Raw genomic sequence first — 72,089 nt, forward strand, 5'->3', positions numbered from 1 at the left:
ATGCGATCGCATGGATTGACAGTTCAAACCCCATGCGATCGCATGGGGTTATTTCTTTCTTTTTTTTTATAAAAACCTTTAACTAATAAAACATAAATTAATAAATTTTAAAAATTTGTTTCTTTTAAGAATGGGGGCTTTTCGGATCGTTGTCCTAGTTCGTCCCTCGACAAAATTTTAAAATTTGTCATTTTAAAGCGTTTGTTTTAAAAGCAAAGATTTTTGAGTTTTTTAAATGTTTTTATCATACTTTAATTCAATAAGATTAAAAATAATGAAAATAAAATTTCTCGTCCCTCCCTTGGGTAAAGCAATTTCGGTTCAATGACCTAGTCTTCAACTCACGACGAATTTTAGAAATCATATTTTTAACTTAATGAAATAAAGTAAATTTTGTTTTTAAATTCACACCAAACTTAAATTTAAAATGTATAAAATTAAAAATTCATATAAATATCATTAATATTTTTATACATTAATTTTACAAACTCATATTGAAAATATTAATTTTTTAAAATATTTAAAAACTTAAATATATTGATTTTAAAAATTCATAATATTAATTTAATATTAATATAAAAACAAGGTAAAAATTAAAATTAAAAATCTTTTTGGTCTTTTATCCCACTTTAATCAATCAAATATTAACAAAAATATACGCCCCTCTTTTGGGTAAAGTAATTTCGGCTAAATTACCTAGTTTTACTTCTGACGAATTTCTGAAATATTTTGGTTTGATTGATTAAAGATATTTATACCTTAAGAATAAACGGTAAATTTCGCAGTGATGTAATAAATTTTTGTATAATATCAATAATTTCGGTTTCGCATACCTAATTTTATTGAATACCGATTTAATACTTTATAGCGAACGATTCAGCGTTTATTATCAAAAGGTTAAAAATAAAAACTGTACAAACTTACCTATGAGAAAGAATTCTCAGAGACCTGCTTTAACCGACTCATAGGAGAGTCGTGTGATTTGGTTTTCCATAGCTACATAAGCGTAACCTCGATTTTTCAATAACTTTTCTTCTAAACATATGAACGGTCCTTCTCTGCATAGAGTAACAAATTCGGTATTTGAATATGTTTGATTGTTCGAACATTTATCTTCGTGTGACCATTTTCCGCATTTATGACATCTTTCAAGGTGTCGTGCTCTTCTTTTTGTTGCGGATTTTTATTTTCCTTTACCAAAATGTGTCTTATGATGATCTTTCCTGAGTTCTTTCCTCACTTCGTCCATTTTGCCTCTTATGAATGATACCAGTTCACTCAGAAAGATGTTATTATTACGTTTAGTAATCATAGCGTGTAGTAGTAGACCATGGTTCAGATCAAAGGAATTCTTCATCTCGTAAAACCTAAAAGAAATAAAAATTCAGAATGGAGGGAGAAGACTAGTTCTTTAGGGTCTGCTAGGGAAAGACCATTCGGATTCTATTCTCGAGAACTACACGAAAACAAAATATCAAACTCTAACAAAAATATATATTACTCTTAAAAGATTCGAATCTTCCCACACATACTTAGCTGTGGTGTCGAAATTATGATTAACTTCATCTTCAACTTCCATTGGATTATCTATGTAATGTTTAACTCTGTGACCATTAACCTTAAATTCAATCCCATTTGAATTTATTAATTCTACTGTTCCGTACGGGAAAACTCTTTTGACTATAAATGGTCCAGATCATTTTGATTTCAATTTTCCAGAAAATAGCTTGAATCGTGAATTGAAAAGAAGGACTCTGTCTCCTTCCTTAAATTCTTTTGAACTTCTGATTCTTTTATCATGCCATTTCTTCATTCTTTCTTCATAGATTAACGAATTTTCATATGCTTCATGTCTCAATTCTTCTAATTCGTTTAGTTGACTTAACCGTAGACGTCCAACTTCATGCAAATCAAGATTACATGTCTTCAAAGCCCAAAATGCTTTATGTTCAATTTCTACTGTAGGGTGACATGCTTTTCCGTAAACGAGTCTAAAAGGTGTGGTTCCAGTTAGAGTTTTGTAGGCTGTTCGAAAAGCCCAGAGTGCATCCTCCAATTTCATGGACCATTCCTTCGGATTTGATCCTACGGTTTTCTCTAGAATACGTTTTAATGCTCGGTTAGTATTTTCAAATTGTCCACTTGTTTGTGGATGATAAGCAGTGGAGATTTTATGAGTTACTCCATATCTTTTGAGAACTTTCTCAAGTTGATTATTACAAAAATGAGTTCCCCGATCACTTATTAAAGCTTTCGGTGTTCCAAACCTAGCAAAAAGACGTTTTAAGAAGTTGACTACAACTCGTGCATCGTTAGTTGGGAGAGCTTGTGCTTCAGCCCATTTAGATACATAATCAATGGCAACGAGAATGTAGAGATTATTATGAGATTTTGGAAATGGACCCATAAAGTCAATACCCCAAACGTCAAAAACTTCACATACTTAAATGACATTTTGTGGCATTTCATCACGTTGACTTATTTTTCCGGCCCTTTGACAACATCACAGGATTTACAAAGAAGGTGTGCATCTTTGAAAATTGTAGGCCAATAAAATCCAGCATCGTAAACTTTTCTTGCTGTGAGTTGAGGCCTATAATGCCCTCATGTTGGTCCTGTGTGACAATGGTTTAAGATTTGACTGGCTTCATTCCCGAATACATATCGGCGTATTATTCCATTGGGATAACTTTTAAACAAATGTGGATCTTCCCAAAAATAGTGTTTTATATCACTAAAGAATTTTTTTCGTTTTTGGTACGACAACCCTTTTTCAAGGAATCTACATACTAAGTAGTTTGCATAGTCTGCAAACCATGGAATTTCATTATAATCGATCTTCAAAAGATATTCATCAGGAAAGTTATCTTGTATGGCCGATTCATTTAGAACTTCTAATTCAGGATTTTCAAGACGAGAAAGATGATCAGTGGCGAGATTTTATGCTCCCTTTTTGTCTCGGATTTCAATATCGAATTCTTGTAAGAGTAAGATCCAACGGATTAATCGTGGTTTGGCATCTTGTTTCGAAAATAGGTATCTAAGAGCAGAATGGTCGGTATAGACCACCGTTTTAGCTAGAACGAGATATGAACAAAATTTGTCAAAAGCAAAGACAATAGAAAGGATTTCTTTTTCAGTAGTTGTGTAATTCGTTTGTGCTCCTTGTAAGTCTTACTAGCGTAATAAATAGGTTGAAATCTTTTTTCAATCCTTTGTCCTAAAACGGCTCCCATTGCAAAATCACTTGCATCGCACATGAGTTCAAACGGTAGATTCCAATTTGGAGTTATCATGATCGGCGCATTAGTGAGTTTTTCTTTAAGAATATTAAAAGATTTGATGCATTCATCTGAAAAGATGAATGGAGCATCCTTTTCTAGGAGTTTATTCATAGGAGTGGCAATTTTAGAAAAATCTTTTATGAAACGTCGGTAAAAACCGGCATGCCCTAGAAAACTCCTAACTCCTCTAAAATTTGTGGGATGTGGAAGTTTAGCAATTACATCTACTTTAGCTCTATCCACTTCAATTCCTTCCTTTGAAATTTTATGACCAAGAACGATGCCTTCTCTGACCATGAAATGGCATTTCTCCCAATTAAGTACTAGATTTGATTGTTCGCATCTAATAAGCATTCGTTCAAGATTAACTAGACATGTTTCAAAAGTGTCACCGAAGACTGAGAAGTCATCCATGAAAACTTCCATGCATTCCTCTATCATGTCGTGAAAAATTGCCATCATGCACCTTTGAAAGGTTGCAGGGGCGTTGCAAAGTCCAAATGGCATGCGTTTGTAAGCAAAAGTACCATAATGGCACGTGAATATGGTTTTCTCTTGGTCCTCAGGTGCTATTGGAATTTGAAATTATCCGGAGAAACCGTCAAGAAAATAATAGTAACTATTCCCAGCTAATCTTTCCGACATTTGATCAATGAAAGGTAAGGAAAAGTGATCTTTTCTAGTGGCGTCATTTAATTTTCTATAATCAATACAAACACGCCATCCTGTTACAGTCCTTGTAGGAATAAGCTTATTTTTTTCATTTGTGATGACAGTCATGCCACCCTTCTTAGGTACGCATTGAACTGGGCTTACCCATGGACTATCAGAGATTGGATAAGTTAAACCTGCATCTAGCAGTTTAATAATTTCTTTCTTAACAACATCTTGCATATTAGGATTTAGTCTTCGTTGGTGTTGCACATAGGTTTTATGTGTGATGACCCGGAAATTTTCGATCAAATTTAAACTTTAATCTTTATATGTTTCCGACACGATAAGCAAAATCTGTAATATTGAGTCTCGAAAACTTTGGAACTATGTTCATATGTTTAATTACCCTTTGACCATTTCCGACGATTCACGAACAACTAATTGTAAATAATTAGGTATATATGTATATAGGTGTGTGTGTGTATATATTAATTCGTATTAATATAATATCAATTAATCTTGTGATTTAAACATGAAAAGTAATTTATAAGATAATAAGATATTATTAAAATAAATATATAAATATATATCTATATGAATTCTGTACACAATTAATAATATATGTATGTGTAATATATCTAATGTATATAAATATTAAATATTCAAATGTGTTATTATAAGTATTACATAACTAATAAAATGTAATATTTTTATATTAAATTAAATTATGAGGTAGAATATAATTGTTATATTACTTTCATTATTAATATTGATACCAGTATTATTAATAGCATTAACTTAATATATAGTATATATATATATATATATATATGAGATTTGATATGAATAAATTGTTATATCAATATTAATATTATTACTTTCATTACTATTATCAATATTAATATTAATATTAGAATCAGTATTATTATTAATATTATAGATATGATATTTGATATATACATAAACTGTTATATTATTATATATATACTAATTATTAATAAATTTTATAAAATCACAAGATTCAGTTCCAGATATAAATCAAATTTTAGGAGATTCATTTCCTATTTCTAATTGATATTAGTACAAATCACGACTCTAAGATTTCAATAACAGCCAAAAATCTGTTAGCAGTTGCATTCAGACTTTGTATTTTTATCTTATTCCCTGTCCTTCATGTCTGCTCTTGGTTACATGTCGATTTCAATGGACAAACACAAACAATTGTGATTAACTATGTACTACATCACTTCCACATTCACCATCGTATATGCTAGCTGCTACCTCATCCGTTTCTGTCTAACCAAACATGACACCATCAAAACCCATTTAGTGTTTCTTCATATCATTCAAATAAATTGCAGCCACCATGAAATTTTTCTGTAACCGCCACAAAACACCCACTCCCTATTACTTTTCTCTATTGCAAACCTTCTCTTTACTTCTGTTATCAATTCGGACGACTATCAAACAAACCAACCATAACTGATGCGTTTTTTTTTCTTTTTCTATTTTTCTTTTAAACCGTTTCCTGACTTGCCAACTACTGTTCTGTTTATAATTGAAGACAACTGAACACAGCCATATCTTTCTTTCTTTCTCCTCCTTTTGTTTCTTGTTCCATAAACAAACACCCAATAGAACCCACCTTAAATAAACCTACCTGCTACTGCTCGCAATACGTTCTTTTCCTCCTATCTTCTTTCGTATTCACCACCACAACATGCTTGTTGTCACGACTGTTGCAAATTATACTTTTATTTTCTAATTAATAACAAAACCAAACCTGTGATTATTCGAATTGTATTCTTGATTTCTCTTAAATAATAACGATGATGTGGTTATGGTAATGAGCGAGATTGGAGGGTGATGATTAATAAAAGCAGCAATACTTTAATAAGGATAGTGCGTTACAGATGAACCGCATAAAAACCTAACATCCCGCTGTTTGTTTTTTTTTTTTTTTCTTACTCCCGAATTATATACTAAACCCTATTACAATCGGGCCACGTTTCGGTTAGGGCCGGAGCTTTTATTTCCTGTTGGGCTGCATGAACTTTTGGGTTTCTAAATGGGTGAGATGGGGCTATGAATTTAAGGAAAATGATGAAAGAAACTGACACCCTAGTTATATAGTTACTTACAGGATCTAAATCGGAAAGGGTAATGCAGCGTGATGGTTAGGGGTGTTGGTGTTATGCTAGAGGTCAGGGGTTCGAGTCCTCAATGGAGCATTTCTTTTAACAACCTTTTTCATTTAAGGTAGTTCATTTTGTTTACTTATCATTTCATTTATTATTACTATTATTATTGTTATGACTAATTGTTGTAATTACTAATATAATATTTAAAGTATTATTATTATTAGAGTTAAAATTATTATATAATTATTAATATCATTGTTATTAGTATTATTATGAATATTATTATAATTAGTATTAATGTGATTAATAAGATTATTATTATTATTATTTTAGTATTATCATGTAATATTATATGTATCATTATTATTACTATAAGTATCATCATTAATATTTATTATTATTATTATTATTATTATTATTATTAATGTCATTATCTGTACCATTATTATTAAAAATGTACTATCATTACGATCAATTTTACAAAAGTTATCAATAAAACTATCAGTATTATTATTATAATTATTATCAATAGTATCATTATTATTATTAGTATTATCATCATTATTAATTAACATTAAAATTATTATTTTTTAAACATTATTATTATTATTATTATTATTATTATTATTATTATTATTATTATTATCATTATTACTTTCATATTAACAATATTATTATAACAAATAAATATTTTCTACATAAGAGTATATTATGTACAACTACCTCAATACATCTAATTATATATATTAAGATTATTCATATAAATATTTACATATAACAAATTGTTAATTTTTGATGTAATATTAATCATATGTATATATACAACTATATAAACATTAACTATATTAAATATATACAAATTAAATATATAAGATATATAAGTTAGGATAAAATATATAAATCTAATTCGATTTTGATTATATGTATTAATATACATATGAATGATATAGGTTCGTGAATCCTAGGCCAACCCTATACTTGTTCAATGTCATTCTATGTATTTTTACTACAAAATACATTAGGTGAGTTTCCTTTGCTCCCTTTTTAAATACTTTTGCAATATATATTTTTGGGACTGAGAATACATGCGCTTTTATAAATGTTTGACGCAATAGACACAAGTACCTTAACTGCATTCTATGATAGAATTATCTAGGATTGTGGTTGATTATTATGACACGCATTAGCCCCCGGTTTCCGTTAGAGCGTATGAGCTCCCGAGCCGGGTGGATGGTTTATTATTTATGACATTTTGGCACCGGTTGTCCTATATTTTATAAACATGTGTTCAGCCGTGGGGTGTAAAGACCGGCACAGAGGTTCTATATTTTGAAGGCACATGTATTCAGCCGTGAGGTGAAAGACCGGCACAGATGGTTACTATTATATTTTGAATCCTCACCAGGTGTTCTTCATATAAAAGATATTTTTTTGTGCAGTTGGAATGGGACTTCTGCACGTTTTATAATATTTAAAATCTTGTGGTCTATTAAAAATGATGAAAATGAAATGTTTACTATAAACTAATGAACTCACCAACCTTTTGGTTGACACTTGAAAGCATGTTTATTCTCAGGTTTGAAAGAAATCTTCCGCTGTGCATTAGCTCATTTTAAGGATATTACTTGGAGTCATTCATGACATATTTCAAAAGACGTTGCATTCGAGTCATTGAAGTTCATTAGAGATTATTAAGTAAATGACGGATTAGGTCATTTATAGTTGGATATTATGAAATGGTATGCATACCTGTCAACTTTCGATGTAAATAAAAGTTTGTCTTTTAAAACGAATGCAATGTTTGTAAAATGTATCATTTAGAGGTCATGTACCTCGCGATGTAATCATATGTAATGTTCTCTTCCATATGGATTTGGTCGGGGCATTTCAGTTGGTATCAGAGCGGTGGTCTTAGTGAACCAGGTCTGCATTAGTGTGTCTAACAGGTAGTTGTTAGGATGCATTAGTGAAGTCTGGACTTCGACCTAGTAGTTGTTAGGTTATATTAATGAGTCTGGACTTGAACCTGGTCTGCATGTCAAAAGTTTTGCTTATCATTTCTTGTCGAAAATTACCCGCTTATCATTCTTAGTCTAGATACATCTTACTGCATTGATTGCATGAATAGTGTATAGACAAAATTCATATCTCAGCGTATCTGCTAATCCATATCTTAGCGTATCTGTTACCATAAACTATGCCTGATATATTTCGTAAATTCCTCCGTAATCTACGAAATCTTTTGTTCTATATACATAGATATTCTATGTAATTAGAATATCATCCGATATCAGAAAATCATTTCATATCGAAAACTCCTTTATTTAATCGTACGCAATGGAACTCGCCACTAGTTCAAGTCCCTCAGATTTCGATATGGAGTCCCACTCCAGCTCATAAGGCAGCGTCACCAAAATGAATCAATCAATCAGCTATCCCCAATTCATCTGATGAGTTCATAATCTACTTAACCATTAGAGACAAGAAGAAGGCGATCCCTTCCATCCACCACATTCCCCTCTTGGCAAAGAACCTGAAGCACTTACCGGCGAACCTGTTCGAGACACCATTTTTTCTCTCATTTCCTGAATACCTCGCCACGATTATATTTTATCTAAAATTCTAAACCTTATTCATCCGCTCGTTTTGACCGACAATTATCCCGAAATAATAGAAGAAGTCAACGAACTTCGCACCCGAGTTGTAGCCTTGAAAAGTATGGTGAAAAATGTACCAGCTTCAGCAACATTACCGGCATCAACAGTACCACCAACAACAACATTCACATCCCAAGCCTCAATTTCACAATCTGTCCCACGAACATCAACATCATACGCACCATAAATACCAAGGAGTACCAACAACAATGAACGATGAAGTATTGATCCATAACTTCATTAATATTCTGCGAAGAATATGTGGATCCTAATAATTAACGATGAAGTATTGAACCATAACTTCATTAATATTCTGCGAAGAATATGTGGATCCTAATAATTAACGATGAAGTATTGAACCATAACTTCATTAATATTCTGCGAAGAATTTGTGGTTCCTAATAGTTTTAGAGATTACTTATTCCAGCTCAAATCGAAAATCAAATGAGTCTAATATTATATTGACTCATTAAATTCATGATTACATCTGAAGAAAATATATATGTAAGTATATTTTCATAAAGATTGTAATTAAAAATTCTTTCGTACAAACTGTTAATGGTGAAAATATTTAAACGGGTAGGTAATACCAGAGGAATATTTAGATTTCATATTAAAAAGTTACACTGTACATTCTTCAATTCAGATTCAGCAGTCATTAACAACACTGCTCAAATTCACACATATACGTATCCGTTCACCAAAGAACAACTATTTTCATCCTAGTTCAATTTCATATTCGGATTTTGACCGATCAGAATCCAAGTCAAGATTTGACAAGTGGCATAATGAAGAAAATAATGAACAAAATAAAATTGATTAGTAACCAATTAATTAACTACGTAAAACTTTAAAACTATATTAACCAAATCCTAGCTAACTGTTCCTAGTTAACTGTTCCTATATGACTATTTCCTTACAATATACTAGTTTTGGTGGAACTATTGAACTATAAGACTATTGGACAACTATCATGGATAATTAAAAAGTATTAAAAGAGTAGGAAATATTAAATACAACACATTTTGACTTAAAAGATTGTAAATAAATTACATCTACTACAGTTAAATATTTCCTCAGGTTTGCCACTTGATTTCATCCTAAACCTCATTTGTATCTTGATAATTACAATCTGCATTCAAACCTTTCATGATTCTTGAAAACACCTCAGTCGAGAGGATGAACCAACCACACTTCATCTACGAAAGAAAAGATTGATACATATAGTTATGCACCTGAAAACACTCGGAACCTGAAAAAACGTTTAACACATATCTGTGCTAGCTCCTTTGGCGTTATTATTACCGAAAATAACTTTTCAATCTCTTTCCAAATTAGCCAATTTTGTCACAGCTCCAGCAAGTCAACTTCAACATTCATTTGGATTAGTCTTATTATAACCTTGATTTATAAGTTTGCCTTTCGTCATCGTTACCGGGGAACCGTTTACACCCCATCACATTATTAGAAAACTTAGCAGCAACTTCATTACTCATTGACTTAAGTCTCTCCGAAGAACCATTATGGTTGTTCATTAAAACCTTACCATATACTCATCCATATCTTATAACGAGAATTGCCATACCAATTACAGGAAATCAGCAATCAGTATTTTGAATCTCGTAGCATTTCTACATCAACAGTTATATGTATACATATAACATTTCTCATAGAATTATGAACTTTCATTCTGAAATTCCGAAAAGCACTCTAGCTTACGAATCAGATCTCTGAGTTCTGAAAAATGAATCGAGCAAACATGAAGGAGACCAAGGACAAATATAAGGACCAAACCCTGTATTTAAAGAATCCTGATGATTCTGTTTCTGATGAAATCTTTAGCGAATACCTTACTCCTTAACCGCTCTAAATCATCGTGAATGAATTTCTTCATCACACTTTGAATCTAAAATTCTACGATGTTATCATATCTTTCCTTATAAATATCCTCAATATTTCTAGAAATATCCTCAATATTTCTAAAGATATCTTCATAAATATTCTTGTCCGATATATATAATCTCTCCGTGCAATCTGTGTTATATTATAAAAGGAAACTGTTTTAGTTTCTATATTCTGTAAATCTTCGAATTTAAAATATGAATGTTTTTGAAGTAGCATTGGGAACTGAAGCATGAGTTAGTATAATATAATGACACTTAATCAACGTGATTATATTACAGTAATTCATGTTGAGTTTCTAATGGAATGTGATGATTCTCAGTACCATCATCATGTGCCATGTTACACGACTCTTGCATTCTACTCAATCTCTAAATATATTAAGAACATATCTTCTTGATAGTTCTATCTTTCCGAATATTCTGGTAATTTACCAAATCAAGATCGTGCCATTACGATTTCCTTCTTAGAACGTTAACTATGTTCATTTCAAAATCCATACCTACGAATTCTGGACCATTATTCGCTTGATTTAAAGTCGGAAAGAGGAGACAAAAGTATAGAACTCTTGAATATATAAAAAAAAAATCCCAAGGAAATAATAGAAGTGAATAGATTCTTCTGACGGCAGATGAAAAAGAAGAATGACAGATATGAAAGTTAGAAGTATATCAAGAATCAGAACGGGATGGAGCATTTTGAAGAATACTTTAAGGTATGAATTGAGGGAGAAAGAATAGAAGATGTGAGATATGGAAATAAGGAAGTGAAGGGGGTGAATTTATAGTAAAATATCTGACAGATCAATCGAAACAGATTATTGCATTTAATCAAAGAAGATCCTGATTTCCTAAATCACCGAAAAACCAAATCTTATTACAAAGATTTTCTTTAAATCTCATGAATCCCGGAAATCAATCATAAGCTACGTCATCAGTTAAAACGATCCTACATTTACTCATTTCACTCTCTTGCGATAGCTTCGCTTATACTCTTCGCGTAATCAAATTGTTTTATCTATATTACTCAATGATGATAAAACTCTATTTATCAGCTCATATTTATCATAAAAACATTCTTATGGTTATCCATGACGACCTCTATCAAATTTCGGGACGAAATTTCTTTAACGGGTAGGTACTGTGATGACCCGGAAATTTTCGATCAAATTTAAACTTTAATCTTTATATGTTTCCGACACGATAAGCAAATCTGTAATATTGAGTCTCGGAAACTTTGGAACTATGTTCATATGTTTAATTACCCTTTGACCATTTCCGACGATTCACGAACAACTAATTGTAAACAATTAGGTATATATGTATATAGGTGTGTGTGTATATATTAATTCGTATTAATATAATATCAATTAATCTTGTGATTTAAACATGAAAAGTAATTTATAAGATAATAAGATATTATTAAAATAAATATATAAATATATATATATGAATTCTGTACACAATTAATAATATATGTATGTGTAATATATCTAATGTATATAAATGTTAAATATTCAAATGTGTTATTATAAGTATTACATAACTAATAAAATGTAATATTTTTATATTAAATTAAATTATGAGGTAGAATATAATTGTTATATTACTTTCATTATTAATATTGATACCAGTATTATTAATAGCATTAACTTAATATATAGTATATATATATATATATATATATATATATATATATATATATATATATATATATATATATATATATATATATATATATATGAGATTTGATATGAATAAATTGTTATATCAATATTAATATTATTACTTTCATTACTATTATCAATATTAATATTAATATTAGAATCAGTATTATTATTAATATTATAGATATGATATTTGATATATACATAAACTGTTATATTATTATATATATACTAATTATTAATAAATTTTATAAAATCACAAGATTCAGTTCCAGATATAAATCAAATTTTAGGAGATTCATTTCCTGTTTCTAATTGATATTAGTACAAATCACGACTCTAAGATTTCAATAACAGCCAAAAATCTGTTAGCAGTTGCATTCAGACTTTGTATTTTTATCTTATTCCCTGTCCTTCATGTCTGCTCTTGGTTACATGTCGATTTCAATGGACAAACACAAACAATTGTGATTAACTATGTACTACATCACTTCCACATTCACCATCGTATATGCTAGCTGCTACCTCATCCGTTTCTGTCTAACCAAACACGACACCATCAAAACCCATTTAGTGTTTCTTCATATCATTCAAATAAATTGCAGCCACCATGAAATTTTTCTGTAACCGCCACAAAACACCCACTCCCTATTACTTTTCTCTATTGCAAACCTTCTCTTTACTTCTGTTATCAATTCGGACGACTATCAAACAACCCAACCATAACTGATGCGTTTTTTTTTCTTTTTCTATTTTTCTTTTAAACCGTTTCCTGACTTGCCAACTACTGTTCTGTTTATAATTGAAGACAACCGAACACAGCCATATCTTTCTTTCTTTCTCCTCCTTTTGTTTCTTGTTCCATAAACAAACACCCAATAGAACCCACCTTAAATAAACCTACCTGCTACTGCTCGCAATACGTTCTTTTCCTCCTATCTTCTTTCGTATTCACCACCACAACATGCTTGTTGTCACGACTGCTGCAAATTATACTTTTATTTTCTGATTAATAACAAAACCAAACATGTGATTATTCGAATTGTATTCCTGATTTCTCTTAAATAATAACGATGATGTGGTTATGGTAATGAGCGAGATTGGAGGGTGATGATTGATAAAAGCAGCAATACTTTAATAAGGATAGTGCGTTACAGATGAACCGCATAAAAACCTAACATCCAGCTGTTTGTTTTTATTTGTTTTTTTTTCTTACTCCCAAATTATATACTAAACCCTATTACAATCGGGCCACATTTCGATTAGGGCCGGAGCTTTTATTTCCTGTTGGGCTGCATGAACTTTTGGGTTTCTAAATGGGTGAGATGGGGCTATGAATTTAAGGAAAATGATGAAAGAAACTGACACCCTAGTTATATAGTTACTTACAGGATCTAAATCAGAAAGGGTAATGCAGCGTGATGGTTAGGGGTGTTGGTGTTATGCTAGAGGTCAGGGGTTCGAGTCCTCAATGGAGCATTTCTTTTAACAACCTTTTTCATTTAAGGTAGTTCATTTTGTTTACTTATCATTTCATTTATTATTACTATTATTATTGTTATGACTAATTGTTGTAATTACTAATATAAAATTTAAAGTATTATTATTATTAGAGTTAAAATTATTATATAATTATTAATATCATTGTTATTAGTATTATTATGAATATTATTATAATTAGTATTAATGTGATTAATAAGATTATTATTATTATTATTTTAGTATTATCATGTAATATTATATGTATCATTATTATTACTATAAGTATCATCATTAATATTTATTATTATTATTATTATTATTATTATTATTATTATTATTATTATTATTATTATTATTATTATTATTATTATTATTAATATCATTATCCGTACCATTATTATTAAAAATTTACTATCATTACGATCAATTTTACAAAAGTTATCAATAAAACTATCAGTATTATTATTATAATTATTATCAATTGTATTATTATTATTATTAGTATTATCATCATTATTACTTTTAACATTAAAATTATTTTTTTTAAACATTATTATTATTATTATTATTATTATTATTATTATTATTATTATTATTATTATTATTATTATTATTATTATTATTATTATCATTATTACTTTCATATTAACAATTTTATTATAACAAATAAATATTTTTTTACATAAGAGTATATTATGTACAACTACCTCAATACATCTAATTATATATATTAAGATTATTCATATAAATATTTACATATAACAAATTGTAAATTTTTGATGTAATATTAATCATATGTATATATACAACTATATAAACATTAACTATATTAAATATATACAAATTAAATATATAAGATATATAAGTTAGGATAAAATATATAAATCTAATTCGATTTCGATTATATGTATTAATATACATATGAATGATATAGGTTCTTGAATCCGAGGCCAACCCTATATTTGTTCAATGTCGTTCTATGTATTTTTACTACAAAATACATTAGGTGAGTTTCCTTTGCTCCCTTTTTAAATGCTTTTGTAATATATATTTTTGGGACTGAGAATACATGCGCTTTTATAAATGTTTGACGCAATAGACACAAGTACCTTAACTACATTCTATGATAGAATTATCTGGGATTGGGGTTGATTATTATGACACGCATTAGCCCCCGGTTTCCGTTAGAGCGTATGAGCTCCCGAGCCGGGTGGATGGTTTATTATTTATGACATTTTGGCACCGGTTGTCCTATATTTTATAAACATGTGTTCAGCTGTGGGGTGTAAAGACTGGCACAGAGGTTCTATATTTTGAAGGCACATGTATTCAGCCGTGAGGTGAAAGACCGGCACAGATGGTTACTATTATATTTTGAATCCTCACCAGGTGTTCTTCATATGAAAGATATTTTTTTGTGCAGTTGGAATGGGACTTCTGCACGTTTTATAATATTTAAAATCTTGTGGTCTATTAAAAATGATGAAAATGAAATGTTTACTATAAACTAATGAACTCACCAACCTTTTGGTTGACACTTGAAAGCATGTTTATTCTCAGGTTTGAAAGAAATCTTCCGCTATGCATTAGCTCATTTTAAGGATATTACTTGGAGTCATTCATGACATATTTCAAAAGACGTTGCATTCGAGTCATTGAAGCTCATTAGAGATTATTAAGTAAATGACGGATTAGGTCATTTATAGTTGGATATTATGAAATGGTATGCATACCTATCAACTTTTGATGTAAATGAAAGTTTGTCTTTTAAAACGAATGCAATGTTTGTAAAATGTATCATTTAGAGGTCATGTACCTCGCGATGTAATCATATGTAATGTTCTCGTCTATATGGATTTGGTCGGGGCGTTTCATTATGACCTTATTCCATAAGGATTTTATGTGTGCAATACGAAGGACTTATGCCTTTAATGTCATGAATATTCCATGCAATAGCTGGTTTATGAGCTTTTAGCACAGAAATGAGTTGAGATTTTTCATTTTCTGTAAGAGAAGACGATATTATTACAGGTAATTCAGATTCACCATGTAAATAAGCGTATTCCAAATGGTTTGGAAGTGGTTTTAACTCAAATGTCGGTGGTTCTTCTATCGATGATTTATATCGATATCTGTCTTCCTCTTTTAACATTTGAAGTTCTTCTATTGTTGGTTCGTATTCATTAGCCATGAGTGCGGCTAACATTTCAGCTTCATCAATTGGTTCAGTTCCTTCTCATAAAGAACATTCTCCTGTTCCTTGTAATTCTGGAAATTCTTCTAACATTCTGCATGTGAATCTATAGTTTGAATATAATAACATGTATCATCTGCAGATTGCGGTTGTTGCATGGCTCTATCAATAGAAAAGGTAACACTCTCGTCCTCTATACTTAGGGTCCTTTTCTTACCAAACACGTCTATTATTGCTTTAGCCGTGTTTAAAAATGGTCTTCCTAATTTGAGAAGAACTCAAGAATCTTCTTCCATGTCCAGAATAACAAAATCTACTGGAAATACTAAAGTACAAACTTTAACTAGCATGTTCTTCGTTATCCCTCTAGGATATTTTACTGATCGATCAGTTAGTTGTATGCTTATTCGTGTTGGTTTCAATTCTCCTAGGTCTAGTTTAGCGTATAGTGAATACGGCATTAAATTTATACTAGAACCTAAATCTACCAATGCTTCTATTGAACTAAGACTACCCAAAAAACATGGAATTGTGAAACTTCCTGGATCAGATAATTTTTCTGGTATCTTATTCAACAGCACTGCAGAACAATTAGTATTCATAGTAACAGCCGAGAGTTCTTCCATTTTCTTTCTATTTGTGATTAGATCTTTCATAAATTTAGCATATCTTGGCATTCTTGAAATTACATCAATGAAAGGAAGATTTACATTTATTTGTTTAAACATATCCAAGAATTTTGATTGCTCGGCTTCAAGTCTTTCTTTTCTCATTTTACTTGGGTAAGGAAGTGGTGGTTGGTATGGTTTAACATAAGGTTTAGCTTTAACTGTGTTATCTTCATTAACCTTTTCAACTACCGGTTCTGTTTCCTTCTCTTGTTCAGGCTGTAGTGCAAGGAATAGCGTTATCAGAAATTACAGTTATTTCAGGTGGTTTAAGTGTAATACCACTTCTTGTGGTAATGGCTTTAGCTGTTTCATTCCGGGGGTTAGCATTTGTATCGCTAGGTAGAATTCCCGGTTTTCTTTCACCTATCAACCTTGCTAGGTTGCTTACTTTTTGTTCCAGATTTTGGATTGAAGCTTGTTGATTTCTAAATGCTTGAGCATTTTGTTCATTAGTTTGTTTCTGAGATGTGAAAAATTGCGTTTGAGATTCAACTAGCTTCGACATCATGTCTTCTAAATTTGTCTTTTTATCATCGGTTTGTGGTGGTTTATTTTGAAAAATAGGTCTTTGCTGATTGTAAGTATTGTTAGATACTTTTTAATTACTAGGACCTTGTTGGTTGTTGTATGGAACATTTCGATTATAATTCTGATTTTGATTGTAGTTTGGTCTTGGCGGTTGATAATTATTCTGATAATTATTTCCAGGCCTTTGGTTCATGTATGAAACATTCTCTCTTTGTTCCATTGTTTGTTCAATACTGAGACAATCTTTTGTCAAATGTGGTCCTCCACACTGCTCACAACTAATCCGTATTGCGTGAATATCTTTAGTCATCTTTTCCATTCGTCTCTCGAAAGCATATATCTTTGCGGACATGGAATCAAAGTCATGGCTAGAATCGGCTCTAGCTGCTTTAGATGATCTAACGATATCTTTTTCTTGGTGCCACTCATGTGAGTGGGAAGCAGTGTTATCAATAATTTTGTAAGCTTCAGTTGCGGTTTTCTTCATAATGGAACCACCAGCTGATATATCGATGTCTTTTCTTGTAGTGATGTCGCATCCTTGGTAGAATATTTGTACTATTTGATAAGTGTCTAAACCATATTGCGGACATCCTCTTAACAACTTTCCAAATCTTGTCCATGCCTCATATAGAGTTTCATTTGGCTTCTGTGTGAATGTAACAATTTCTCATTGAAGTCTCACGGCTTTAGATGCCGGAAAGAATTGTTTAAGAAATTTTTCAACTAAGACATCCCATGTATCAATCGCCCCTTCAGGTAACGATTCTAACCAATCTTTGGCTTCTCCCTTTAAAGTCCAGGGAAATAACATGAGATATATCTGCTCATCCTCCACTTCTCGGATTTTAAATAGAGTACAGATCCTATTAAAGGTTCGAAGATGTTCATTTGGATTTTCCGTCAGCGCACCACTAAATTGGCATTGATTAGTTACCATGTGTAGGATTTGTTATTTGATTTCATAATCTGGCGCATTAATGTCTGGTTGAGTAATTGCGTGACCTTGGCCAGTGCGTTTAGCTCTCATTCGGTCTTCCATACTTAGAGATTCTAGATTTTCCATGATTGAATTTGTTGAATCTGAATCACTAGAGGATTCTGATTTAATGGTTTCTTCCTCGACAATCTCTGGATGAGTGATTTGTGGTTCAGGAGGAATGATTAGTGGTTCAGGATCTCTGAATTGTCCCTGAATATCCTCTGGATTCTCAATTGTGAGGTTGGGTTCAAAAAATGAATTATCGGAATTTTGAATTGGAGTACTTGGTCGACTAGATGACGATTCTAAAGAAAAATCAACGGCGACAATATTGGCTAGATGTCTTGATCGAGTTACAGGTGGTGAACGTATGAAAGGTGGTGAACGTTTTGCTCGGTGCATTCACTGAATATCCTATTAGTTATAAAAATAAAAATTATATAAGTTATCAAATTAATAGACTTTTCTGATTTTGCCCACGTTTCGAATAGCCAATAGATGCAGCAGGTAGCCAGGACCCTTTAAATCGGAAGACTATTACTACGAACCATAAAATTTTGGATGTCTATCAATTTAACCGCTTAAAATAATTTTTCGTCGAAATTTTGAAATAAAAATCTATGTCCTAAAAACTAGAGCGTCGAGAAATAAGAAAGAAAAAGAGCACGTCGAAAAATGTCAAAAAATAAAAGGTCGAAAAATAATAAAAAGAAAGTAAAGCGTTGACACTTAAAAGTCTAAAAACTAAATATTAAAAGTTGCGTCTAAAGGTATTAAAACTTAAAGGAATTCTATATCCAAAACGGCAATAACTTAAAAAGGCACTAAAACTTAAAACGGCGTCGCAAAATTCTAAAGCACCTAAATCTTAATCTACAGAAGAAAAAAAAACACTTAAGGGATTTTACGGCAAAGTCGAAAAATCTAGAAATAAAAATAACTACGGCAAATACTAAATTTAAAACTAAGTACGAACGAAAAACATATAAATATTACGAATAAACGATTAAAATATACAATTTATAAAAAGAAATAAAAAGTAATAAAATTACAATTTTATAAAAATATTTTTTTATATTATCATTTTATAAAAGTATTAATTTTAAAACTAATTAAAACTTAAAAATACAAATAAAACTAAATCTAATTATAATTAATAATAATAATAATAATAATAATAATAATTAACTTAACCCTAATTCGTACGGTACTAGGATCAGACCAGTCTTTTCACCTCATGCGACCGCATGAGGTTTCGTTGTTCTGGCCATGCGATCGCATGGTTCTTGGATCCAGGCCAGAAGTTTGGACTGCTACAGTGGCAGGCCCGATTTTATTTATTTATTTTTTTCTGAATTTAATTTATATAAAATATTTATATAAATAAAAACTTATATTCTAAAAAAACTACCTATTAGTTTTTGTAACTAAAAGAAAATACAAACTTTTTAATTTTAAAAAAAACGTAAAAATATATAGTGATATATATATATTTATTTTTCTTTTTCTTGTTTTTATATTTTTGATATTTAAAACGTATTTTTACAAAAGTAAATTAAGACTTAATAAAAATCTTTATATATATATATATATATATATATATATATATATAGCGTTTCGCTTTCGAATTCCCGATAGCGGTGCCAAAAATACTTGATGTTAAAGCAGAGGGGTACGAAATAGTTATATTTTTGCTACGAAATACTATTAAATACGATACAATTTTACACAAGTTATTTATTTATTTATAGAGTGGATATACCTAAACCTTGCTACAACACTTATAGGCAGTGTACCTAATCGTACAGTAGTGTAGTTTTTAGTAAGTCCGGTTCGTCCACAGAGAACTAGCCAATTTTAACGCTATTTTTTAAAACTATATTTGTATATAAATATATATATATATGTATACAAGTAGTATTATTATTATAAAAGGGGGTTTTTTACCGTTTAATGACCGTTTTGTCGATTTTATGTCTTAAGTCGCAATTAAAACCTAATGTAAAATATTAAATATACAAATGACTTAATTTAAAGCGTAAATTAAATGACGATAATTAAAAAGTACGATAATTAAAAGTGCGATAAATAAAATGACAGTAAATAAAAGTGCGATGAAATATGAAATAAAAGAATTATGCTTATTTAAACTTCCGTAATCATGATGTTTGACGTGTTGATTTTAATTTATTACCATGGGTTAATTGTCCTTTGTCCTGGATTATTCAATATGTCCATCTGGTTTTTGTCCATAACAGTCCATCAGTCATAAATATAAAGTGCGAGTGTCCTCGTCAATTTATCCTTATATCCGAAGTCAAATATTCCAACTAATTGGGGACTTAAACTTTAACAAGGTCTTAATACTTTGTTTAATAATTACACCAGGATATCGACTGCGTGTAACCCAAGGTTTTAATACTTTGTTAATAATTACGCCAAGTGTCCTTGTACATAATTCACCCCTGTTTTAATGAGTCCATTGACTATTAATCCATTCCCGTGCATATAAAAATTCAGCAACTTCAGCTCCTGGAAATTGAAGCTTCACGATCGCAGAGCCCCACACACACAGACCCTCGCGATCGCGGAGCAGTGCTCTGGAAATGCTGAAATGGCTGTCCAAAATCACTTTGTGATTTCACGTTTTCACCCCCGCTTACTCGCAACTCCGATTAACATGAAACTTGGCCAACATGTTTATATATGACTACTAATTGAAGAAAAATTGTTGGATACCCAACCCGACCCCGTTGACTTTGACTTTGACTAAGTTTGACTTTTAGTCAAACTTAACCAAAAACTTATGCAATCGTTCTAATCTTCTTTTATACTTGATTCTTGCATGAAACTTGACAACGTGACTCACATGCTATATATTCGAGTCGTAACGAGCCATAGGACTAATTGAACACATTTCGACCGACCTTGTGTCTTACCCGGTATTGATACAACTTACTTGTTAAGGTCAAGACTAAGTAACTTTCATTTGCACAACATTTAATTACAAGTACTTTGGCATGCAACTACGGTGAGATCATAGTCCCATCTTTTCAACAACTTTTATACTTTTAAATCATGGGATGAGAAACATATACAGTTTATACTTTTATACTTTGAACACAAGTACGAGACAAACATTCCACACACGAGTTAGAACAAAAATCCTCAAGTCCAATTATCATCAGTTACACTTGCAGGGTGTAAGTGTAAGCATGAACTTATGTTGTGTGGCCATACAGGTTTGACGAACCCTCATTCAGACGGTTATCTACCGTCGGTGGATGAAATATATTTTCGGGTATAGTGTAGGTTCTAACACTATGATTCAGAGGTACCATTCAGTTAAGCCTTGATAATTGGGTGCTCGACAAACGTACAACAACTTTGGAATGCAAACGATTTGGATAATCAACTTATACTAAATCTTGTGGTTCAAAAACAACGTTTACAAATACACCTATGATTTCACCAACGTTTTTCGTTGACAGTTTTCTATATGTTTCGCAGGTTCATACTTGGCTACTTGATACATGCTTCTGCACACTTTGATTACTTGCTTGGGGTCAAGCATACATGTATACGCTAGTGATAGCACATTTGGATTCAAACTTAATGTTTATATGCATATGCTATTGATAGTATTCGTGATTTTCAACTTAAATTATGTCGCAAGTTACTTCATTTATACACATTAACTTTTGTAAACTTATACATATTGTCGAACCGTTTGGTTTACTTAAAACTTTGCAAGTCTTACACATTTCAAATCAATGCGACATAATTTTGGTCAAACGCGTCTCATTTAGGGACTATGACCACGTAACGGGACCTAAGTTGACGGCGCCGTCAATGGCGATTTTGCCGGGTCATCACAGTTGGTATCATAGCGTTGGTTGTAGGGATCTAGGATGTGCATTAGCGTATCTGACAGAGCTGTTAGGACGCATTAGTGAATCTAGACTACAACTGGATAGTTAATCATTGCATTCTGACTTGCATTTGCTATCGATAGCACTTACTTGACTACTTGTGCATTTATACTTGAATCTTTCTTAGGCGAACTTTCTAATTGGTACCAAATTTTCATCCTACGAACTCGTACTCTGCCACTTTCTAGTAACACACGTAAATTCAAGATTCATACGCGTAAGGATGATGACGACTTCATTAGTTATACTAGTTCGGGAACTCTGTCTCCCAGGTTGTTATTCACCACCGTTCCAGCTTACTATCCGCAAGTGCTGTAAAGTTTCCACCACTATGGCAATCTCTAACCACTACCGATGTTACACTAGTGTTTTTCACTATCTATCACTTCTTGTTAATACCATCACTACTCTAGGTGAGTATCGTCATCACTATTTATCACTACGGTTGCGTACTACTCGTTATCATAATTCGTTACTCTTTTCGTACCTATAGACATTATTGTTTGACTTGAACCACATTGGCGAGAACAACCAGTTATACACTTCCCTCGGGAAACGCATCTTCAGAGTTACACTAATTCTTTCGATTAAATATGAGTCACGTTAGAGATGCCGTTACACTTTGTTCATTTTAAATATTCACAATTACACGAACTTGATTTTATGGAGTGATGTGAGAATGGAGGTATGAGTTAGTGTAATATAACGACACTCGATCAACATGGTTATATTATGGTAAGTCATACCAAAGTTCTAATGACTAGTGATGGTGATTGGACTCGATCAACCTAATCACCACCATGTGCCATGTACATGACTTTATTTTTCTTTGTTGCCATCCGAAAACTCCTAGAATATTGATAACAACCATACCAAGGACACACCTTTGGCAGTTTCCAAACCATATTGATGCTTCTGAATAAACGCCCAATTCTTTCAACCTCAAAATATATGTTACACGTGTACACTATCTCGTCTTCGCACAGTTTTATCGACAAAAACTACAAAATACTTGATATGCTCACATCGAGGCGGAAACTTCTCTCGCATTACACTCGTACTTCCGTGTAAGGAAATCCTTTATCTAAATTCTCAATGGAGAGAGAGACTCTTCACGTTATACTAGTATTCGCCACGAGGGTGAATAGTCCTAACGAACGTTTTCAGAAATCGATAAGAAACTTGTTCTAACAAACGTTTTCAAGTCCTAACAAACTTGTTCAAATATATCTTAAAGAAATATACCTCGTTTCGGATCGAGATGCTCGTTTCACTTCTAGACTTACAAGAAGCCTTGGGGACACGTTTAAACATGAGTACCGCGTATCATCCACAAACCGACGGACCAAGCAAATATACGATTCAAACCTTGGAAAACATATCACGAACTTGTATTGTTGCCTTTAATTGATTCCTCTTACAACGATAGTTATCATTCGAGTATTAACGTCGCACCTTTCGAAATTTTATATGACCGGAAACGTCGTTCTCCTTTGGTCGAACCAAGTAAATGATAATCAATTCACCGGGCCTGAGATTTCTCATGAACAACCGAGAAAATTTATTCATATTCAAGAAAGACCCAAAACTACCCGTAGTCGTCGAATGAACTATGCCGATGTTAGACGTAAACCTCTCAAATTCCACATAGGTGATCGTGTGATGTTAAATGTTGCACCTTGAAAAGGTGTAATCCGTTTCGGGAAACGTGGGAAGCTAAATTTGCGATATATTGGTCCTTTTGAAATCTTGAAGCGTATTGGACTCGTTGCTTACCGTTTAGATCTTCCGACTCAATTAAGTTATGTTCATCCTACATTCCATGTATCAAACTTGAAAGAAATGCCTAGCCGAACAAGAACTTGTTATTACTTTCGAGGAGCCTACTATCGACGGCAAACTTTACTTCGTAGGAGCACCCGTTAAAATTGTGGACCGTGAGTTCAAAACCTTGTAACAAAGCCGGATCCCGTTTGCTCGAGTTCGTTGGAACACCAAAAGAGAACCCGAGTTTGCTTGGGAACGAGAAGATCTAAACGCAACAAAAGTATCCTCATTTACTCGGAGATCCGACGATGCAAAACCTCGAGGAGGAAGCAACGTTTACTACTTCTACCGAAATTTCGGGACGAAATTTCTTTTAAGGTGTGGGTAATGTAATAACCCGCCTTTTCCGTTAAATTATTTTAACGCCCGTCTTTTTTTTAATATCTTTCGTTATCTAAATATGCATCCTCTGTTGATTAGCGTTTTAATATTTCCGTTATTTAATTATAACATCTCTCGTTTACTCTAGTGTATTTAAAATATTTCGGTTAATTCACACACCCGCTTTTAAACTCGAGGGACTAAATTCGTCATTTGACCAAAGTGATAACTAGTTGAACTAGTCACCACCTCCCTTCCCCACCATTCATTATCCACCTCCCTCTTTCTTTTTCTTAATACTTCCACTATTTCTCTCAAACTCACAATACAAAGAATCATCATCTAAATCATTTCAAGGAAGCAAACATCAAAATAAATCGTACTTTTGGAATCCTCTCTTCATCTTTTACGTTTTGGTACCAATTTCATAGCTTGGGGTAAGCTTTTCAAAATCTCTAATTTTCATAAATTAAACCGTTAAACTTAAAAGTGTGTTAATTAGTGTCTATGGCTCGAGTCTAACATGAATATGTGATTTATTTGCTCGATCTTGCTATTTTGCATAAACTAGCATGAACTTGAAAAAGGGTTTGTTTAATCTTGTGTTTTGGGTGATTTAATGTTGTTAAATGTTAAAGATCATGTATTAAATGTGTTACTAGCATCATTAGCTTCGTTTTGGTATATAGGTTGAATTAGAAAAACTTCATTAACAAAATTGTTGAATTCATGATTTTTGGTTAGGGTTTAGTAACCTTGAATATGAATTTTGATGCATTGAATGCTATTAAATGTTGTTAGTAAGTATTTAGTTGCAATGTATGTTTAATTACCTTCGAAACGGCATATCGTATGTGTAAATTGGATTCCCGAATCACCATTTGCATTTTTGAGCTTGAAACGTTAAATAATGATCATTCGACGAGGTTTTCGTTATTGTAAATGAAGAATTTGATTGAATAAATGTGTTTAGTTGTATTCCTCGTTAAATTAGCTTTCCAACGATATAAGATACGTGTTTTAAATGTTTACGGTTCATTAGTTGTGATTGTTTGAAGTTGGATTCGTGCATATAAAAATTCAGCAACTTCAGCTCCTGGAAACTGAAGCCTCGCGATCACGGAGCCCCACACACACAGACCCTCGCGATCGTGGAGCAGTGCTCTGGAAATGCTGAAATGGCTGTCCAAAATCACTTTGTGATTTCACGTTTTCACCCCCGCTTACTCGCAACTCCGATTAACATGAAACTTGGCCAACATGTTTATATATGACTACTAATTGAAGAAAAATTGTCGGATACCCGACCCGACCCCGTTGACTTTGACTTTGACCAAGTTCGACTTTTAGTCAAACTTAACCAAAAACTTATGCAATCGTTCTAATCTTCTTTTATACTTGATTCTTGCATGAAACTTGACAACGTGACTCACATGCTATATATTCGAGTCATAACGAGCCATCGGACTAATTGAACACATTTCGACCGACCTTGTGTCTTACCCGGTATTGATACAACTTACTTTTTTAGGTCAAGACTAAGCAACTTTAATTTGCACAACGTTTAATTACAAGTACTTTGGCATGCAACTACGGTGAGATCATAGTCCCATCTTTTCAACAACTTTTATACTTTTAAATCATGGGATGAGAAACATATACGGTTTATACTTTTATACTTTGAACACAAGTACGAGACAAACATTTCATGCACGAGTTAGAACAAAAATTCTCAAGTCCATACGGGTTGTGTAAGCGTGAACTTATGTTGTGTGGCCATATGGGTTTGACGAACCCTCATTCGGACGGTTAGCTACCGTCGGTGGATGAAATATATTTTCGGGTATAGTGTAGGTTCTAGAACTATGATTCAGAGGTACCATTCAGTTAAGCCTTGATAATTGGGTGCTCGGCAAACGTACAACAACTTTGGAATGCAAACGATTTGGATAATCAACTTATACTAAATCTTGTGGTTCAAAAACAACGTTTACAAATACACCTATGATTTCACCAACGTTTTTCGTTGACAGTTTTCTATATGTTTCTCAGGTTCATACTTGGCTACTTGATACATGCTTCTGCACACTTTGATTAATTGCTTGGGGTCAAGCATACATGCATACGCTAGTGATAGTACCTTTGGATTCAAACTTAATGTTTACATGCATATGCTATTGATAGTATTCGTGATTTTCAACTTAAATTATGTCGCAAGTTACTTCATTTATATACATTTACTTTTGTAAACTTATACATATTGTCGAACCATTTGGTTTACTTAAAACTTTGCAAATCTTACACATTTCAAATTAATGCGACATAATTTTGGTCAAACGCGTCTCATTTAGGGACTATGACCACGTAACGGGACCTAAGTTGACGGCACCGTCAATGGCGATTTTGTCGGGTCGTCACATGCCTATCCAACAACTCCCACTCGCCTTGAGTTATCTCTTCCGGTTTAACACCCTTCAACGGTTGGTAAAGCTTCTTTTGATAGAGCACATCTTCAATTTGCATCTTCCAAAAGCTAAAATCATTCCCATCAAACTTATCAATCTTCACATCACTCTTTTTCGCCATTGTTCCCGTGAAACCGAACCGAAGCTCTTGATACCACTTGTTAGGAATGAATCACGTGAGCCCTAACAAGACTAGATAACCCTAGGTTATCAAACCCACTTACAATAAACGAAAATAATTGATGTTAATGAAGAAACTAGCAAAAACGATAAAGATAATAGAATTTAACGAGGTTATATGTAATCACGAATGATTACTTTAATCCTCGGCAACCAAAGAGAGTTCTTTTATTGATAAATTTCGTGGATCCATGTATGGGTTACAATAAGATGCTTAAATAGGCAAAAACTCAACAAGAAAATAGCTTTGGGAACAAGAAAACTCGATTTTGGAAACTTCTTCGCAGACGAAGTTGCGCCGCGCCCATAGAGAGCCGCGTCGCGCCTTTAAGGCAAAATCCGAAACAGAAGTTTTCTTCAGCTCGACCCCTGTCCACACTCTAGGCCGCGTCGCGCCTAGGAGAGGCCACGACGCGCCTCCACCGATAAACCGAATTCTTCCTTTTTCGAATCCTTGTTTAACTCGCTTCGCACTCCAACACAAAAACCGTCGTACTTCAAGATCTGAGTAACCTACACTGCCAAAACCCTCACAACAACCACATAGCACGATGGGTGACCACCATATTCGTCACATGCGGAGATGCGACAGAGTCAGGAAGGCGACCGAGAAAAAAGACCGACGACCTAAAAATCTATAATAAACCACCCAACTCATTCGAACCAGCCAGGAAGGCATCCACCATCACCAATAAACCCACCAAGGCAGCCCACAGAGTGTATAAGTAATCTCTGCCTATGATGGATGTTAGAAAAAAAAAGCCCGTTATATCCCGACCAAAGCGACGGAAATAGACAATAAGAAAACTAAATGAAAAGAAAAATATAAAAAAACGAGAGAAAACGAAAAAAAAAAAAGTACCATGGACGAGATGTCGATGGCCAGAAGCTTTAAATCCAGGCACGAGACTTGAATTTGAAAACTTGAAAATGGTAGAAGTGTAGAAAAAAAATATATATGTTGTGTGAAATAGATTTATTTTATCTTTTAATTTTTTTTTTAATTTTTTTTTTATTTTTTGCAAAATGTCTGTATATAATTGTCTCACCAATGCAGTAGTACCCGGTACTTTTGAAACTGGAACCCTTCACGTAGAACGGTAGAAGTTTGATCCTAATTGTCTCGCATTGGTATTGACCCTTATTAATTCAACACGCTAACTTTGGGCCTCTGGTATATAATGGGTTGAGTGTCTCCAAAACAATTTGGGTTATCCGTTAACCGGTTTGTCATGATGCACAATGGGTCAAATTTCTCCAACACGTTTTGGAGAGTGTCCAGCACAAATTATGGAATTATTACTTAGATATAGGAAACCTTAAACCGAAGTTGTCAATCCTTAATATTTCAATATCATTATTCCCTATGATATTAGACTACTCTTATTTAGTAAAGGATACTGAAAATGGTGGTGGCGGCTCCATACCGAGACTAGTTCTCTATGGGCCAAAGTCATCATTAGCATATATGGGCCTCTTGGTGGGCTTTTCAATAGCAGCCCGAAATCGTTTTCTAATAAAACTGGTACTTAACATAATAAATGCAGGTAAAAGTGTAACTGATATTGGTGTTGCTTTCTCAAGTTCGATTCAGAGAGTCATCGGGGATGGTTCAGCAACAGCTTTCTGGCGAGACGTTTGGATAGGCGAAGAAAAATTGGAGTATAAATTTGATAGACTTTATCGACTGGAAGCAAACAAAGACATGAAGGTAATTGATCGTGTTCGATGGGTTGATGGTAATTGTGTTTTTTCGTGGAACTGGAGCAGAGGGATGATTGGTCGGGCAAATGGCGATTTTCAGGATCTCATAAACGCGCTGAAGGCATATGTACGTACAGGCAGTGAGGTTGATTCATGGTATTGGAGGTTATCACCTAATGGTACTTCACAACAAAGAAGCTCCAAAATCTTATTGAGGAAAAGTTTCTTACAACGGGTAGAGGCCAATATGTTACCATGTGCAATTCCTTGGTTTCAAAGAAAGTTGAGGTGTTTATTTGGAGAGTTACTCACAAAAGGATTCCGGTTATAATCGAATTAGATAAACGGGGAATCGACCTACAATCGGTCCGGTGCCCTATTTGTGATGAAGACGTCGAGACAATAGATCACTCCTTGATTTTATATATTAAGGCTATAGATGTATGGTCTCGAGTATACTAGTGGTGGGGTTTCGGTAACTATTCCAAAACTCATGCTTTCGAGTCATTTGTAGGTAAACCACCCAATGCCGTATCAACTTTAATTGGTTCAAAAATATGGCAGACAGTTGAATGGTCGTGTGGCTATATGATATGGAAGAGTAGAAACAACAAGGTTTTCAAAAACAAGCATTGGTGTGGGTCTTCAGCTTTAAATGAGATTCAAATCGTGAGTTACAAATGGATATCCCGAAGAATAAAGGGGCTGGCCCTAGACTGGCATGTTTGGCTAGTGAATCCGCAGTTTTATTTGTCATCAGCGTAACATTTTTAATGCTACCTCAGCATCCTTATTAGTCGAGTTCTGTATAAGCAATTTGTAGGTTTATAGTCGGGTATTGTTTTTGTTCCCAAGCTTTGTTTGTTTTAGAGTCTTGGGTCTAAATGGAAACACTGGAAGTCCCCAAAGCCAGAATGGCTTGAGTATATGTGGGATTGTCGGATGTATTTGTCTTTTATTATAATACTATATTTTGTTGCCTTTAAAAAAAAAATACCGAAATATATATTCAATACTGCAACTCCAGTAAATAAGCAGTATATAACACATTCTAATATTCTAATTCTAAGTGGTATACAAACAAAATCCTCAACCAACTCAAACCCAACATGGTTTGTTTTGACAGTAGATCCAAGTTATACATTTTAACCCGTACACAATTAAAATTGTACCCATCACGCCACACGCTTTCATTTAGCCATCTCCAACTGAAAATACAATGCCGTTAATATGACACTTTTTTACGTTAATGCATACACACGGCTGCTTATATAAAAGAGATTACAAACTATTTTCGCCTTACAAAACTCAACATAATTCTCGTTACATGTTACATTCACTTAGTTCTCCTACTCGTAGACTTTGATTTCTTCATTTTCTTCCCTTTATCGTCAAAACTACTCCACGTGTACCCAATTGGTACAACAAAAGGATCAGCCACATGTGGTGTCGCCTTATGTGGCATCCTGTTTGGCAAAAGACCAGATCGACTCCCACTTCTTGACAATCGTGAAGACGAAACTGAAACTCGATGGGTTCCTATATCGTGATCATCATCGCTGACATCATCATATCCACAATCCTTTCCTCTACCACTATACAATTGTCTGGGACTTGAAAAAGGCGTGAAAAACTGTTCTTCAGGCGGTTGGAGCTCAACGAATTTCGTAAACGTTATTACCACTCGTACGGTTGGCACAACGGGTATCGCAACCTGTTAATCACAACAATCAAATCAGCATATCCCAAAACCAAGAAAAGAAAAGATGGTCAATGTAGGCACCACAAGTACTATATGTTTGTATAATAAAAAAAGTGAAAGCAACTGATGGTGAAATAACTTTAAACATGTCTAGGGACAGATGAATAATGAATTCATAACAAGGGACCCACTCAAACTACTTTGAAGTGGGTATAGTTTGTCGAGTTCTTTTTTGGGAAAGACCAATTAGCCTTGGAATTCAACATAACTATTTACTAAAGATGATGCTTAATGGTATTTCATGGTGACTCAAAGTAACAAACAAATCCAGGATACAAACAAAAATAGTTACTTACAGTACTACCTTATTTAATAATCAATGCAGTATCCTGTGAAATCCATGGTCTAACAATAAAGTTACAATCAAGATCTTAGTTGGTGAGAATCTGTTTTTATAGTCTTAACTTTTATTTTGAACAATATTATATTACAGTACCACTATAATATATTGATATATTGAACAGTATTAAAGATTCACTAGACCCCACTTGGATTATAGTAATCTTTTCGTACAATCTATTCTGTCCTTACCAAAGCAACAAGAGTGAGAATTATATATCCACAACTTGTTGCAACTGTTCAAGAAACTATAAAAGATACTACTAGTACATAGCATAATTTATATAATAAGGCTTATTAACAATACTATACTCCACTTTACTAGTAACAAGAATTGAGGTTTAATCGAGCTTTGTAGCGATTATTTAGAGTTTATGTCACTCGTAATAGATGAAATAATAACTATTGTTTAAAAAATGGTGTGAACAGTAACTTAGATCAATTATAAGCCACTATCCACTCTTTAATTTAGTGTATTGTATAATATAATATAATTGGTATTGGTATATTAAAGATCCATCTTCTTTTGAACTGGTAACAGGAAACATCTCATTTATTTTGTAACAGAAAGCATATTTTTGTGTCATATTTCAATGCTAATATATACATGGTACATTCTTGTATATATTCGTAATAATTTGTACTTCCTTGTCTAAAAGTAAATGCTCGTTTCACCCCTCGATAATACTACATTCACCAGTCATTCAATTCCTAAAAACAAGTAACAAATGTAAAAAAAAAAAAAAAAAGACAAATTTATTAGTTTTTAACCGTTTGCCACCAGATATGTTTTAATCAGTTAAAATTGGAAGTGTACGGATGAAAAAATGCATACATAAAAAACATTCATGGTGAATGACAAATATTATTTTTACTGAAGTCATATGGAGGTGGTGTATGTATCAAGTTATCTGTTTACAGCTACCAAATTCACAGATTTTAATAGATACTTTATGACTAAACTATAATACTTTAGTAAATACTTTAGTATTATAATATGAACTACTATGAATTATTATATTCAAGGATTACTGATGCACAGGTACTCATGGAAACTATTGGATCGCGCATGTAATATGTTCTTCAAATGATATCAGTTTCAATGGGTCCCACTTCTAACTTTTTTTGTCTTAATTGAATCAAAAGTGATTAATTATGTTAAATATTTGTAATATTTAATTAGTAGAAAAATACAGTGATAAACAAAAACAAAAAGTGTTACGTCCTACTCCGTAAACAGAAGCAAAATCTAACCAGTAACCAGGCCCCATGCCCCCTTAAATGATAAAAAATGTGGAAATGTAACTGTAAATATTTGAATTTAAAAGACAATAATACCCTTACCTTAACCGGAAATGACCCTTGTGGAAATTTAGTCGTTAGTAATTCTCTCATCCGTCTAACAGCTTTCACTTTATTAGCTAAAATATCCAGTAACGGAAGTAACTCTTCCGTTTGTAACGGAAAATTTTCCGTTAACCAAACTGACGGACGTAAAGTCTTTACATATTCCTTCTCCTTAGTAACCGGTTGAACCACCGTCACCGGCGGCATCGGAAGTGGCGGAGGCATACGTGACCTTCGCCGGCGTTCAGGTATTATATCAACACTCTTTCTTGACACAGACACAACTTCTCTATCTCCGGCTACAAAGCTACTATGTCTCCGTCGATCAGCAACGGAGACGCTGTACCGTGGATTCTCCGCCACCAGAAATCCGTCGTCGGAATCTTCTTCCAGTTCTAACGGCATGATCTGTTCACTTCCGGCCATATCGGAATCAACCGCAATTTTACGAGATCTGAAACTGAAATGTACGTTATGAATTTCATAAACCCTAGCTTTCCATTCACCGACGGATTCAATCTTCTCCTGCCGTCGCCAATTTGTTCTGGCGCACAATTCGGCTTTCGTTACATCCATTCCCGGCCGGTAAACACTCGTCTGAGCACAAAATGAGGCGATATCAGAATCTGTTAACCTAGATCCGGCGTTTTCAAACGCATCGAATATTTTCCGGTCATCGTGATTTAAAACAAGCAACGAACCTGACGGAATATCCAAATCGGAATCACCATCTCCTAGAAACAAAAAACTCTGATTCGCGCGTTGAATTTTCAATCCGTCGTAACCGGCGAGTGAAGTGTCGGCGCGTAGATTACCGTCGCGTTTCCAGATTTTGTAAGTGTCCGACGGAGCAATTTTTCCGACGAACGGAACAATAGAGCTTTCAAAATGAAACGAAATCTCCATATAAAAATCACGCATGCGTCGGAGGACGGCAAGTAACCTAGGAAGACGGCGGCGCCACTTCAACCAGGCGGAGACGTGGTGGTACTGAAACAGAATCGCAACAATATCCGTACAACGACGACAAACGGCTTCCTGTAACGCATTCCATCCGTCAGCGTTTTGTAATGACACGTCAGCACCAGCGTTTGCTAGTGCACGTGCAGCGAATGTGTCATTTGTTTTAACTGCCAGGTGTAACGGAGTTTCACGTTTAGGGTTGTCACGTCGATCAAGCACAGCGGAGATTTTGTCGGCTATTTTTTCTTGAGTTAATGAATCGGATTCGGATATAATTCGGGACGGGTCGGTTAATTTGGGTAAAGAGGATACGATACGTGTAAGTGAAGTGTGATCACCGATTGCAACTGCGTAATGAACGGGGCTGTGTGAATAATCTTCAGGTTTGATTGTTTCCGGCGATATTTTTTTCGCCGCCGGTGATGGTTTAGACATTTTGATAACGGTTTGTTGGAATGGATGATGATTTGAGGGGGATATGTATATGACTTAAAAGAATGATAGGGGTAGTTACGTCCTTCTCACTAGTATCTAACCGGCGCTGCTTTTCATAACTGATCAATTCATCTTTAAATTATACTCCGTACTCCACAGCAGAAAAATAAATGTAATTTTTTTTTTTCCGGTGAAAAATTGAATTGTATAAATGTAATTAGAACAACAAATAAGTAAATGTAATTGGATAGCATGAATTTTAAAGATGGCTATTTTTTATTGGCTAGAGCGGTATTTCGGTTAAAGTTATTATATAAGAGATAGAACGAATGATAAATGTGAATGGTGCTTGGTGCACATCGAGTCAATAGATCATTTTCTTCTTTGTTGTTCATGGGCGCATAATACGTGAGCGGCTTTATTTTGGTGGACATTTGTTGGATTATGTTTTCTTTATTTTAGAATTTTTTTATTCGATTCTAATAAAGGTATAGTTATAATGACGGGAAAGTTTTGAAATTTAATTGGGGCGACCTCATTTTGAGCAATTTGAATTGCCAGAAATGGAGTGGTGTTTAATGGGTCAAACAAGTGTTGGGCTACTATAGTAGCTCGGATATAGATCAAACTGTTTCAATGGTTAGTAATTTTGAAGATATGCGAGAACTATCAATACCATGTTTGGACGACTCTGCCTTCGTTGCTACTGTAAATGGATGGGCGATTATAGTTCCATCTTGTTAAGTATATGTTGTGTTTGTAGCTGTAACCTGTAAGTTTTACGACTTGTATCGCTCTTTTAATTTTGACAATGTACTTGAACTTTATCATGTGGAAAAATTAATTTGTAAGTCTATTTTGAGTTTTTTCAACTTGACAGTTTTTCACAATTACATGAAAAATTCTCATTAATTTAATTCTTGTTTTTTTGCCATAACAAATAGATTACTAAAGCATGAAGCATCGTGATAGTCTATTTTATCGTCTTGTTCAAAGTCTTGATTAACACTGAAATTGGCATTGCTGAGAAAAAATGAAAGTGTCTTTCAGTGTCTATTTAACTATTTTATTCATTTTTTAATACTTTTATTGTTATTTGAGTTATTTATAATAAAAATTATAAGCCTTTTTTTTACAAATAAAATAAAATACTATTTTTTTATAACTAAAATTATATAATTAAAATAAATCAAATAAATTTACTCTAGTTTGGTTTTTAGCACAATTTTATTGAAAGCAAACCGTAGATGTTAAACTCATTTTGCATCCACTTTCTTTGTCTTTATCTTGTTTTCTTCACTAAACACACTATAACAATCGCGCAAAAAATACTGCAAGTAAAAGAAGAAAGAAAACATACAATAACACATAAAAAGAGAAAGAAATAAGAAGAAAATGAAAAAGAGAAGATACTGAGGTCGATTTCTCGACTTGGTTGGGCGACGCTGAAATCCAAGTCGGAGCGGAGTTGATTCGACCGTCGTTTTCAGCGTCGATTTTGAACGACGGCGAAATCGACAATCAACACCTCGTGCTCTTTGTCCACTCTCAATCATACTTGCTTCTTTCTATCATTTGCTGTCAAATTAGAAATACATCAAAGCTTCTTTCTATTCACTTACTCATAAAATTTCACTATCATCCATCACTAGCATCTATCCCAACACATGGACGCCACATCAATTTATTTCAGTTATTTATACTATTATTATTAATTATACTATTTATTATTTGTAATATGTATATTAAAATATTAAAATATTATTATATAAATTATGAACTATAAAAAAATATCTACAATTTACAAAAAAGACTTTAATTAATTAAAATTCATCGTCATCTTCTTCATCGTCGGTGTCGGAAATTTAGAAAGATCCTGCTTGTTGATTATTTCGAACACAGGCATTTGTTGGAAGATTCAAAATATGTTCTATAAGAATATCTCGAACTAGTCGATGAATGGTTGAATCTCGTATTTCTTTGTCCATGTGCGTTTGCACCTCAACCCTTTCTTGAAATGACCTTCATGCACGGCTAGTGGGGGTGATATTCCTCAAGTTCACAAAATGCACGTCTATTATGCTCGGTTAAAAGATTGTGTAAGAGCACGCATGTATACATGATTCATCGGATCTTGTTGTTATAATATGGTCTTTTCGAATTTTAATTATTTCCCAATAACTTTAAAGAATTCGGAAACAGACCAATTTTCAGATTAAGTGGCCGATTATATGACAAAAAAACAACAATTCGACTTACTAAATCAAGAGTTGTACAGAAACATACCATTAAATGGTAAGTAAACAGACTATCACTCTTACATACATACACCATTACTCTTACATACATACATTCGAGGCATTAATGAACTTTACCTATTTATTTTTATCTATTTATGAAATTGGACAATTTTTCAGAACATTCGAAAAATAAATATTCGACAAAAAATATGAAATGGAGGGAGTATAATATACTTATTGTTTGATGGTGTTTGTAATAACCCGACCCGACATATTCAATTTTTTGACACTATTGAGTTATGATCCTAGATTGCTAGATTCGCCACTGCATATGGGCTTGGCTCAAGTGGTCATCAGGACTCCTAGTGAAGCTGTAGGTCTCGGGTTCAATTTTTGGCAATGTCCTCTTCAGTCTAATTAGGGATTTACAGTGAAAGTTGTTTTACCTAGCATTAAGGTGACACATGGGTTCTCGATGTTCGGGGTTTACTTTTTATAGGTAGCGTGCTCGTTCACATCAGGGTTTTTAGTTATCGAAAAAAACAAGCTTAGACGTTAGGATAAAATACTATACACGTGCATCACAATATACTTAACAAATTTAGCAAATATAACGATATAAAAAATAGTGATACACGTGCATCACGCATAATTCAGATTCATACTTTCTTATCAAATATCGGGTGAAATGGTGATCGCTTAAAAACTTCTATTTTTTAAAATAGATGTGACAACTACCTATTGATTGTATAAAACCTTTCACTTGACTACTTATTTACTTACCAGTAAAAAGTTTTCAAACGAAGCATCAATGAGCATTGCACAGGCCATATCAATATCATCGTCACTTATGCGAGTCCCTTCCTCGCCCAAATCAAATTCGTCGCGGCTCGTTGGGTGCTGCATCGACCAATACAAACCGTCGTCTCTTAATGCAAGTAAGTTAACCAGTTATATACCATCCATTTTGAATTTACAGGCCCTTTTCAGTTTCATAACTTAATTCAAGATTTTCCGTTTTATCTGCAGGTTCTGTACATGATACAGACGTTAATTCTACTGTTCTGGTATGTCCACTTTCATTATTATGCACTATAACTATAACATGTCTATACACATGCAAGTTCGGTGTGCGTTTGCCGTTCAAATATATATATATATATATAAAACGACCTCAAATCAATACCCTGGAAAACGACAACTATTTTTCATTTTATTTTTTTTCTTTTGTCTTTCAACCACATCGCATTGGATTTCGGGTTCCACACAATCTGATATAATCACTTAGACCATGATCATTGGAAAGTAGACTCTTTCACCTTTCTATGGACAATCTATTTGTCAAAATAGAGTTGCATCTTAAAAGTTACGGCTTTAGGAAATGGTAAAAAAACTGACCCAAATGCCAACCTACTGTTATGTACAGTAGATTTCAGCCACAAGAACTCATTTTGACGACTATATAAAACCCGTTTTAACTCAACAAACCCAAATTGTTCGGTCTACTTTCTATCTCAATTATTATTTTTCACTAACGGTTAACTATTTTTAGCTTACGAGCCCGCAAAGTAGACCCAAGAGTCATTTTTTCGACATATACCAAAACCACAAAATTTTCTGTTGACGACCCAAATTCCAATCCGGATTACCTAGGCTAACCAAATTTATGTCACAACATAAACATGATGCTTTTGAGGTGTTCTCAAAATCATGCATATGGGTCAAAATAAACTCCCATGGCCCAAATGGGTCATAAATTCTTATCTTCACCAAATTATTCACAAAACACATTTTCATAACTACAAAACTTTTATACTTAACTCAACATAGTAGACGTGTCCACATTGATCATTACTTATTTTGACACTTTTTGGCACAAACGGACAAGTGTCCAAATATGTTGGGCTAGTAACAGATTTTGAGCCTCATTAATTTTCAAGAGTTGACTGGTCCAGTGAAACTTATCTCCTTTGTGATATACTTTACCCCCATTTCCAGAGAGACCAGTATTCGATCGATTGGCTAACGACACTTATCTCCGAATAAGACAATGTGTCAAAGGCTATATGCTAACACCATTACCTATAATGATAACTATACATATAAATATATACTCCATATTACATGTATCTTCTACTAGTAATCACTCAATTAAGTAGACGCCAGTTTGGGTATTAGACTACTAACTAGGAACCGTATGTAGATACTTGACAGGACGAAAGAACAAATCCGGAAAATGTTCGAACATATCGACATTTCTTTTTCTTCGTATGACACAGCTTGGGTAGCCATGGTCCCTTCTCCAAAATCTCCTGAGTCTCCTTGTTTCCCCGAGTGTCTCAACTGGTTAATGAATAATCAACTTAATGATGGTTCATGGGGTCTTCTTCCTAATGACTCACCAAATTTAATCAAAGATAGTTTATCTTCAACAATAGCATGTGTTGTTGCATTAAAACAATGGAATGTTGGAGAAGACCAAATTAGGAAGGGTATGTGGTGTACTTTTGATACTGTTTATTAATAGGGACAGATAAGTAATCAACTCTTGTTGCAGGTCTATCATTTATTGAGTCAAATTTTGCTTCAGCTACAGACAAGGATCAACTGTCGCCGTATGGTTTTGATATCATATTTTCATGTATGCTTGATTATGCGAAAGATTTGAACGTAACACTCCCGTTAGAACAAGAAGATTTGAGTTTGGTCCGACACCAGAGAGAAACGACGCTGAGAAGGTATTCTTATTTATGAAAAATGACATGTAGACTTGAATGATAAAAACAAAACGGAGACATGAAAATGTTAATAAACGGATGAGGTTTTCTTTGTACGCGACCAAACCGGATTATCCCCTGACCGTTTCTAATCCTTTCCCCGACCACCCAAGATATGCTTCTGTTTGAACCTAAGACCACTTGTAAGGACATCAAGACCCCAACATCAGTCTATGTTGCTGGGTTTAGTTACGTGGGCATGTGATCCAAGTGGAGGCATTAAATCTAGGGGCTCTTAAACTCGAGACATCGTGGCAGCTAGCTGGTCCTAGGAGTTTCGTATGTGGTGTTGTCAGTTGTCACGGACATAGTGCACACCGTAAAGGGAGTTTAGTGTTGGTACCCGATTGGTCCACACCCTCAGTTATACTAGCAGGCTTACGTGATCTAGTTATACTAGCAGGCTTACGTGATCTAGTTGGTTGTTTCAAAATCCATTAGTCTATCTTATCCTGAGATGGTTATACTATGAATGGATTAGGTCTTGTTTTGATCTGTATAGGATTACTCTTATTTTAATAACTGGGTAAACTGACCTCAGGCGGCCCCATCGACAGGTCCCACTGTCATAAGCTAATTGATCAAACATATTTCCACCTAGGGCTGGAAACACGCTTGAATGCAATAAAGGGGGTTTTTAGATTTAACGACGTTAACCGCCGATCCGGTTACCGTGATAACCCTAGCCGAGATGATCGTGAGGGTTGGTTATGGCTTGCCTGCCGGCCAATGGACGGCGCTGGTCGGCAGTAAGAAAAAAACCCTACGAGGAGGCGTAGGTAAAAACCCTAAGAGTAAATTAGGGTTTTGGGGGAAGACTTGTTGGCACCCCATGAACCAAGCCCAGTTGTCCGGCCCGATAGACTAAGTAGATCATCAATAATATCTATTTTATATCATCTCTTAGATTGCAATCAAATGAGATGGAGGCATACTTGGCATATATTTCAGAAGGCATCAGTAACTACTATGACTGGAACATTGTAAAGAAATATCAGATGAAAAACGGTTCTATTTTCAATTCACCATCTGCCACATCAGCTGCTCTTATCAAACATCAAGATGATGGTTGTCGTAAATATCTATCTTCACTGTTGGACAAGTTCGGTAATGCAGGTACATATGTTTTAATTTATCTGTGTCCTCTATATAAAAATTTAAATGAATGACATCTGCATTTTGTTAATAACTTTGAAGTACTCGTGTGTGATAAATTTCAGTCCCAACTGTTTATCCTATCGATTTATATGTTCGACTCTCCATGGTTGATACACTTGAAGCATTAGGAATCGCACGACATTTCAGGGTGGAGATTCAAGATGTTTTAGATGAAACATATAGGTAATTGATCTTTATTTTATTATGTTCTATTCGGTCGGTGTCAACGTATATTTCACTCTGAACTTATTTTCTTGAAATTAGATGCTGGATGCAGGGGGATGAGCAAATATTTAAAGACGTTGTCACTTGCGCTCTAGCCTTTCGGATATTGAGGATCAATGGGTATGAAATCTCGACAGGTATATTTCAAAAATAAATGAAATATATGGTTAGTCAATTCATCATCTTTTTAGTTTCATCAATCACTTGACTTGTGGTGTAGATCCTTTGGCCGAAATTACTAAAGATGGGGCGGATTACATAAATTCACTTGGTGAACACGAATTTAGAGACGTATATGCAGCACTTGATGTTTATCGGGCTTCACAATTTATGTATCAAGACGAATTACTGTTTCAAGAACAATGTATGTGGTCAACTGATTTCCTTAAGCAGAAAGAGTACACTGGTTTGGGTAGACTTTCCAAGTACTTACACAAAGAGGTTTCCTCATTTGACTTTGACTTGTAGTTATAGTTATCATCTTTAAAGGATAATACTAGTCTTATTATACAACTCTGTATTGATTATTAAATCAGGTGAACAATGCTCTCGAGTTCCCATTCAATGCGGGAATAGATCGCATATCTACAAGAAGGAATATAGAGAATTACATCATAGACGATACAAGAGTTTTGAAAACTACATATCGGTGAGATTTTGACTGCGGGTAAAGATTAGATTTTGGATTAAAGTTTATAGTAGTGCATAATTCTGAAGAATGTACATTATTATTGCCAGATCATCAAACATTAGCAACAAGGAATTCCTAAAGTTTGCAGTGGATGATTATAATGCATGCCAATTGATTTTTCGTGAAGAATTGAAGACTCTTGAAGGGTATGCATGCATCCGAATCGAATTCCTTAAAGTTTTCGTTGATACTGTTGAATATGAAAACCCCGTTGGTTATTACAGTATGTTTTATTAATCAACTATTTATAGATTATAAGAATCCCTAAAACCTAATGGCCACATTAAAATTTGTAGGTCTAATACTACCCCAAACAGCGCTAAATACTAAAAATAAAAATAAATAAGTAACTTTAACCATCACAAAATAGCCCAGTGGTTAAGGTTCTGAGTTCCTTCAAGAAGTCTCAGGTTTGAATCATGTCTAGAACGAATATTTTGTGGTGGCCAAGGAAGGGTTGAAAACGGTCAGGGAGTAATCTTGCTGGGGTGCGTACATCAGAAACCTTCTACATTTTTTTTTGACTTTTTTTGAAGATCGAGCGGAAGATGTATTGATGTCACGCTTTACGATTGCAGGTGGGTGGTAGACTATAAACTTGACAAGCTCAAATTTGCTAGGCAGAAAACAGCCTACTGTTACTTCTGTAGCGCTGTAACGCTCGCATCACCTGAACTATCAGATGCTCGTATTGCATTTGCAAAAAGTAGCATCCTGAGTACCGTGATAGACGACTTCTTTGATGTCGTGGGGTCCATAGATGAAATTGAGAACTTTATTCAGTGTGTTCAAAAGTATTATATCATCCTTTTTTGTAGTAACAAACAATCTAATTGAGGTTTTATATAAACAGCGTTTAATGTTTTGTGATACTAAATCGCAGATGGAATGTGAATGTCGACAAGGACTGTTGTTCAGACGAAGTTCGTATTTTATTTTTAGCACTAAAGGATACAATTATTTGGATTGGAGACGCAGCATCTAAATGGCAAGGACGCGACGTAAAACAACATATCATTGAAGTCGTAAGTTAAAAAAAAATAAAAAATCTCCGAAACATGCATATAAAAGATGATATTTGATGTTAGTATTATTATTTGTATCGACAGTGGTTGGAATTGTTGGAGAGTTGGTTCAGAGAAGCTATATGGACGAGAGATGGTTACGTTCCAACAATAAACGAGTACATGGAAAATGGTTACACATCATTTGCGTTAGGCCCGGTTGTATTGCCAGCTCTTTACTTGATCGGACCAAATTTGTCTGAAAGTATTATTCAAAGTTATGAATATCGCCATCTATTTAAGCTGGCGAGCACCCAAGGCCGCCTTCTTAATGATATCCAAAGCTTCAAGGTACAGACAATCATTAATTTATCCTAGAATGAAAAGTAAATTGTTTCTTAATTACTAAAGTAGAGCTCTATCTAAGGACATAGAGCTCATTTTTTGGACATCACACATGGCCTTATAAATTAATGAGACCGCATGAGTCATATGTTAAATGTATATGCAGAGAGAATTCGAGGCAGGAAAACTAAATGTTGTAGCATTGCATATTATTAATGGAAAGAGAGCGATTCAGGAAGAAGATGTTGTAAAAGATTTAAAATTGTTGATCAACAATCAGAGGAGAGAATGTATAAAATTAGTCATGGAAGCAAAGGGAAGCGTTGTTCCTAAAGCTTGCAAAGATGTGTTTTGGAAGACGTGCAACGTATTGAGTTTTTTCTATGCAGAAGATGATGGGTTCAGTGGAAATGCGATGTTTGATATTGTGAATGAAGTCATTTATGAACCGGTATCACACAAGTTGATGATGTGAATGAAACCAGAAAACACACTCATAATTAGCTTTACAAGTATCATGATGGTGTAATAATATTATAAAATCTTCACCTGTATTATACTTCTCGTTTATGTTATGAAGAATTCATGATCTGCGTCTTTGATGTATTCTTCATGATCTTGTTTATGTTATACAAGTGTCGTTTGGACTTTGGAATGAACGTTTTACCATCGTGTACTTAGCAAGTGAGGGGATTTAACGAAATTTTTTTAACAATTGTGATTAACTAGTTGTGGAGCACTCGCTTCGTGCCGGGGGCTCCGTTTTGAATGCGAGTTAAAAAAAAAGTCTTTTTGTAAAAAAGAATTTTTTTCGACATCTAACATTGAAGGGTTGTTCCTTTTGTGAAAGTTGCTTCTTTTAGCTTTTTTTTTTAAGTTAGTTGATCTATTTTGTAAAAAAGAATGTTTATCGACATCTTTTGGTAGCATTGAAGGGATGTTCATTTTATGAAAGTTGCCTCTTTTATCGATGAGGGGAAAAAAAAAGTTAGTTGATTTTTTGTAAAAAAGTTTTTTTTGACATCTTTTGGTAACGTTGAAGGGTTGGTTCTTTTACGAAAGTTGCTTATTTTATCGTTGAAAAAAAAAAGCAAAATGACAAAAATACCCCTGTGTACTATTGGTGATTAGTGAAATAGTGGTTTGTCTATTAATATATACTTTATATAAATTTGTATTTCTCTTGTAACTATGATAAACTACAAGGATCTTCAAGTATAAAAAAGAACTTTTAAATCGGGTTATTAAAATTCTTATACTTCTTCCGTCCTAATTTAATGATTTATAGATAAAATATTAAAATAACACACACTTTAATAAATGTTATTATTATCGCACCGTATTTTTTATTCGCTTTATATTATTACCTCTTATCTTTTACTTATTTTTTTTTTTGTATTCATAAATAAGAGTATAAAAAGATTTTACATTGTTATGTTATTTTCATGAAAGTAATCTATTAATTTAAAAATTTTTAAAAAGAAAAACAAATTGATTTGGGAAGGAAGGTGTATTCTATTATTACTATCTTATAAAGCACTATTTGAATGACATCATAAATAGCTCTTTTCTTTTATTAAAAAAATCAAAAAAGATAAAGAAAAAATTCTAAGATATGATGTCATATATCAAATTAATTTTGAATTAAAAATAATAATACATTACCCAATAAAAAATTCATAATCTATAAAAAAATATATATATATAAAAAAAAAATATTAAAAACTGATCGCCTTTATCTGCTATCCCTGCTTGATAATGCTATCCCTGCTTGGAACTATCATCTCCATCTTCCACAATCACTTTTTCTTTTTCTGCTCAATACTCCGTAACTTTCTTTCTTACATTTGAAATCAAAATCAAAACCCTAAAGAAAACACTCAGACCATCACCATCGCCTAAACAACCACTACCTCTATCTATAGCCGCCACCATCTCCGGGTTCTTAAACTATGGCACCATCTCCGGGTTCTTAAACTATGGCATCACCACCACCACCGCAAACAGACACCACCACCAGATTCAATCAGAAGGTGCGATTATATCGCGATTGTTTTAAGCTTCAACAGGTAATAATTTTAATTTCATATTCATCATTGATTTAGGGTTTTTTAAATATGAGTCTTGCAGTTATGTTCATAGATTATAAATCATTGCATCAGTTATTAGCTATTTGTTTGAAAGTTTTTATATTTATAGGATACATTATTTTGCAGGGATGAGCTGAAATTTGGTCTTTGCAAATTAGGTAATTTGTAGTAGTATCAATGGTGAATATATCTTGAATGGAGTGAAAAATCGTTTAGGAATTTTTCTGCCCGCAAAGTATTCGATGAAATGATTGTATCTCTTATAAGCCATTTTTATGCCAGTATGACAAACATATGTTGATATACTGATTAATGGTAATGATTTTGTACATTGATCATGCTATTGATCTTATATATGACGATTTTTATTTTTTAGGTGTCTGTTGATCCATTTTAATCAATGATGATGGTAAATCATTAGAAGAATGAAGGGTGATATTAACTATTTAATTTATGAATATTCAAGGTGAGTATATAAGCATCCAATTACTACTTTGTTTAAAGAATTGATCTTACTACTTTGTATAAAAAATGATATTAACCAGGGTGTACCAATGAATGAAGAAACTATGGAGCTGGTGATCCTTTCCAGTTAAGCTTTTAAGGTAAATTTATTTCAAAGCTTGATGAATAATTGAATATGAATATACTACATATATGATTTTGAAACTGGTACTTTTTAATAAATGTTTGATGAAAGAGGAAAAGATTACTTAAAGGTATATATAATTTTAATCCGATTTCGTGCTTTTCATAATCTGGGTATAAAATCATTTTGAATTATGCTTGGATAGAAATCTTACTAATGCAGCATCAGGTGGGAAAGGGTCGAAGAAATCGCTGGATGCTGAGAAAATGGAAAATGAGGATATCAGAAAAGTAGAACAAAGGGTAACGCCCCTCTCTCAACACAGAACCTCTAATCTTAAATTTGTAACAATAGACTGATGAATCGTTGTTAGATTGCTAGATCACGTAATGTTTGAAGGATATAAGTATACTGATTAAAAAAAAAATTTATGCACATGTTCCGTTCAATGCGTTTATCGGTATTTATATGAGAATAACATGATTTATTTGATTTTTGTTCGTATCTGCAGAAGGATTTTCCATGAGAACTTGAGGATTTTTGTTGAAGTTCCGGTCACGAACGGTGGGATACTACACCACTTAAACTATGATATCAAGTATTTTTTATATTTCTATGTACAACGGCTTTGAAGGTATACAAACAATATATTAAAAAAACTGACAAATGGCTTACATTACAACTGGTAAAATGTATACCTGTTACTATATTTAGTCACCATCTCTCATCAATATTACATATTCCCTGTATTATTTGAATGATAAAATGTATCCCTACTAATTCGTTATTTCTATTTAATATGGGTTTTGTACATTTTAACACTTGGTTTTGATTCAAGGCTCACTTGAACATTCTTTGTGGTCTGCCTTTCACTTCGGTACTTGAAGACAAGGTATGCTACATATTTGCTTATTTACTCTCTGATTTGTGTGTGTGTATTTGAGCTTGTGTACATTTTGATATTGTATGAGAAAAGAGTAGGTGATAGCTTATTTCAGTAATTGTTTATGATTCATGTATATATAAATGTATAAATGATACTATTCTAACCAACCAAGTCAATAGTTCTACCTCTATTCTTAATTTATTCAAGATGGTAATTTTGACCCATTACTCTTTCATGTTGTGGTTCATAATGTTCTTGCAATATATTGCATATTGAACTGCTTCGTTAGCAATCCTGTCACATCTACTGTTTTATTTTGTTGTTCATAGCCTTCAAAATCTAACTTACCACTTTGTTTTAAATATTGAATATTGACTGTAACATCCCGCATTTTTCCGTTAAATTATTTTAACGCCCGTCTTTTTATTTTAATAATATCCTTCGTATCTAGATTCGTATCCTCCGTTAGCTAACATTCTTAATATTTTCGTTATTGGATTATAACGTATCCCGTACTCTCGTGTAATTCAAAATATTCGTTCGGCTAATTCCCGCACCCGACTACAAACTTGAGGGACTAGTTTTGCCATTTAACCAAAAAGATGACTAGTGGTTGACTAAGTCAACCACCTCCCACCATTTTTCACCATTCATCTCTTTTCTTTTTCCATTTTCTAAATACTTCCTCCAAAACTCTCTCAAACACCAAAACAAGAATTCATCATCTAAATTCGGATTTGGGAGCTAACATCAAAACAAATTACATATTTGGAATCCTCTCTTCATCCTCTACAACTTGATACCAATTTCATCTCATTTGGGTAACTTTCTAAAATCACTAGATTTTGTGTTCTTGATGTTTTTGATTTATAAAGTTGTTAATTAGTGTCTATGGCTCAAGTCTAACATGAATATATGATTTATATGCTCGATTTGTTGTTTTGGAGTAACTAGCATGAACTTGAAAATGGGTATGCTTAATCTTTGATTTTGGATGAGTTAATGTTGTTAAATTGTTTAAGTTCATGTTTTAATTGTGTTACTAGTATCACTAGCTTCGTTTTGATGCGTAGGTTGATTAAGAAAACTTCAAATACATGATTATTGATTTTTGTGAATTTTGGTTAGGGTTTGATAAGCCTAAAACGAACTTTTGATGTTTTGGATGCCATGAAATGTTAATTGTAAGTGTGTAGTTGTAATGTATGTTTCATTACCTTCAAAACGGCATATCATATGTGTGAATTGGATTCCCGAAACTTAAAATGCATTTTGTGAACTTGAAACTTGAAAATGGACTTTTAATGATCACTTGACGAGAAATCGGTTATTGAAATTGATGTTTTTGTTTGATGAAATGTGTTTAGTTGTATTCCTCTTTAAATTACCTTTCCAACGATATAAGATACATGTTTTGAATGTTTACGGTTCATAAGTTACGTTTGTTTGAAGTTTTGATCGAGCCTACACTTAAAAACTGCACAGGTATCCTGTCATGCTTTAGCCCGCGGCGCGGCTCCTCTAGCCGCGGCGCGGCTTAACACTAACTCAGATGTCTGAAACCATCAAAATGCTCGACCTTCAAAACTAGTGTTAGCCCGCGGCGAGGGTCTTCCAGCCGCGGCGCGGCTTAAAGCGTGGGCAGATGGTTGTTCACTTTTCAACTTTCATTTGAATTCTAACTATGCTACGCACCTCCGATTGACATGAAACTTGGCCAACATGCTTATATATGATTTCTAAGCTTAGAAAAATTGTCCGAGACCCGACCCGAACACGTTGACTTTTTCGTTGACTTTGACTTTGACCAAGTTTGACTTTTAGTCAAACTTAACCAAATACGTATGCAATCGTTCTAAATTTGCTTTTATACTTGTATTTTGCATGAAACTTGACAACGTGATTCACATGCTATATAATCGAGTCGTAACGAGCCATAGAACTAATTGAACATCTTTGACCGATCGTGATTACCGTTATTGATACAACCCTAATTGTTTAGGTCAAGACTAGCGTTTATCTTTGCGCGCGTTTACTTGTTGAAGTACTTTATTACTCTTGCACTCGAGGTGAGATCATAGTCCCACTTTTACTCTTTTGAACTTACATTTGGGATGAGAAAACATAAACATTACTTTTAAACTAAGTGAACACAAGTAGAGGAAGACAAACATTCTACATACGAGTTTAGAACGAAATCCTCAATTCGATTATCATTAGTTACTCTTGCAGTGTGTAAGTGTAGGCGTGAACTTATGTTGTATGGCCATATGGGTTTGACAAACCCTCATCTTGGACGGTTCGCTACCGTCTGTGGATGAAATATATTTTCGAGAAACAGTGTTGTTCTAGCACTATTAATGGGGTATCAGCGGACGGAATGTTAAGCCTTGATAATTGGGTGCTCGTGAATATTAACTTTTAGAATGTATTACTATTTTATCAATGTTGCAAATCTTGTGGTTCGACTTACTTTTACTCTCTTACTTACTTAAACCTATGATTTCACCAACGTTTTCGTTGACAGATTTCTATGTTTTTCTCAGGTCTTTGAACGCTATGTGAAACATGCTTCCGCTCATTATTTGATACTTGTTTTGGATGTCGAGTATACATGCATTTCATGGAGCGTCTTTTGACTTTATTTAAAACTGTGTCGCCTAGATTTCATTTGTACTTATAACTTTGTAACGAAACTTTTGGTTGAACAATTATTGTAAACTTGGGAACAATCTTTATTTAAGAAATGAAGGCGACATGTTTTGGTCAAACGTCATTTTAAAGACTTACGACCACGCAATGGGACCTAAGTAGTCGGCGCCGTCAATGACGATTTGGGCGGGTTGCTACAGATGGTATCAGAGCTTTGGTTGTAGGGATTTAGAGTTCATTGGTGTCAACCCCGAGTCATAGGGTACATTAGTGAATCTAGACTACAACCGGCATATAGACTTGAAGTAGGAATTACTTGACTATTTGTGCATTTATACTCGAACGTTTCTACTCATAACTAACTCTCGCTTCATCTAAATCTTTCGTTGTTTAATTTGATTGACGCGCCACCTTGACTTTATAGAATAATGTCGAATGCACATATGAATCAGGGTAATATAATTGCTGGGATTATATTACGGTGACTCATATGAACGTTCCGACATTACGACATAAAGAATTTAAGGCGAGTCAAGGAAAATTTTCTCTTCATCATTATTCCATATCACGATTAGTATTGTTAAGAATACTAATCAACGATATTCTTGTGTCATGAAGGAACAATGGCTCACCAAGGTCAACACAATACCCTCCCCGAAACTTTAGAACAAGCCCTTCAACGAATGATAGCCACCGCCGTGGGTGAGGCCGTGGCCGATCACTTTTCCAACCACAACAACAATCATGTAGCCGGTAATTCAAACGAGGGGTGCTCCTACAAAAACTTCATGGGGTACAAACCTCCCACTTTCGATGGAACCGGGGGACCGATTGCTCTCACCCGATGGTTCGAACAAACGGAAGCCGTTTTTAGCATAAGCGGTTGTCAGGACCAAGATAAGGTCAAGTTTTCCTCCCTCACTCTTACCGGTATTGCTCTCTCACGGTGGAACACGTATGTACAATCAGTGGGTATCGATGAGGCTCTTACACTCTCTTGGACCGAATTAAGAGAAAGAATGATCACCGAATACTTCCCGCGCGACGAGACTCGAAGGCTCGAACAGGGTCTAAGGAATTTAAAAACGGTCGGGAATGACCTCGAAGCTTATAATCAACTGTTTACCGAACTAGTCTTAATGTGTCCAAATCTCATGACTCCCGAATCCCTAAGAGTCGAACTTTACATGGATGGCCTCCCAAAGAGCGTTCAACACGGGGTAATATCATCCAAACCCGCCAACCTACAAGAGGCTTTAACGATGGCCTGCCAATCTATAAAAACGGTGATTGAAATTGAAGCGCCGACACCAACGGTCGAGGACCAACCGGGTAACAACAAAATAAAATGGGAAGCCTCTCCATCGAGCAACTACAACAACAACTTCACCAAGAAGTCTTTCACCTCTGACAGCAAGAAAGGTTACGCCGGGTACCTACCTTATTGTGACAAGTGCCACAAACATCACTTTGGTGAATGTGGCAAGCTAATTTGCCGCCGATGCCAAGGAAGGGGTCATATGGCCAAACATTGTGGAAGTGCCACCCCCGTCACTCAAAAGGGACCCAACACATAAAAGTCAGTCACTTGCTACGTATGTAGCCAAACGGGTCATTTTAGGAATGAATGCCCAAAGAAGAAAATCAACCCCAACGCACGCGGCCGAGCTTCCAACATTTGCACCGAGGGAGCCCGGGATGACCACTAGTCACGGGTACGTTTCTTCTCAACAACACTTATGTTACTTGTTTATTCGATTCGGGTACCGTTAGACGTTTTATAACCAAGATTTTGACTTGTACACTTTGCACTCCACCACTCCCCCTTAGATATTACTTAGACCATTTAAGTGACCCACGGGAAAACTATTGTGTGCCACCAAATTTTTATCGGAGGATGTACGTTAAACTTATTGGGTGGATAATTTGAATTTTGACTTGACACCTATAGAACTGAGGAGCTCAAAACCTATTCGTTAAGAAGAAATGTTTCCCTATCATCTTATATAGATTATTGTGAGCTAAATAATTTCCGGTTAAGAACCGATATTCTTTTTCCCCGTATCGATGACCTTTTGATCAAGTACGAGGATCTCGTGTGTATACCAAATCGATCTCCATCCTTGTTATCATCAATTGCGGGTTGAGGGAGACGATGTCTCCTAAACCATTTTCCGAACTCGCTACGATAGTTGTAAATCTCTCTTAGTACCGTTCAGTTAATCTAAGGCTCCGTCTGTATTCATAAACCTCCGGAGCCGCGTGTGCAAACTTATCTAGACAAAATCGTTACCGTACTTATAATTGATGTCTAAACCTATTCAAGTAAAGAAGAAAACGAACGACATCTCCGTCTTACGCTCGAACTCTTGAGAAAAGAGCAACTCTATGCCGAATTATCCAAGTGAGAATTTTGGTTAAACGAAGTCCAATTTTTAGACCATGTTGTTAGTGGTCAAAGTATTTCAATACATCTCGTAATCGGAACCGCACATAATCGGGAAACCCTCACGACTCGGACCTGTATTCGTAAAATCTTAGATCTCGCCGGTTATTACCGAAGATTCATTTCCGACTTTTCTCGTGTTGCACGACCTTTAAACCTCTCCGTGTCCGATCTTTGAACATGATCTTTCACACAAACCTTACTAGCTAAATTCGTTTAGCACACTGGAACTCAAATATGGAAATATTTCTACTTGAACGCCCGAAAGGCATACTCTCTCGACTCGAAATTAAGGAAACTGAAATTCGTTAATTTGCTCGAAAAATCTGAATACTTAATCATGGACCCGATCAACTTTCTCGTCAACACGTGCCACGTTACATAGCTCTGTTATTTCACCATTTTCCGCCTGATATTACTGGAACTTAAGATAACACCCAATCCAAGGATACTTCACTCTTCTTTGACTTATCATACAACTACGTGTACTATCTCGTTATCTCACCAGGCCTCAACATTCGACCACTAAGTGCGCGACATGGTTACCTCAAGGTGTGAACTCATCCTGTTCTAAGTCCTCATTTCACTCCTATCTTTTTCGCTCGTACTTTCGTATAAGGAAATCTTTTATTCTAAATTTCCCCATGGAGGGAGAGACTCATCACGTTACACTGGTATTCGCCATAAGGGTGAATAGTCCTAACGAACATTTTCCAGAACCCGATAAGAAACTTGCTGTAGCGAACGTTTTCAAAAATCGATAAATCTTCCGCGGCGCGGGAGTCCTTGAGAAACAAAAACTTGTCCCAATCAACGTTTTCGAACCCTAACTAACTTGTTCGAACATATCTTAAGAAATTCTACTCCCACACGGTGTACCATTGTCAACTACCTCGGATCGAAATACTCGTTTCACTTCTAGTGTTACAAGAAGCCTTAGGGACACGTTTAAACATGAGTACCGCGTATCATCCACAAACTGACGGAACAAGTAAACACACGATTCAAATCTTGGAGAGAAAGATTACCAACTTGTATTGTCGCTTTTAGTTGATTCCTCTTGCTACGGTAGTTACCATTCGTGTATTAAAGCCGCACTCCCGAAACCCTATATGACCGCAAATGTCATACACCTATTCGTTGGACCAAAGCATGTGGCAAGCAAATCACCGGATCCGAACTCATACAAGAAACAACAGTCAAGATCGTTCAAGTCCGAGAAGGACTCAAGACGACCCGTAGTAGCCAAAAGGGCTATACAGATACTCGATGTAAACCTCTCGAATCCCAAGTCAGTAACCGTGTAATATTGAGAACCCGCACCTTGGGAAGGTGTAATCCGTTTCGGGAATCAGGGAAAGTTAAAACCGCGATATATTAATCATTTTGAAACCTTGGGGCGTATTGGAACCGCTCCTACCGTTTAGAACTTCCGACTCAATTAAGTTTTCGTTTACCCTACGTTCCATGCAACAAACTTAGAGACGTGTCCTACGGAACGGGAACGTGCTATTCTCCTAGATAAACTTACTATTGATGGCAAACTCCCCTTCATGGGAAACTGGTTGAAATTGTGGATCGTAAAACCAAGTCTTAATACAAACTGAAATCTCGACTGTCAAAATTGGTGGGAATGCCCAAGGACGTATCTTCACTTATTCATAGCATTGACAACGCAAGGTCTCGAGGAAGAGACATCGACTATTACTTCCAACTAAATTTCGGGACGAAATTTCTTTTAAGGTGTGGGTAATGTAACATCCCGCATTTTTCCGTTAAATTATTTTAACGCCCGTCTTTTTATTTTAATAATATCCTTCGTATCTAGATTCGTATCCTCCGTTAGCTAACATTCTTAATATTTTCGTTATTGGATTATAACGTATCCCGTACTCTCGTGTAATTCAAAATATTCGTTCGGCTAATTCCCGCACTCGACTACAAACTTGAGGGACTAGTTTTGCTATTTAACCAAAAAGATGACTAGTGGTTGACTAAGTCAACCACCTCCCACCATTTTTCACCATTCATCTCTTTCTCTTTTCTTTTTCCATTTTCTAAATACTTCCTCCAAAACTCTCTCAAACACCAAAACAAGAATTCATCATCTAAATTTGAATTTGGGAGCTAACATCAAAACAAATTACATATTTGGAATCATCTCTTCATCCTCTACAACTTGATACCAATTTCATCTCATTTGGGTAACTTTCTAAAATCACTAGATTTTGTGTTCTTGATGTTTTTGATTTATAAAGTTGTTAATTAGTGTCTATGGCCCAAGTCTAACATGAATATATGATTTATATGTTCGATTTGTTGTTTTGGAGTAACTAGCATAAACTTGAAAATGGGTATGCTTAATCTTTGATTTTGGATGAGTTAATGTTGTTAAATTGTTTAAGTTCATATTTTAATTGTGTTACTAGTATCACTAGCTTCGTTTTGATGCGTAGGTTGATTAAGAAAACTTCAAATACATGATTATTGATTTTTGTGAATTTTGGTTAGGGTTTGATAAGCCTAAAACGAACTTTTGATGTTTTGGATGCCATGAAATGTTAATTGTAAGTGTGTAGTTGTAATGTATGTTTCATTACCTTCAAAACGGCATATCATATGTGTGAATTGGATTCCCGAAACTTAAAATGCATTTTGTGAACTTGAAACTTGAAAATGAACTTTTAATGATCGCTTGACGAGAAATCGGTTATTGAAATTGATGTTTTTGTTTGATGAAATGTGTTTAGTTGTATTCCTCTTTAAATTATCTTTCCAACGATATAAGATACATGTTTTGAATGTTTACGGTTCATAAGTTACTTTTGTTTGAAGTTTTGATCGAGCCTACACTTAAAAACTGCACAGGTATCCTGTCATGCTTTAGCCCACGGCGCGGCTCCTCTAGCCGCGGCGCGGCTTAAAACTAACTCAGATGTCTGAAACCATCAAAATGCTCGACCTTCAAAACTAGTGTTAGCCCGCGGCGCGGGTCTTCCAGCCGCGGCGCGGCTTAAAGCGTGGGCAGATGGTTGTTCACTTTTCAACTTTCATTTGAATTCTAACTATGCTACGCACCTCCGATTGACATGAAATTTGGCCAACATGCTTATATATGATTTCTAAGCTTAGAAAAATTGTCCGAGACCCGACCCGAACACGTTGACTTTTTCGTTGACTTTGACTTTGACCAAGTTTGACTTTTAGTCAAACTTAACCAAATACGTATGCAATCGTTCTAAATTTGCTTTTATACTTGTATTTTGCATGAAACTTGACAACGTGATTCACATGCTATATAATCGAGTCGTAACGAGCCATAGGACTAATTGAACATCTTTGACCGATCGTGATTACCGTTATTGATACAACCCTAATTGTTTAGGTCAAGACTAGCGTTTATCTTTGCGCGCGTTTACTTGTTGAAGTACTTTATTACTCTTGCACTCGAGGTGAGATCATAGTCCCACTTTTACTCTTTTGAACTTACATTTGGGATGAGAAAACATAAACATTACTTTTAAACTAAGTGAACACAAGTAGAGGAAGACAAACATTCTACATACGAGTTTAGAACGAAATCCTCAATTCGATTATCATTAGTTACTCTTGCAGTGTGTAAGTGTAGGCGTGAACTTATGTTGTATGGCCATATGGGTTTGACAAACCCTCATCTTGGACGGTTCGCTACCGTCTGCGGATGAAATATATTTTCGAGAAACAGTGTTGTTCTAGCACTATTAATGGGGTATCAGCGGACGGAATGTTAAGCCTTGATAATTGGGTGCTCGTGAATATTAACTTTTAGAATGTATTACTATTTTATCAATGTTGCAAATCTTGTGGTTCGACTTACTTTTACTCTCTTACTTACTTAAACCTATGATTTCACCAACGTTTTCGTTGACAGATTTCTATGTTTTTCTCAGGTCTTTGAACGCTATGTGAAACATGCTTCCGCTCATTATTTGATACTTGTTTTGGATGTCGAGTATACATGCATTTCATGGAGCGTCTTTTGACTTTATTTAAAACTGTGTCGCCTAGATTTCATTTGTACTTATAACTTTGTAACGAAACTTTTGGTTGAACAATTATTGTAAACTTGGGAACAATCTTTATTTAAGAAATGAAGGCGACATGTTTTGGTCAAACGTCATTTTAAAGACTTACGACCACGCAATGGGACCTAAGTAGTCGGCGCCGTCAATGACGATTTGGGCGGGTCGCTACATTGACCAGCTTACTTACATGCTACTGTTTTGACCATGTATTATTTGAAAAATAGTTGATTACTTTTGTTTTGGGACATTTTTAGTACGTATTTAGTAATGGTCATATTGACTTATGTTCATGATGTTAGTGTTCTTACTTTTATTGATGAAGAATCTATAGATAAAAAAAACCTATATTTACCAAATTCCCTGTAAATGTCAATTCTATTTTATTTTGTATTTATTACTATTCCTTTTATGTTTTATTTTTAATTTTTACTTGATCTTTGTTGTCTTGTGGTTTGCTATTTCATAGTGATAGTGATCTTAGTTATATGATAATTGGGTTTAGCAAGTAATGATTAAATCCTTATTTGTAGTTTGCTATTTCATATTAACTTTGTCATTAACATTTTTCCTTTTATAGTTTTTAGGCTTACAAGTTGAATATGTCAATTTTGATGCCTGAATCTTTAAAAATTAATCTTAAAGCTCGAATACTTTGAGCATGTATATTGATGGGTGATTTTGTTTTGGAATGTACATAATAGAGTTCTTTAAATGGTTTTCACTTTGCCTTAAACATATAGTTTAGCCACAAATGCATTTATCAAAAATTGTCTCACTACCTTAAACATAAAGATTGGACATATTTCTTTGACACATTTCTGTTTTGGACCCATTTTCTGTTAAGACCCATTTGCATGATATAGCTACAAACTGTTTTTATTGTTTCCATAAAATTGTCTTTTTATATTTTATTTATATTTATATTTAGGGGTGTGTGTGTGTGTAATGGGAGTTAAATCGGCTCAAGGAATGAATATGACAGTATGATTTTGATAGCTATAATTGTATGTAATGTGCTGCTGCAAATTGTAAATAGTTTGGGAAGTGAAAGAGAAAGTAAAATGGGCAACTAAGTTAAAGTAGATAGATGCTTAGAATAGTAGAGTTTAAAATTGGTACAGCAGAGATACAAAAGTTAGTTAATGAGGACAACGAGATACAAAAGTTGGCTAACGAGGACAAAGTTTAGCATTGAAGATTTGTGTGAAATTCAATGGAGGAAATATATGTTGTGGGCTTGTGGCATTTGAATGTGGATCACTATAAGTTCTACTCTTTCTTGAAATTACAATGATTGAATATGTTAACATAAACTATGATTTAGTTATAGATGTTCTTATGTAGATAAAATTGCCACCATACTAATATGTTAAAGCTTATGATTATGTTTTTGACTTCATTTTTTTTATATGGTGTTCTTTAACAAACCCGTGAATTCACGGGTTTTTAACTAAGTATTATGATAAACAACAAGGAATCGTTTGAGTGCTTTAGGGAAAGCCAAGTGACGGAAACAAGTAGCTAAAATAGACCCTCAAAACCTCTTACATGTTGCCACGTGTAATCCAAACTCTTAACTTTATTTTCTCTCATACCAAATTACGTCCAGATTCAATGAACCTCAAATACCGCCCCTTCTGACCATTGTATCGTCCGTATTCTTCTCCTTTGATATTATATCCATCAGATCCACACAAATAACATCCATCTCATCTCACTTCACAGCATCAATCAATCTTATAATAATTGGTTACATAATTTGAAGCTTTTGTGTAACCAAAAAATGGCGTTATCAATTGCTTCTTCTTCTTCTTCTTCTTCTTCTTCTATTTCTGTTGCATTTTCATCCTTAGCTTCATCATCATCTCGTACAGAACCAGAAGGTATTATACGTATATACTCTCATATTCATAGTGCATACTTCCCTTTTTGAACGAATAGTATGATTTATGATTATGATATTTGATGAAATGAAATGGAAAAAGTAAATGTGATAATGTTAAATTAATTGCAGTGGTTGCTCAGTTGAAGGTTACTAAATATCAATCGTCCGATCGGTTTAATAATTTTGTATCACGGAAACGAGCTGCTGCTGTGAAACCGTTGAATGCTGAACCTAGAAGGAATGATTCATTTGTTCCTTCTGCTGCCACCACTTTTGCTCCTGGTAATTTTCTAACTTTGACTTTTATGGTCAAAGCTTGTGGTTTATACATTGATATTTGATATTAATTTTAGACTTTAGTGTTAATGTTAATATTAAATATTGATATTGATACTAATTTTTATAAATTTCTGTAGTATTTGTTATGGAGTTTGCTCTCGTGGGGCTTGAATTTAATGCAAATTTTGTAAATTTAATTAAATTTGGAAGTTGGAGATAAACTAAGGCCCGGTTTGGCTCCCGACAGAATTGGAATTGCATTTAGACATGCGTAGTGTCTAAATTTAATTCCAATTCCAATTCCGGCATGGATTTCGTGAGCCAAACAGAAAATGCCCAACTGAGTAGTGAAGTGGTATATTTGTAAAGGTTTGTAAAATGCCCCTTTTTATTGTATGTTTTACAGATGTGGTAGAGAAATCAGTTGAAGTTGAGGACTTTGAAAAATTGGCTAAGAATCTTGAAAATGCTTCCCCACTTGAAATTATGGATAAAGCTCTTGAGAAATATGGCAATGACATTGCTATTGCATTCAGGTAATTTATTAATTAATTAATCACATATATATACTAGCATTAACATATGCTGTACAAGTAGTTAGATTCTATGTACAACCATTTAGATTCTATGTACAACCATCTAATCTAATCCATATTAAAATTTGATAATAATTCAGTGGTGCTGAAGATGTTGCTTTGATTGAGTATGCTCACCTTACTGGCCGCCCATTTCGCGTGTTTAGTTTAGATACTGGAAGACTAAACCCTGAAACATACAAGTTCTTTGATACGGTTGAGAAACACTATAACATTCGGATTGAGTACATGTTTCCAGACTCTGTAGAAGTTCAAGCTTTAGTTAGAACGAAAGGCTTGTTTTCGTTTTATGAAGACGGGCATCAAGAATGTTGTAGGGTTAGAAAGGTGAGACCTTTGAGGCGGGCATTGAAAGGGTTACGAGCCTGGATTACGGGTCAAAGAAAAGACCAATCTCCCGGGACTCGATCGGAAGTTCCTGTGGTTCAAGTGGATCCTGTTTTTGAAGGGTTAGAAGGTGGTTCAGGTAGCTTAGTTAAGTGGAACCCTGTGGCTAATGTTGCTGGTAATGATATATGGAACTTCTTACGGACCATGGATGTCCCGGTTAATTCGTTGCATGCTCAAGGGTACGTTTCTATTGGGTGTGAGCCGTGTACTAGGGCGGTGTTGCCAGGTCAGCATGAGAGGGAAGGAAGGTGGTGGTGGGAGGATGCAAAAGCTAAGGAATGTGGGTTGCACAAAGGAAACATAAAGGAGGAAACTTTGAACGGGAACGGGAATGAAACGGTGAACGTAAACAATATTGTTTCGGATATCTTTAATAGTAATGATATCGTGAGCTTAACCCGGCCCGGTATGGAAAATTTGGTCAAAATGGAAGATAGGAAAGATCCTTGGATAGTTGTTCTTTATGCACCTTGGTGCCAATTTTGCCAGGTAATGTACCTTAAACTATGAAATTTGATTATCTTGATGGCAATTTCAATTAGTTTCATTATAAATGTGTCGATCTGGGTTGGTTTGTAATTGATTGTTATTATGTAATTTCAGGCAATGGAAGGGTCATATGTTGAATTGGGTGAGAAGTTAGCCGGGAGTGGCGTGAAAGTAGGAAAGTTTAGGGCAGATGGTGATGAAAAGGTGTTTGCGCAGCAACAATTGCAGATGGGGAGTTTTCCGACCATCCTTTTCTTCCCAAAACACTCGTCTAGGCCAGTTAAGTACCCGTCTGAGAAGAGAGATGTGGATTCCTTGATGGCTTTTGTTAATGCATTGAGATGACAAGTGGTCTGAGCTTGATGGGTCTAGGTTTAAGCAATGGCTCGAGGCTGTATAAGGTCTATTGTATATTTATGTGGACATGGTTCACTTTTTTGTGGTTGTGGGCCAAGTCCCGCTTTGTGACGTGTACCTGGTGGATGTTCTGGGTTGTAAGGTGGTTAATTGTTTTGGCCATCTGAGATTTTGAGTGTTATTTCCTAGAGTAAAAATATTGGAATAAAATCTATAATTTTGATTTGGTACGTTGATCGAACAGTATATACAGTTCAGTATTTCTTTCACTTGATGTTACCTAAATCTGGTGAACTGGTTTGGAATCTAGACCTCTTTAATTTCATTTAGTTTCTCACTATGTTTAGTTAATCGGCTTGAAAAATCCAACCCTAACATAGAGACATTTAACTCATGTAATGTGGATAACGCGCACATCAATCTGTTAAGATAATCAAGTCGAAAAAATCAATTGGGTTAGCTGTTTATCAGGGTGGTCATGTAAACAGGTCCTGTCGCGTCTGTAGGCTGTAATACGAATGAATTGATAATTATTGTTGGTAATTTGTGTTTCTTGAGTTGTAGACGTATTTTGTGAGCATTATTAGATGGTTTATTTATGAAGTTGATTGTGCTCCAGTTTGATTATCTGTATTATGGTACCTAAGCAATGTATAAATCTCAATAAGCAATATGATTAAAATTTGTTTGAAACCATATCATATCTTTATAGTGTATTGACTGTCAGGATATTTATATCTTTGTTTATTAATTAGAGGAGTTAACTCACTGAATTTTATTGACCATTCTCATCCTAACATGTTTCTTGAGCTACTTCAACAATGTCTTAAATGTATCTTGCGTAGATATGTAATACCCCGTTTGACTCACGGAATCCAATGGGATTCCGTGAGCCAAACGGGGCCAAGTATATAATCAAAATGATACATCGCTAAATCTTTGTGATTCATATGTACCGATGTACGCTTTTGTGTCAAAGTACATAATTTAATTTATAGTTTTTAACCTAAATAACATCCCTGTTTTTCCTAAAGGATCCATAAAAGAAAACGAAGACATTCTTTTGCATAATCATCATGCTAAACTCGTGGCCACTGGGGACTAACGACCTACAAAAGCCAACAAATGCGCAAGGTAATTTCCAAAACAGTTTTATTTACTAGTAATGCTAATATTGGTTATATGTTCGTCTATACTTGTAATAGTACTATTAAGAGTAAAGGTTGCTAGACGATCGAATTGGATAATGGGACATAAGAAGTTTGGATTGAAACGGGTCACATAATACAACTGATATATGACCCATTTCAACTTAGCATATGAATTTGTCCAAAGTTAGCCTGTTCAACTTGTAAAGGTGGCTAGAAGACCGAGTTGGATAATGGGACATAAGAAGTTTGGGTTGAAACGGGTTATATAATACAAGTTGAACAGGCTTATTGAGTAAAAATTGCTACCTCTACTTAAAAGGACTAAACACTTACCTCGAGTGTGCTAAATACTAATCTCATTCGGCTAGCAACAACTGATGGCTCTTCAGAATGCCCTGCAACTGCCATTTGCTCCATTTGAAGAGTTTTTACAGGAAGCCTAGGCGAGGAAACGAGACTATAGTCATATTTTGCAGCTCGAATTTTTTTTTTTTTTTTTTATTTAATAACAAAATTAAATGAAAATCCACCATTATTACACTAATAAAAAAGATGAAGAAAAGGAATCATTCTGACCATGCCATTCCTCTTAAATAGTAAGCATTTGCTATGATAGCACAAAACCCTTTCCATTGAAGCTTGATCTCATCTGAAACTGGAGATGTTGGGGACCACCGAACTACGGTAGGTTGAGGAGTACACAATATGGTTATGAAGATTATACTCAACCACAATATACACTCATTCACCTGTATCAAAAATTTATTTACACACATTGGGCAACTTTTGATAGTAACGAACTTTTTGACCCGTTACCTTTCTATCTATCTTTAACGTGTTTGGCCCGTTATGAATGTAACATAGCCAAAACTGAACCATTCATATTAAAATTTTAAATTTTAAAAATTTAAAACCATTTTGAGCGTAAAATTAGTATATGAATAAAGGCATGATCCTAAACTTCACCCCACCAAAGGGCCATTAGCCCAGCGGTATCCAGGTGGCTTTTCCAACCAGGAGGCCGAGGGTTCAAGTCCTGCGTAGGAAAATTTGTATATATATTTCATCTTTAATTCGTATAGTGGTGTGTGTAAGTTTTCCTTTCATAAAAGGAAATGAACAAAAAAACTTTACCTCCTCATAACAGATCTTAGATTTTATACTGGTACCTCCACCATAAGTTTGCACTTCTTCGATTTCAACGCCGGATTCTTTCATATATGTAAGCTCTTTTCGTAAGCCTTCTTCCGTACACCCCAAGGCATATGCGTTTACCCCAGCGCTAATGAATTCCTAAGCAATATATTTCAAAGAAAGTTATATTGAAAAGAACAAATAAAATTTGTTAACCATGAAAAGAAGAACAATTGACTTTACTTTTAGATTGTCACCTCCTCCTCTGTCAATAAAGTTTCGGTATCTCCTAAATAAGCTTGTTGCTATGTTGCGAGATGATCGGTACTCATCATCATCATCATCTGATATAACTGAGTCTTGCTGCTGGCACTATCACAATTATAACAATCGGTATACTTTTCAGAACAAAGAATTAATAGGAAACAGCATTTGAGGTGTAAGATGAGCAAGGCTAGTAAGGGTCAAAATGGGTTCAGGTTGAATCCAGTCAATTTTACTTACGAGTCGGGCTGGGTTGGGTTGATATATGAACTCCTTTTGTCAATCTCTCAATTTTTAAGTAATCATCAAGTTGTTAATCATGATTATATTAACAATATAAATACACAAATATTATAAACATTGGATGAAAACTGGTTTAGATAATTTAAGTACTTAACAATTCATTAGAAGAATACTTTAGGACTCTTTTTTTTTTTTTTAACAGCAATATCGGCACCACCACCACCCAGAGGGGAATTAATCACCTTCGTGATCATTTGTCCCATGACCTAATTGGATTAGAGAATACTTTTTAATTAGATGTACGTGGCCTAATTGGATTATCCCGTGACCGTTTCCAACCGTTTTTGTTGGCCACCAAAATATGTTTCTTTGAACATATGTGAGGATATTAGGCCCCAATCACTAGTCTAGGTTACTCAAAATGTGCACAGAAGTCCAAGTGTGTACAAAAATACACACATTTAGACAAAATTTGAAAATTCTTTGCTCACATTTATTTGAAACTCAAAGTTAGTTGCTCACATAGTCAGATTGGGACATTTTGAAGAGTACTTTGTGATTTTATTACTTAAATCCTATATGGCAAGTAACTAACTAGGACAAAAGATCTTACTAGCAATCTTTTGGACGTTGTTTGGTGTGATGGTTGAGGACTTTTGTCACGAATAACGCACTTCCAGTAGAAAATTGAACACTGAATTCCATTACTACAACATCCTTTTGCCACGATGCAAGAATTTGAGGAAACAGTTGTAACCATGCACGGAGTTACGGGCTCGAGCCTAGTGCCAGAATCAAAAATTGTACAGAGTTTGTTGATAGCATTAAGATTTTGAATCATCACCATGGTTTGAAAACTGATAAGATGCTCCTCACAAATTGTCAGTTTTCTTACAGATGATCAACTGCAACACATAAAAAATCAAAACTTTCACTCCCTTTAATTTAATTCAAATAGTAGATGGCATAAAAATGTACCCAACTACACCAAATTTCCCATTAAAAGCTTTTGAAGCATCACAATAGATAAAAAAAAAAAAAAAAAGCTTTAATTATTAACTCAAGAAACTAAATTTATTACCAGAAACTTGATCATGTTTTGTACAATTCTGTATCATCTACCCTAACCCGAACACACATGCTCTGAATCAATAAGATGACATGTAAAAAAGTTTAACCAAGACTGTATTTATATAATTCTTTAAAACTTATTTTTTTGTTTACACAAGACCTTAAATATGTTTTAAGATGTCAGATTCTTGATCATATAACTAAACTATCCAGTTATATTAAACATTAGCACTTACTCACAAAATATTGTCAATTACAATGATGCAGTTTTATTATCAAAAAAATAAGAAAATTATCAAAGTTAAACAAGAAGAAAGTTTTACTCCACACTCACCTAATTTATCAGTGCTGGAAATGAACTAAAGAAGCTCAACTTAATAAACTAATGTTTATTAATGATCAATTGGTAATATATATATGTGAAATAGATGGAGCCACATATATAAATGGATATGTATAAAATTAAAATATGAATAAATAATTAAAATATGAATAAATAAAGGAAAGAATCTAGATGTTGGTGGGGCCATGAATATATTTTGAATGGTTCAAAGTAATCATCAATTGGACCTTTTACTTTGCTTACAAATTTTATTTCTTTCACAATTTCCATGGCGTCATTTTCATGCATACGTGGCTTCTCAATCCATTACAAGCTTCTGATAATTATGGTTCTTCTCACATTGCTTCGTCTCAAATAGGAGTAACAGAAAGACGCTAGATGCCTCCTAGAAAGACTTGTTAACTAGAGAAAGACACTTTCAATTACAAGCATTAAGAGAGTTCTACAAATTAAAGGCTTTATCATTCTGCTTTGAATCAGAACAAGGTTATTGCCATTTACAACAAGGTTTAATCCATACCTGGTAAACGGGTCGAGATGGGTCAGGTTGGGTCAAAGATCAAATAGGTTTGGGTCGAAATGGGTTAGAATTAAAATGGGTCGAACGGGTTGGGTCGAGTTGGGTCAAAGACCCGGGCCGGTTGGGTCGGGGCTAGTAAAATTGTTCTTAATTGTATTTTTTGATTTATCTCTTCCGAACACGCGCCTTTTTAGGACCTCGTTTTGATGTATTTTTTGGAACGAAAACACGCGTCGAAAACGCACCTCGAAAAAGGCGCGTCGAAAACACACGTAAAGAACGGGCGTCGAAAAACGCGCGCCAAAATCTCAGGCCGAAAACGCGCCTCGAAACCGGGCGTCGAAAACGCGCCTCAAAACCGGGCGTCGAAACCAGGCGTCGAAAACGCGCATCCAAAACGCGATTCAAACCCGGCGAGCCGAAACCTAGTGTCGAAAATGGGGTCCGTAACCGGGGGCCGAAAACGCGCGCCGAAACCGGGCATCGAAAACGGGGTCTAAAAACGGGGGCCGAAACCGGGCGCCGAAAGTGGGGCAAAAAACGGGGGCCGAAAATGGGTAACGAAACCGGGGCCGAAACAGGGGGCCGATATCGGGGGCCGAAACGGGCGCCGAAACCGCCCGACGAAACCGGGCGTCTAAAACGGGGGCCAAAACCGGGCGCCGAAAACGGCGGCCGAAACCGGGCGCCGAAAACCAGGGGGCGAAAACCGGGTGCAGAAAACGGGCTCCGAAACCGGGGGCTGAAACCGAGGGCCGAAAACCGGAGGCCGAAACCGGGCCGGGGGCCAAAACCGGGTGCCGAAAACGGGGGCCGAAACCGGGGCCGAAAACGGGGTCGAAAACCGGCGCGCCGAAACCGGACGTCGAAAACTCACGTCGAATAACGCGCCTCGATCTCACACTCTGAAATCGAATCTTTTGAACTAAACCCATTTGGGTCCTCAAGTAATTTTTTATTATGTTATTTAATCCATTTGAGTCTTGGAGTAATTTTTAATATTATATGCTTGAACCTATTTGAGTCTTCAAGTAAACCCAATCAACCTATTTTTTTTTAAGTTTTGAGTTTTGTTTATCAGGTCTAGTACTTTAATCAGATGCTTTTAATCAATTAGATTATAAACTATTCGGCACTTATCATTCTACTTTATCAAAAACACCCTTAACTACCAAACAGTATTACACATAAAATAAGTTTAAGCTCCTTAACTACCAAACAGTATTACACATAAAATAAGTTTAAGCTCCCTCATCAGAATCGGATGTTCGAGTCCTACACTGACCAGTCTCCAAATATCAGTCTTGACCAGTACATCCAAGACAAGATACCGAGACCTTTTATCCCAACAGAAATAGTAACTATCATAGGCAATTGTTTTAAATTCAAAATTAAATTAACTAGTAATATCCTCAAAGTCACGTGTTTACCATTTAAATTAAACAGGATCTTGTGCCCAACAAACCAAGAGCACAAAGCTTCAGATAAAAGATCAAACATTCGATCAACTGTACTCCTTATAAATAATCAATAGCCTGCCGAATTTAAACAACGGTTTTATTCTGCTTTTTCAAAAAAAGAAAACAAAGGAGTGCATCGGATGACCACAAGAGTGGGTTTGTCACGTGGTTTCTTTTAGATATCAAGTAGCAATCTTCTGGGGTCTTCGACAACATCCTTGATGCGCCTCAAGAAAAACACAGCCTCTCTACCATCAATCAACCTATGGTCATAGGTCAAGGCAACATACATCATAGGCCTAGCCACAATTTCGCCCCCAACCACCATTGGTTTGTTCACTATTGAGTGCATCCCCAGAATAGCAGACTGCAAAAAAGCAATACGTATAGCTTATACTATTTTCTTTTTCATGTGTCGTTTGACAATTAAATATACTAATCAGCAATATTCAACACGTTTGTACATATTTGCACATGAAAGTCACTATCAGAGCGCGCATCTTCAACTAATCTAATCACCACACAAATTTAGTGTTTTTAGTCAATTTTACACACATAGAAACACTAAATTTGGCATGGTACTGTATTTGACGTTGTGGGCCTTACTGACCTTATGATGCATAAAAACCAAAAAAAAAAAAAAAAAAAAAAAAAAAAATGCCATAGTTGAATGATATTTAAAATGCTGCAAGTTGTATTAACTTCTTTTGTTTTGTAATAGTGTGATTTCTACCCATGGGTTGCACGTAAATAAACACGGTTTAAGATTAGCATTCTTGTATTAGATTGTGGATTTCTAACAGGTGTACTTTTAGCTAACGACAAGGGTAAGAATATTTGACGTCAATGCGTAATAATCTAAAATTTTATCCTGTATCAATTAAGAAGCCAGTTCTAGACCAAAGGTTTTAGACACTTTACTACTGTATCAATTATCATACGTACCTGTGGAGGGTTTATGATTGGAGTACTTAAAAGGCTTCCATAGACTCCACCATTAGATATTGTAAATGAACCTCCAGCCATTTCATCAATTGATAAGGACCCAGTGTTGGCCTTTTTAGCAAGACCGTTGATCGTCTTCTCTATTTCCGCAAAGTTCATTTTCTCAGCATCACGAATCACAGGAACCACAAGACCCTTCAAGAATACACCGTCATAAATATCGTTCAAAATTATGGACTCAAATGAGTATTAACTTTATTAGCCTATGGGAAATAGAATTATAATGAAATAAAAGAACTATGTTATCAATTTCAACAGAGCTTATTCATATCATGTTAGCAAGGTAACTCGTTAACATAGTTGTGATATCATTTTTACCCTAAAATAGTATTTTGTTCTTTCAAAAAGAAAATTAGATAAAAGAAACTAAAAGACATTTTACTATTTTAATCGACCATACTTGCCTTTCAGGGTTATCTTACATCTAAAGGTTTGAATGAGCAGAACCAAAAAATTGGCTTGGAAGGGAACGGGTCAAAATGGTGACAGTAGCCGAATATATATTTAAATCATAAAACCTCTCACATCATTTGTTCAATAAACCTATAACTATTGTAAAGCATATTTGACAGACTACGTTTTACAAGAGCATAAAATTTTGAACGAAAACAGTAGTGAAGGCCCAAAGCAGAAATATACCTTAGAAGTACCGACAGCAATACTGATGTCAATATAATCCCTATATATGATGTCATCTCCATCAATGACAGCATTAATGATCGGTTGGTTCTGAAGACCACTAACAGCAGCCTGGTACAAATAATACATTAATAAAACCAGAGATAAGTAACCATAGATACCCATTGTTAAAGAGCTCGATCATGTGAAACAAGTATACTTACTTTTACAAATCCAGACATGAGTCCCAACTTCACTCCATGCTTCTCAAGGAAAGCGTCTTTATATTCAGATCGAAGCTTCATCAAATTTGTCCTACATGTTGAGAGTGGTTTCGTAATTAGATCATTTTGAAACGTTTTAAGGTAATAATCTAATATCCCAACTTACATATCAACTTCATTGAATGTGGTCAACAATGCAAAAGTATTTTGGGAATCTTTCAATCGTGTGGCAACACGCTTTCTAAGTCTCGTCATTGGGACCTACAATAAAATCCAATAAAGAAAGAAGTGTCCATTATGTAATATTGATAAAATAATAATACAAAAGATATAAGATACATCCGTATTATAACACACCAAACATCCCCATAGCAACCATCATGTAGGGACCATACCATATTTATGCAAAAACTAACCAAAAGACTTTGAGTGAATTGGTTAGAAAAACAAGATAGAGTGAGAAACTTACTCTTCTTTCCCTATCCTTTGGAGGCAACTGAGGTTCGGAGGCAGAAGGTTTAGGGGATGGTTGTGAAGAAACTTTCGGTGCCTCTTTTGGAGCTTTTGGAGTTTCGGGTGTTGGGGGTGGTTTGTCTACTTTTGCAGGAGCAGGCTCGGGTGCAGCCTGAGTTGGTTGCTCAGATGGAGCCACATGAGTAGTTACACCTTCACCAGATTTTGATATAATTGCAACCTTGGTACCCGGTTCCACTGTATCTCCTTCTTTAGCAACAAACTGCAACAAAAAAATATAAAAATAAAATGAAAAGACATTTATATATTCGTTATTCGTCCAAACAATCTCAGTCTAAAACTAATAGGTGACAATTTAGACCCATCTGCACATAAACGTGTTGATTTGGTCTGTAATTTAAATAAACATATTATTTATATAGATATAGATCTAAATTCCAGTTTACCTCTTGGATTACGCCAGCTTCAGGACTAGCAACATCAATTGTAACCTGGAAGATTAAGAATATAGTTTAGACCTGATAAATGATAATGACATATAGGTAATGTTGCAGAAACTCATTAGTACCTTATCAGTTTCAATTTGGGCAATTGGCTCATCAACCTCAACACGATCACCAGGTTCTAGTACCAGAGAATGTAAAAAGTCAAATATAACATCATAAAACATGTATGTACAAGTCAAAGAAATCGACCATTCAACGTACTCTTTAAAAAGGCTGCCAAAGTGCCATCACTAATGGATTCACCCATAAATGGGACAACAGCATCGACCAAATCACCTGCACATCAGGAACAAAACCAGAAGCTTAAAACAATCAGGATAGAGTGCGGTAACTAGCAACCATCAATTAAAGCATGTATTATGAAATAGTCATTATACCACTGTCCGAAGAAAAAGAACGAACCCACATCTGAGTTAAAAATTCGGTTTTACGCGATGATATAACATTCCTGTAGCATTGACAAAGTTAGATTAAAGAAACTGTACATAAAATATAATTAGTATGCTTATGTTATCTTCTTATCACTCATAATTGTGTACTCCTTCCAAACTGTAAGTACATGATACAAATTTCACTCGAGAACACTTCTAATTTCCCAAAACTAGCTTACTTATTCACTACACAGAACGATTTAAATTATGTAATGCATACTAAAAATTTGATTGATGCTCACTAGTTTGGTCTCTGTTTTATTTGGTTGCTAGGTTTGTTGGTCGTCTTAATAGATTCTTTGATGAGAGTCTCATCATCTCATGTATTATGTCTCGATAGATTTTTTGCTTTGGTCATTGATGAGAGTCTCACCATCTCATGTATTATGTATATGTAGTATTTATAATATTTGGCCAAAAGAAAATCCCTTATCCTTAAAAAAAAAAGTGACAATCTGAACCTTTTTACTTAGATGTATCAATTTGGGTTGTGATCAAGACTATATAAATTGCTAATATGGGATTAAACGATCAACGGGGATTAATCAAATGTTGACCAACTTTGACTTTGACCACTTATGGCCAATTATAACTAACTAAATCTGACACTTTGACTGAATAAATCTGACTTGGATCACCTAGCCCGCCATTGACCCGTTATCGGTACCCTCTCATCTAGCCACCTATATGTAGACTGATATTTATGTTATTTCGCTAATCTTAATTGTATAAGGTGATTCCTCACGTAACACGTAATATAATCTTTAGGAAATAAGACTCTAATTAATAAATATGTTATTATACCAGATGAATCTAACATAACTAAATGTGTTCTTACAAATACTGTATAATGTACATGTTTCAGGTACATATGCGGATGTATATGTGCATATCTATGTAATGCATCTATGTATATACGTTAAAATATGTGAATTTTGGTTGTGCAACAACAGTAAGAAGGTATCAACCTCATAGGCGTAGAATAAGCTGGAACACCTGTAAATATATACATGAGACGTTAAAGAAGTAAAAGTTTATGAAAAAACAAGAAGTATAGAGTGTAAAGAATAGACTCTTTGGTAGGATAAAGCGAATTGCCTTGATGAATTTGCCGTACTACATTAACATTTCTTCCAAGAGTCGGTACCTATATGTATAGCAAATCATATCATCTAACAATCTTAGAGAAAATTACAAAAAAACGAAACTACAGTAGGCACAAAAGGACAACCTAATATCCATGAAAGCTCATTTACTAACGAACTTCTGAAGAATAGGCATTAGTATTCTTATGTATATGTAAAGTTAACCAAAAGAGCAAAATCTAATAAACTCGAGGGATTAATTTGTACAACAAACCAGTCAGACCAGATGCTCATACACTTTCATTACTTACACGATAAAGCTGTCCTAAACGAGCATTTGACATACTAGTGTATCGAGCACTCCGATGTTCGATTATGATTTAAATCAAAATGGTTTAAATATGAGTTGTAACATTACGACAGAGCTATTTGGGAGAATCATGTGATGGATACATTACCTCAGCTGCTGCATCACCATAACTCTGCGATCCACATCCCGACAATGCTGGTCGAGCCCTCCCTAGCGATCGTGCCGTGCCCTAAAATTTAAAACAAATTAATTAAAGTATGAGTATATAAAGTTTCGGTCTCATTGATATACTAGCTGGCTACCTACGCTACGTTACGGCATATTAAAACTGATTATAATTCCAATAAGTAGTACAACTCTTATTCAACAGCATTAACAAACATCTAATGATTTTACAAGTTGACTTTTTATTTTAGAGGATAGGAATACATGGAAACAATACATTTTGAGGGATAATAGTATTTCTATTTCTAATCCCCTTTAAATCAAGTTATATAGATATATAGATACATTAATTGTCAAATTAATGACTCGTCAATATAATTATATAATTATCAAAGTAATATAAATAAAAACGCATTACCAGATTAGAATAGGTTGCAGAAGCAGCTTTCCGCCTAAGTACTGCCAACATCATGCTTCAATTTTCCAGATCTAAACTCCGTTTAGCCCTAATAATTAGTATTATTTTATTTAGTAAATAATGATGAAATAAACTCAGGTTCATCAATCAATACTATACATATATGATAATATACATCAATTATATAAGCCGGTCGTACCAAATTGTGAGATCGCAAGGGTTCGAAACGATAAAATGAAAACGAAAATAGAAAAACTAATTTGAAATATAAATTATTATTAATATTATTTTCAGATTCCTCTGATCAATTGATTAAACGGTTGTAGATGAAAACAGGCGCGGAGCTTTAACAAATATGAATCGAGCCGAATCGAATTGTTACCTGATTAAAGGAGAAGGAAAACTGCAGGTGTGTTTTTTACAGACAGATGAAACGAATTTATTTATTCGAATAAAAGTGGAAAAAGGGGGTATATATATGTCTGCTTAGGTTTTCATTATTAAATTATTAAAAAAAAAATATAATACTCCGAAGATAAAATTGTCAAATTCGTCCCTGTATTCATTCATTTTAGCTCAAATAGTCCCTCCCAATTATTTACTGCAATAACAGTCCTTATTTGCATTTTGGAGTCCCAAAATAGTCCCTGACCCTAACTGCATTAAATGTCCGTTAAGTATGAATAAATGTTCAATTGAGCTTTAAACTTTGGGACTGAGTGTGTAAAAATTTCCAACTATGTGGGTGATAAACTTAGCATCCTTAATATCACCGTATATTATAGCACGTATTTTTTTTTTTTTTATGTGTGGCTAAAACAGATGATTTAGCAGTATTTATTTGTCAATCGAAACCCTAGATAATTTTATCAATACCCCTTTCAAATCACCATGTCCTGCTTCGAATTTGGAATCGTGGCTGGAAAATGTTCAATCTTTTTTTGGATGATCCAATTCCTTAAATGGCAAAGATCGGAACTTTATCTCGGGCGATGGAAACTTCATCAAGAAACTGTGCGATTTGTGATTTGGCGGTCGACCGGGAGTTCTATCCTATGGAGGTTATGCCAGGAGGACATATGAAGATTGTTAGAGAAACACCCATGGCGATGGTGAGATTCTCCAGCCGAAGCATTGAACTGGCGCATCTATCATAGTTATGGCCATGACGTCATGGTGATGAAAGGGGGAGATTTGTGTGGAATTTGAGCAAAAAAGAGAGAGAGATGAATTGGGTGTTGGTGATTTTTTGTATACACCTGGTGGTGATGTTCATAGTGTTAAGTATTTGGAAGATACTGTGTTTTTTATAAGGTGTGATGGTGGTTGTCATATTGAGTTGGATGAAGATTTTGCTACTGCTAAGGCTAATTTCGAGAAAAAAGATTAGTGAGTTAAAAACTATAACTGATAACCCTTGATGTTATATTGGTGTTATTGTTGTGTATTACTTGATTTCATGTTTGTTATAAAAAGTTTTGTTGCTAAATAAACGTTGTTGAATGATATGTTTGTTGATGATTATATGAGATGTTTGATGTGTTATGAGGTGGTATGATTGTTGATTGAGGTATTTAAAGTGTTTATAATAAGTGAGTAGTTGTTTATGATTACAAAGATTTGTGATTTTTGGTTCTGGTTAAGCATGTACAGAGTAATTGCAACTTTGAATTAGAAAAGGATAAATAATCACAAGCTATACTATGCTTATTCAAATAACGGACGTTTAACACAGTTAGGTTCAGGGACTTTTTTGAGACTCCAAAATGCAAATAAGGACTATTATTGCAGTAAATAATTGAAAGGGACTATTTGGGCTAAAATGAACGAACACGGGGACGAATTTGGCAATTTTGTCTACTCCGAATAAATATAAGACAAAGTTACACAGTTGACCCCTGAACTTTGTCAAACGTTTTACGTATGGGTTTAAAGTTTTATTTTGACGTAGATGCACCTGATATTTGCACATATTAACGATCGTTATTCAAATCCCGTTAAGTGCCCACATATGCTCCTTAAAGAAAAGAAGTTGCGTTTGAAACCAAATAAAGAAAACCAAAGTCAC

The 72,089-nt window shown here is 34.4% G+C and overlaps 5 protein-coding genes, 1 long non-coding RNA gene and 1 pseudogene across 7 annotated transcripts; 4 read left to right on the top strand and 3 right to left on the bottom strand.

Moving 5' to 3' along the window:
* Window positions 1-29,746: 29,746 nt before the first annotated feature.
* LOC139862330 (uncharacterized) lies at window positions 29,747-33,527 on the bottom strand. The gene is made up of 2 exons (XM_071850924.1): window positions 32,036-33,527; window positions 29,747-30,304 (listed from the first exon to the last, which is right to left on the bottom strand). Exons 1-2 carry the CDS (start codon window positions 33,434-33,436, stop codon window positions 29,927-29,929), a joined length of 1,779 nt encoding a protein of 592 aa, XP_071707025.1. The 5' UTR covers window positions 33,437-33,527; the 3' UTR covers window positions 29,747-29,926.
* Window positions 33,528-36,487: 2,960 nt separating this feature from the next.
* Window positions 36,488-42,351, top strand: LOC139864505 (ent-kaurene synthase 2, chloroplastic-like). The gene is made up of 14 exons (XM_071853088.1): window positions 36,488-36,614; window positions 36,706-36,743; window positions 37,880-38,168; window positions 38,234-38,414; window positions 39,361-39,569; window positions 39,674-39,794; window positions 39,876-39,973; window positions 40,057-40,277; window positions 40,373-40,485; window positions 40,575-40,673; window positions 41,106-41,321; window positions 41,411-41,552; window positions 41,637-41,882; window positions 42,043-42,351. The coding sequence occupies exons 1-14, from the start codon at window positions 36,488-36,490 to the stop codon at window positions 42,349-42,351; spliced, it is 2,409 nt and encodes an 802-aa protein (XP_071709189.1).
* A 1,481-nt stretch (window positions 42,352-43,832) lies between these two features.
* On the top strand, window positions 43,833-45,326 carry LOC139862317 (uncharacterized). 2 transcript variants are annotated; one of them, XR_011764129.1, is made up of 5 exons: window positions 43,833-43,909; window positions 44,093-44,281; window positions 44,512-44,571; window positions 44,784-44,857; window positions 45,067-45,326. It is a non-coding gene; the product is annotated as an uncharacterized lncRNA (long non-coding RNA). The 2 variants fall into 2 exon arrangements; XR_011764130.1 differs by having other exon boundaries at window positions 43,844-43,945.
* Window positions 45,327-56,307: 10,981 nt separating this feature from the next.
* LOC139862526 (5'-adenylylsulfate reductase 1, chloroplastic-like) lies at window positions 56,308-58,829 on the top strand. Its single transcript, XM_071851146.1, has 5 exons — window positions 56,308-56,486; window positions 56,618-56,770; window positions 57,174-57,303; window positions 57,444-58,242; window positions 58,357-58,829. The coding sequence occupies exons 1-5, from the start codon at window positions 56,387-56,389 to the stop codon at window positions 58,585-58,587; spliced, it is 1,413 nt and encodes a 470-aa protein (XP_071707247.1). The 5' UTR covers window positions 56,308-56,386; the 3' UTR covers window positions 58,588-58,829.
* Window positions 58,830-59,529: 700 nt separating this feature from the next.
* On the bottom strand, window positions 59,530-62,873 carry LOC139862527 (uncharacterized). The gene is made up of 7 exons (XM_071851147.1): window positions 62,797-62,873; window positions 62,005-62,296; window positions 61,128-61,256; window positions 60,885-61,043; window positions 60,327-60,499; window positions 60,084-60,189; window positions 59,530-59,708 (listed from the first exon to the last, which is right to left on the bottom strand). The coding sequence occupies exons 2-7, from the start codon at window positions 62,236-62,238 to the stop codon at window positions 59,679-59,681; spliced, it is 831 nt and encodes a 276-aa protein (XP_071707248.1). The 5' UTR covers window positions 62,239-62,296; window positions 62,797-62,873; the 3' UTR covers window positions 59,530-59,678.
* A 1,640-nt stretch (window positions 62,874-64,513) lies between these two features.
* Window positions 64,514-67,883, bottom strand: LOC139861218 (dihydrolipoyllysine-residue succinyltransferase component of 2-oxoglutarate dehydrogenase complex 1, mitochondrial-like). Its single transcript, XM_071849536.1, has 9 exons — window positions 67,814-67,883; window positions 67,675-67,730; window positions 67,553-67,597; window positions 67,102-67,368; window positions 66,799-66,893; window positions 66,633-66,723; window positions 66,430-66,540; window positions 65,731-65,925; window positions 64,514-65,152 (listed from the first exon to the last, which is right to left on the bottom strand). Exons 1-9 carry the CDS (start codon window positions 67,857-67,859, stop codon window positions 64,961-64,963), a joined length of 1,098 nt encoding a protein of 365 aa, XP_071705637.1. The 5' UTR covers window positions 67,860-67,883; the 3' UTR covers window positions 64,514-64,960.
* A 2,804-nt stretch (window positions 67,884-70,687) lies between these two features.
* On the top strand, window positions 70,688-71,411 carry LOC139864506 (DNA damage-repair/toleration protein DRT102-like; annotated as a pseudogene).
* Window positions 71,412-72,089: the final 678 nt, after the last annotated feature.

This window comes from Rutidosis leptorrhynchoides, chromosome 8, assembly GCF_046630445.1.
Source record: "Rutidosis leptorrhynchoides isolate AG116_Rl617_1_P2 chromosome 8, CSIRO_AGI_Rlap_v1, whole genome shotgun sequence".
Lineage (NCBI taxonomy): Eukaryota > Viridiplantae > Streptophyta > Magnoliopsida > Asterales > Asteraceae > Rutidosis > Rutidosis leptorrhynchoides.

Bases quoted from the DNA above. Each gene is read 5' to 3' on its own strand.
- LOC139862527 (XM_071851147.1), bottom strand. From the start codon at position 62,238: ATGGTGATGATTCAAAATCTTAATGCTATCAACAAACTCTGTACAATT. The intron at 61,257-62,004 runs GTAAGATCTTTT...TAATTGTGATAG, and splicing joins CAACGTCCAAAAGATTGCTA to TGCCAGCAGCAAGACTCAGT. The intron at 60,190-60,326 runs GTCAGAATGATT...TTCCTCGCCTAG, and splicing joins TATTTAAGAGGAATGGCATG to GCTTCCTGTAAAAACTCTTC.
- LOC139862526 (XM_071851146.1), top strand. From the start codon at position 56,387: ATGGCGTTATCAATTGCTTCTTCTTCTTCTTCTTCTTCTTCTTCTATT. The intron at 56,487-56,617 runs GTATTATACGTA...AATTAATTGCAG, and splicing joins ATCTCGTACAGAACCAGAAG to TGGTTGCTCAGTTGAAGGTT. The intron at 57,304-57,443 runs GTAATTTATTAA...ATAATAATTCAG, and splicing joins GACATTGCTATTGCATTCAG to TGGTGCTGAAGATGTTGCTT.
- LOC139861218 (XM_071849536.1), bottom strand. From the start codon at position 67,859: ATGGGTGAATCCATTAGTGATGGCACTTTGGCAGCCTTTTTAAAGA. The intron at 67,598-67,674 runs GTACTAATGAGT...TTAATCTTCCAG, and splicing joins CCCAAATTGAAACTGATAAG to GTTACAATTGATGTTGCTAG. The intron at 66,894-67,101 runs GTAAGTTTCTCA...ATTTTATTGTAG, and splicing joins CAAAGGATAGGGAAAGAAGA to GTCCCAATGACGAGACTTAG.
- LOC139862330 (XM_071850924.1), bottom strand. From the start codon at position 33,436: ATGTCTAAACCATCACCGGCGGCGAAAAAAATATCGCCGGAAACAATC. The intron at 30,305-32,035 runs GTAAGGGTATTA...TGTGATTAACAG, and splicing joins AAGGGTCATTTCCGGTTAAG to GTTGCGATACCCGTTGTGCC.
- LOC139864505 (XM_071853088.1), top strand. From the start codon at position 36,488: ATGAGCATTGCACAGGCCATATCAATATCATCGTCACTTATGCGAGTC. The intron at 38,169-38,233 runs GTATGTGGTGTA...CTCTTGTTGCAG, and splicing joins AGAAGACCAAATTAGGAAGG to GTCTATCATTTATTGAGTCA. The intron at 40,278-40,372 runs GTTTCCTCATTT...TTATTAAATCAG, and splicing joins CCAAGTACTTACACAAAGAG to GTGAACAATGCTCTCGAGTT.